The sequence below is a fragment of the Pseudonaja textilis genome, chromosome 2 (genome assembly GCF_049901715.1).
Source record: "Pseudonaja textilis isolate UNSWEBS1 chromosome 2, rPseTex1.2, whole genome shotgun sequence".
Classification (NCBI taxonomy): Eukaryota; Metazoa; Chordata; class Lepidosauria; order Squamata; family Elapidae; genus Pseudonaja; species Pseudonaja textilis.
The window spans coordinates 250,500,006-250,562,351 of NC_141991.1; the positions used below are offsets into that span (position 1 = coordinate 250,500,006).

The window sequence follows — 62,346 nt, forward strand, 5'->3', positions numbered from 1 at the left end:
TGCAGCCTTATTCCCGGGTCTCCCATGCTGCTGCAGCTGCTCTTTCCTTCGAGCAGCACTCCACACACGCACCCTGAGCACAGGCTCCTCGGGGACCTCTTCATCACTGCTGCCAGCCTCCACAATCTCCGAAGCCAGCACTCCACTCCCTGATGGTCCTGGCCCCATCCCTGCATCACATGCAGGCCCCTCATCTGAGTCCTTGCTCTCCGAGACCGCAGCCCTCCGCACCTGCTGCCGGCGAACCACAACAGCCACTTAGCTGTGTTCCTAACTTAACAACTGCAGTGATTCACTTAACAACTATGGCAAGGAAGGTTTTAAAATGGGGCAACATTTCATTTAACAACTGTCTTACTTAGCAACATACATTTGGGGCTCAGTTGTGGTCATAAGTCAAGGAATAGCTGTAGTTACCTACTCAATCCAGATAGGAAGTAATTGGAGCCTGCCCACTACAGTCATTGGTTGAAACAGTTGCAAAATGGGTTGATTGTGTGATGGACACGATTTTATTACCTGTTTTGTGGTGGTCATTAGATGAGAGCACTGTGGTTGTTAAGAGAAGCAACGGATTGCTGCGAGTGCAATGTTGGTGAGAAGCAGAAGTAAATGCTGGTTTAAGGCAAAATGATAAAAAAATGTTCCAAATGGTCATAAATGCAACTATGTTGCTAAGTGCCCGAATTGTGGCCATGTGTCTGTGGAGGGAGCCCCACCGTCGTAACTCAGAATCGAGGATGGACGTCTCCTTTTTCAGTCTAGTCACAACTTTGGTGAGTCGTAACTCAACAAGTACCTCTATGTTTCTGATCTCCTATCTATTTAATTTAATAATATGAAATATAATATATTATAATATAGTATAGTATAACATAATATAATTAGTATAATATAATGTTATGTAATATATTGTAATATATTTTAATATAAAACAATAAACTGCAATATAATACAATTAACATAACATAGCATAGCATGACATAATTAATATGAAACTAAATCAAACTAAACTATTCAATACACTATATTATACTATGCTACAATAATATAATACAATTATTTATTTATTTGATTTGTCAATCATTTACAAGATAATAGGTATAAATATAAACATGAGTAAGAATACAGGAAATGGGTAAGAATAAATGGGGATAGTAGGACAGGGACGGGAGACACGATGGTGCACTTAAGCACAATATAATAATATATATCGTATCATATCATATCATACAATACAATACACTATAATAATCTAATCTAATAATAATATAATACACTATACTACACTACATTACACTACACTATACTATACTATACTAATATGAAATTAAACTAAACTAAACACTGTTCAGGGCTTGGACAAAATCCTGTATCCCTTAACTGAGTATTTTACTCTAGCACATTGTTCCATGTCTGACATTTGCTGAGTCCAGCTGCAAAAGTATCTGTTCACCACTTCACAGTAATAAATCTAACCTACCTTTTACCATTTTGTCATCAAGAATATCATGGGAAATCTGTTCAGGTACTCAGGAGTCCTGATTTAATATGCCTACAGGGTCCATTATTTTGATAATAATTTAAGGAAAGGCAAAATTGGTCAAGCACACTGCTCTTCGGGGTAATCTTTTCTAAATGCTGACATGCCATCTCCTTGCTATCTTATTCAAGAATTTTGACCAGCATTGATCTGTAACTAAGTGATGGGCAATACCTGGGTTCTACCTTTATTTTCCTTTCACAGGGATGAGATTAATATTTATCTCTTTCAAGTATTCTGTCATTCCAGATATTATCCAACATTTCTCAATGATTACAGGCAGCAGTTCTGAAAAATATATTTAGAAGTTTCCTCTTAGCACCCTAAAGGATAATTTGTCCTTGCTGGCATTTTGAAGTTACTTTTAAAAAGCTAGAAAGTCCCACTGTCATTAGAAATGGAATCCTAACACACTGAACAACTAAATAATGAAGGCCTTTATTTTAACATAAATATGTATAATAACATTACAATTACATAAATATGATTAAATATGATTAAAGTAAAAACATTATTAATTCTATCTAATAGTGTAATTCTATCTAATAGTGTTATTCTAATAACACTATTATTACATCTATCCAAACGAATGAGACCCAGATGCCTCACTGTTGATGTATATTCTAAAATAAAATATATAAAACATTTTTTTTAAAAAAAAAGTCTTGCAAGCTAGGAGCTGCTGCTATCCTAGCTTTAAATCTATGAGTCCCTTCTTGGGACTGTGTATATAGTCATTTATGTTGGGCAAACTCAAGACAAAACATTACAATGAAAGCAACAGCAAAAGTGGATTAAGGCGACTTAAAGGCTGTCCAAGCAAAGGGAACAACAGAAAACAGGACCATGGATAGCTCCGAATAGATCCTCAACAGTTTATCTTTTAAGAGAATAATAGGAGGAGCTTTGCTAACACAGGAATGTTTAATCGGAAGCTCAGGTACTTCCCTTATAATACCTCCCAGTAGTGGGAAACCCCATATCACTTTTAACTACAAATCCCTCTTTTTGACTTTCTTTCTTTCTTTCTTTCTTTCTTTCTTTCTTTCTTTCTTTCTTTCTTTCTTTCTTTCTTTCTTTTCCTTCCTTCCTTCCTTCCTTCCTTCCTTCCTTCCTTTCTTTCTTCCTTCCTTCCTTCTTTTCTTCTTTCCTTCCCTCTCTGCCTTCCCTTCTCTTTCCCTCCCCTTCTCATTCTTTTTTCCTGTCTTCCTTTTTCCCTCACTCCCTTCTTTCTTTCCTCTCCACCTTCCCTTGCCTAAACCATGGTTACTGCTGCTTATATTACCAGGCAAATAATGTCTCAGTTTGAAACATGAATCTCAGTAAATTCAAGATTTTATCTCCCCCCAAAACAGGTGCACAGTGGTGGTGCAGTGGTTAGAGTGCAGTATTGCAGGTTAACTCTGCCCACAGTCTGGAGTTTGGTCCTAATAGGATCAAGGTTGACTCAGCCTTCTATCCTCTGAGGTCGGTAAAAGGAGAACCCAGATGCCTACTCTGTAAATCACTTAGAGTTGTAAAGCAGTATATAAATCTAAGTGCTATTGCTATTCCTCCCTCCCTCTCTTCTCCTTCCTTCTTTCCTTCCTTCCTTCCTTCCTTCCTTCCTTCCTTCCTTCCTTCCTTCCTTCCTTCCTTCCTTCCTTCCTTCCTTCCTTCTTTCCTTCCTGTACTTAGACTTATATACTGTCTCACAGTGCTTTTAGCCTTCCTTCCTTCCTTCCTTCCTTCCTTCCTTCCTTCCTTCCTTCCTTCTAGTACCTTCACCTTCCCTTCCTTCCTTCCTTCCTTCCTTCCTTCCTTCCTTCCTTCCTCCTTCCTTCCTTCTAGTACTTAGACTTATATACTGTCTCACAGTGCTTTAGCCTTCCTTCCTTCCTTCCTTCCTTCCTTCCTTCCTTCCTTCCTTCCTTCCTTCCTTCCTTCCCCTCCCCTCCTTCCTTCCTTCCTTCCTTCACAGTGCTTTCAGCCTCCTTCCTTCCTTCCTTCCTTCCTTCCTTCCTTCCTTCCTTCCTTCCTTCCTTCCTTCCTTCTTTTCTTCCTTTTTTGTTGAAAAAGTTGGATAATCATGCAAGGAACTTTTTTCTATAGTTTGCTAGTTTTCCAGTGTAAATCTGTCGGAGTCTCTGAGACTTTGTATGCAATAGATCTTGGCTGAGGCAGTAATTGACTCTCCAGATGTTATCCACAAGAAGTCTAGACCTCGGAGACCTTGCTTTGGACCTCTGGAAACCCATTTAGTAAACTGAATTTATCTCTGCTGAGAAAGAACCAGCTGTTTAATTGGGATAAAAGATTTCAGGAGAAAATAAAACAGCCTCCTGGCAAGAAATTTATTTCCCAGCGAAAACAGTACACAGGATGTCAAGGGCTCAAAATTCTCCCAAGCAACTTGCCTTCATATTCCTACCAAGTGATGTGTCAGGTCTGCCACAAATAAAGCGGAGGAAATATCTTCCCTAAAGAGATTGAGCTAAGAAAATGAGCCCTTTTGATTTTGAGAATCGTTTCAAGTTGACAAAATGGCCATTCAGTTGAAATGGGGAGCAATCACTGTTCAGCTTGTTGGAATTCAAGAGGACCTATAAAATGTGATGGCCAACACGATGGTGCTTCAGGAAATGATAGAGGCCTGGAATGAAGACTTTCAGAAATCTTTCATGATGGTGAAGAGGCTAAATCTTTGGAGAACTTTGAAATTTGTTTCCAAAAGTTATACGTTTTTATTGTGTTGCCTTATATCTGTGGATATATTTCACTTAGATGTGCCCACAGATATTTACAGTACTTGCAGTACAATATTCTTTACGAAAAGCATTTCCAAATCACTTTGCAAAATGGAGTATATACATAGTTATGGATGATATACTGTACATACGGAAAATATGAATTGGTTGTAAGTCACCCAGAGTCACCTCTGGTTCTGATGGACAATACATTAGATAGAGATAGAGAAATAGAGAGAGAGAGATAGAAAGAGAGAGAGAGAGAGAAAGAGACGGAGAGAGAGAGAAAGAGAGAAAGAGAGAGGCAGAGAGAGAGAGAGAGAGAAATAGATTGATACATAGATGATAGATAGATAGATAGATAGATAGATAGATAGATAGATAGATAGATAGATGATAGATAGATAGATAGAAGACAGATATGATAGATGAAAGGACAGATGATACATGATATGAGAGAGAGAAAGAGAGGAGTTGGAGGGAGGGAGGGAGGGAGAAGAACAGGGGATGAGAAGCATAATTATCTTAGATGTCAGTCTAACTTTAGAATAGTTTTAATCAGAACATCAATGTCCATAAGAATTGGGTTACTTTCATCAGAATAACAAAAGTGTTCTTGGTGTCATCTTCCTAGCTTCACCCCCCTTTCAGTGTGAATGTGATGTTGTAAGACACATATCAAAACTATGTGGAGTTGCATCATGACACAGAAATGATGCTTTTGTCAGCCTAATGCCCCTTCTCTTCTCCATCTGCCATGGATAGTGCCGAATCAGAACTGTTTTAGAGACAGGCAGAGAAGCTTGAATTTACACTCCTGGATGCTCTTGTGCACGGCTGTACTTTCAGCCAAGTGCAGGCTATTTTTTTTTTTAAACAAACAACAAAAGCACAAAAAATAAATGTCAGTTGGAAACTGACATTCAGCTCTGTAGAGGCCTCTGAGAGTTACTAACAATAAATAAAGATAAAGGGAGGCAACAGGAGAAGAGAAAGGAGAAAGATGGCAGGTAAAGGAGGAGAAGGAGAAGGGGAAGGAGAAAGATGGGAGGGAGAAGGAGAAGAGGAAGGGAAAGAGGAGGAGGAAGGGAAAAGGAGGGGGAGGGGAGGAGGAAGATAATGAGAATGATGAGAGGAAGAGGAAGAGGAAGGGAAGGGAGTGGAAAGAGTGGAAAGGAGCGGTGACTGTATCATAAGTCAAAGGAGTTTTGCTTCCTCGTCTCACTTTTAATGTCTAATTCCAGCCCCTGATCCATCACAGGTAGTCTTTGATGTATAACTATAACAGAGCTTGCCTGTTATGGAAATATAGCATAAAAAGGGTTAGTCCCGTGGCCAACCCAATTTTACCATTTTTGTGTCAGTCGCTAAGTGGGTCACCACTGTGTCCAATAGGTCACAGTTTTGCTGGAGTGCCGCTTTTCAGCCAAACCGTAATCAAATGTGGGGTGTCTGTGGGATTGCTGCAAACAGCAATAAATATGGTTGTGTCACTGAGCTCAGACTGTTTGTGACTCCAGAGCAAGCCTGACCATCAGAACTTCAAATCTGACTCCAAAGTCCCCTTTTGGGGGGGAGTTGGTCATAATTTCGAAAGGCTGCTAAGCAACAAGTCATAATTTGAGGATAGCAACAGCATGAGCACAAATATATCACTTCACAGTGCTTCCTAGCCCTCTCTAAGCAGTTTTACAAAGTCAGCCCATTTCCCCCAATAATCTGGGTCTGCACTTTATTGACCTTGGAAGGATGGAAGGCTGAGTCAACCCTGAGCCTAAATGCTACACTTAAGAGATGTAATAAATGTATACTATTTTATTCAGTAAGAGTAGGAAGGGGGGACGGAGAGAAGGGAGAGAAATAGGGAGGGAGAAGGAAGGAAGGAAGGAAGGAAGGAAGGAAGGAAGGAAGGAAGGAAGGAAGGAAGGAAGGAAGGAAGGAAGGAAGGAAGGAAGGAAGGAAGGAAGAAAGGAAGGAAGGAATAGCAATAGCACTTAGATTTATATATCACTTCACAATGCTCAACAGCCCTCTCAACAATCTGGATCCTTATTTTACTAATCTCAGAAGGATGGAAGGCTGAGTCAACTATGAGCCAGTCAGAATCAAACTGCTGGCAATGGGCAGAATCACCCTGCAATTCTGCATTCTAACCACTTTACCACCATGACAAGGAAGGAAGGAAGGAAGGAAGGAAGGAAGGAAGGAAGGAAGGAAGGAAGGAAGGAAGGAAGGAAGGAAGGAAGGAAGGAAAGGAAGGAAGGGGGAGGGAGGGAGGGAGGAAGGAAGAAAGGAAGGAAGGAATAGCAATAGCACTTAGATTTATATATCACTTCACAATGCTCAACAGCCCTCTCAACAATCTGGATCCTTATTTTACTAATCTCAGAAGGATGGAAGGCTGAGTCAACTATGAGCCAGTCAGAATCAAACTGCTGGCAATTGGCAGAATCACCCTGCAATTCTGCATTCTAACCACTTTACCACCATGACAAGGAAGGAAGGAAGGAAGGAAGGAAGGAAGGAAGGAAGGAAGGAAGGAAGGAAGGAAGGAAGAGTTCTTCAAACAACAGCTTTAAGACTTGTGGACTTCAACTCCCAGAATTCTTCTTGCAGTCATGTTAGCTCAGGAATTCTGGGAGTTGAAGTCCACAAGTCTTAAACTTGGTTTAAGACCCTTGGTTTACAGAGTCAGCCTATGGCCCCTAACAGTGTGGGATTCATTTTTTTTTTTAAACTACCAGTTCTGTGGGTGTGGCTTGGTGGGCGTGGCAGGGGAAGGATATTGTAAAATCTTCAGTCAGAGGTATTTGCCGGTTCTCTGAACTACTCAGAAATTCTGCTACCGGTTCTGCAAAACTGGTCAGAACCTGCTGAAGACCACCTCTGGCCCTCAACAATCTGAGTTCTCATTTTACTGACCTCAGAAGGTTGGAAGGCTGAGTCAACTTTGAGCTGGTCAGGATCAAACTGCTGGCAATGAGCAGAATAACCCTACAATGCTGCATTCTAACCACTGCTGCACCAGGGCTCTTCGGGTGGGGTGGGGGGTGCCTGTATTTGGAAAGAATGCCAGCATTGCAATCCTCTACATCCTATCCCTATATTAGGGCTTTGCAAATTACGAAAAAGATGCTGTACTTCACTGAAGAGGAATGAAATCTGTTTCCCAAGTTCCTAAACTGATGTATCTGTTACTTCTCAGAGTGAAGCCGGGTATGTGGGTGGCTGTGTGTTTTGATCTCCTTTTGGCTCCCCTGCAGCTTCATCCTGCAGAGCTGAACATCAATCTTTCACTAGCAGCACCTGCTTAGACGTGGTTGGAGGTGATGCAAATTGCTTCATCAAGGCAAGAGAAGAGAATCCAGAGCATGAATCTGATTATTGAAATTAATTTAAATTACATTGCACAGGAGAAAAGAGAGAGAGAAAGGGGGAGAGGGAGGAAGGAGGAAGGGAAAAAAAGAGAGAGAGAGAGAGAGAGAAGAGAGAAGAAGGGATGGAAGGACAGAAGAAGGGAGGGAGGAAAAGAAAGAAAGAAAGAAAGAAAGAAAGAAAGAAAGAAAGAAAGAAAGAAAGAAAGAAAGAAAGGAAAGAAAGAAAGAAAGAAAAAGAAAGAAAGGAGTGGTGGAGGGACAGAGGAAGGGAGGGAGGAAAAGAAAGACAGAAAAAGAGAAAGAAAGAAAAAGAATGAGAAAGAAAGAGAAAGAAAGAAGGAAGGAAAGAAAGAAAGAAGGGATGGAGGGACAGAGGAGGAAGGAAGGGAGGGAGGAAAAGAAAGACAGAAAAAGAGAAAGAAAGAAAAAGAATGAGAAAGAAAGAGAAAGAAAGAAGGAAGGAAAGAAGGAAAGAAGGGACAGAGGGAGGAAGGGAGGGGAGGGAGGAAAAGAAATAAAGAAAAAGGGAAAGAGAGAAATAAAGAGAAAGAAATAAAGAAAGAAAAAGAAAGAAGGGACGGAGGGACAGAGGGAGGTAGGAAAAGAAAGAAAGGAAAAGTGAAAGAGAGAGAGAAAGAAAGAAAGAAAGAAAGAAAGAAAGAAAGAAAGAAAGAAAGAAAGAAAGAAAGAAAGAAAGAAAGAAAGAAAGAAAGAAAGAAAGAAAGATTACATACAAAGGTACATGTAGCACAACAGTATCTGGCTGTTTTTTTCTAAGCTAGAAAGTTGGGCCTATTTAGCCCAACAGGTGTGCAGGTAGGTTGGTGATCTGACAAAAAATACAACCCGTGGAACAAAGCATTGCCAACAAACTCTTTATAGTGACAAGAGAACTATAGACATGAGTCCATGAAATCATGTGGCATGGAACCTGATTCAAGAAGACCATGCTGTATGCTTTTTCAGGTGAGATTTATTTATTTGATTTGTTTTGATTTGACTTTTCAATTGCTTACAAGGTAATAGGTATAAGTATATACATAGTTATGAATACATGAAATGGGTACATATAAGAAAAATAAAAGAAACAATAGGACAGGGACGGTAGGCACGTTGGTGCGCTTATGCACGCCCCCTACAGACCTCTTAGGAAAGGGGTGAGGTCAATAGTAGACAGTCTAAGGTTAAAGTTTTTGGAGTTTGGGGAAGAAACCACAGAGTCAGGTAGAGTATTCCAGACATTGACGGATGGCGGAAACTGCGGGGAAGGCACAGGCAGCAGGAATGCAGGAGAAAGCGAGGGCACAAGGGGAAGAAAGCTAGGGTGCACCCAGGGGTGGGATTCAATTTTTTTAACAACCAGTTCTGTGGGCGTGGCTTAGGTGGTAGATGTGGCTTGGTGGTCATGTGACTGGGTAGACATGGCTTGGTGGTCATTGGTTGGGTGTGGCCAACTCAATATCACTCGCATTGAGGCATGCTTCTCCTCGCCTGGCCTCTTGTGACTGTGGGGATGCTGCAACAGTAGTAAGTGTGACAAATGGTCATAAGTCACTTTTTTCAGTGCCATTGTAACTTTTAATGGTCACTCCACACAAGCAAAGTACCAGTGAAGGAGGGGGAAAAAAAACTCCAGAGAAGTTCCAGAGACAGGAAGTCTAGTCCTGCCAAGAATGTAATGAGGGTTAACGGAGAGGCAGTTTCTGTAAGCAACACTAGAATGTTTCCTTCCTGCCTTCCTTACAGGATTAGGCCAGAAATTTCTTCTAACAACCAGTTCTCCAAACTGCTTAGAATGTTAACAACCGGTTCTAGCGAATAGGTGGGAACTGGTAGAATCCCACCCCTGGGTGCACCAGGGGAGGACTGTGGAGATTGGGGAAGGCTCTACCCCTGCGCATGTGTGGCAGAAATCTGAAGAACAATTGGCCAGCAGGAGGCGCATGTGCATGTATGGTGGAGCTAGGCTGGGGTGATGGCTGGCGTGCCTGCAGAGGGCTTTGTGTACCACCTGTGGCACACATGCCATAGGTTCGCCATTACAGGTATAGGGCCTCCTGCTTGAGCAGGAAGTTGGACTAGAAGATCTCCCTTCCAACTCTGTTATTGTATATTTTACGTTATATATTCTACTTCAGTTCCACATACTTTTCTTTCCCGTAAAATATTGCACCAAAATTCCAAAGCATGGCTTTTCTGCACAACTGCAAATTCAATTACGAATTTGTTTATTTTTATTTTAATGCTCTGTTGCTGACTGTACAATGTCTATTTTTATTAGTATTTTTAATCTGACAGCCTTATTTCTTCCAAATGACAGTCATTTATGAAAGCTGCAGTTGTATGCTTGGGTCGTTGTTGTTTTTCTGCAAAGAAACAGATGGGGTTTTATTGTTGTTGTTGTTTAATACTAGGCATATTGTTTGTTATATTCTGACATTCAAAAATCAGATTTGTACGTCTATTCAGCCAAGTAAGTATTAGAAAGCTGGAAGAATTAAGGAATAAATATGCTTTGTTCTGGTCATACTAATTATACTCAACTTAGCATTTGCCAATCAGGTCCTAAATATTTACCTACAGGATAGAAATGCTGGCCTGAATCAGATTTTGGTTATACTAGTACATTTGAGCCTAAGATAATTGCCAGTTTTAAAATATTTGTTTTCAGAATTTGCATTCTATCTTGTTGATATGTGAAAAGAAGAGAAAAGAAGGACAAGGGGTGACACGATAGCAGTGTTTCAATATTTGAAGGACAGGAAAAGAAACAATGGATGGAAACTAATCAAAGAGAGAAGCAATGTGATGACCTGGGGTGTGGCACAAAAGCAACAGTCACAAAAATAGGTAAAATCCCTTTAATACTTCCAACATGGCTCCCAATGTCCAGTTATCATCGTCTGGAGAAAAATACTCTCCCAAAAACAGTTTTCAAAAGGAAGAAATTCCGTCCAAACTTAAAGTACATATAAATTAAAAATAAACACAAACCATACTGCAGCAATTAACGAGACAGGACAAGGGATTGAAGACATCAAAAGATAACAGACCACACACACTTGGGGAGGATGCCAGAACTCAGATAAGACTTGACAAACGGGAATAATGTCACACTTTGCTTCCAGCAGCTTTGCTGTGCACAGTTTGCCCTTTTGAACAGTCTTCCCAGCTGTAAGACAATGAAGGGGATCAGGGCCCTTTCCTCCCCCATAAACCATGCAACTCACGTTGCTCCCTTATCCGTTCTTCCCTGTGTGCCCTAGGATGAAGAGGAGGTGGGTCTGGGCCTTGCTCTGAAGGCCCAGCTGGACTGTGCCCTTCCCTAGTTTCCTCCACAGCCCCCAGAGCCACACTCCCACTCCCTGTCAGCTGTTCCATCTCTCCCTTGAAATTAGATTCCAACAAGAGCATGACAAGCAACCTGGAATTAAGGAGAAACTTCCTAACACTGAGAAAAATCAACCTGTGGAACGGCTTGCCTTCGGACGTTATAGTGCTCAATCACTTTTTAAAGAGGAGACAAGACAGCCCTTTGTCTGAAATGGTATAGGGCAGGGGTGTCCAACCTTTCACCTTCCCTGGGCTACATTAGAAGATGAAAATTGGGTTTGGGCCGCACATAAAATAAAATAACAGTAACGATACCTGATCATCCAAAAAAACCGTAGAAAACATAGTTAACATATTAAATTTATTTGGAAATGAAGTTATTGAGATGTTTTTATTATTAATTATTTATTAAAAATTATTTATTTTTTATCACAGTTTTTTTATCACGGTTTTTTTATCATGGTTTATTTTCCGGCCAAATTTTGCCGGGGAGAAAGCTCGCCGCCTCACGCCTACCTCTCCTCCTGCAAATGGCCCGGCTGGATGAGGCAGGACTGGAAGGCAGAAGCAGCAGCAGCAGCGGGGGCAGAAGCAGCGGCGGGGGCAGTGGCGGTGGGGGCAGAAGCAGCAGCGGTGGCGGGGGCAGAAGCGGAGGTGGCGGGGGCAGAAGCGGCAGCGACGGCAGAGGCAGAAGTGGCAGCGGGGGCAGAAGCAGCGGCGATGTCGGTGGTGGCAACAGCAGGAGGTGGCACTCTGACGGCGCCTGCTTTTTCTGTTGCTGCTTGGCCTGGCGCTCGCCTCGCCCTGCCTCGCGCCTGCTTCTCCTCCTCCTCCTCGCTGGCTCTGGCACGAAGGTTGGGGTGGGCACTGGGCCGCATTACAAGGTGACCTGGGCCGCATGCGGCCCTTGGGCCGCAGGTTGGACAAGCCTGGTATAGGGTCTTGTACTTGAGCAGGAGGTTGGACTATTAAGCCTCCAAGATCCCTTTTAACTATGTTCTGTGGATTGTGTGCCAGTTACAACCTTTCCTGTACCAACAATCCCTACTCATGCCCTAGTCACTTCCCATCTTAACTACTGCAATGTGCTCTCCATGGGGCTGCCCCTGAAGAGCATCCAGAAGCTCCAGCTGGTAAAAAATGCAGCGGCCCACATGGTTTTGTGCAAACCTTAGTGTGCATACATATCACCTCTCCTGCAGGAGCTGCATTGGTTGCCGATTTGCTTCCACGTGCAATTCAGGATGCTGGTTGTCACCCTTAAAGCCCTTCGTGGTTTGAAGGAACCGTCTCTTGCCGGTCACATCTACCCAACCCATTAGAGTGGGGAGGTAAGGAATGTTGTGGGTCCCGTCCCTGAGGGAGATACACCTGGTGGGACCCAGAAAAAGGGCCTACTCCCTGGTGGGTCTCTCTCTGTCTGGAATATCATTCCCCCCCAAAATTAGAATGGCCCCCACTCTAGTACTCTTCTGGAAGGCACCGAAGACCTGGTTCTGCTAGCGGGTCTGGGGAACTCAGAGCAGGATGGAGCCCATTAAATGTAGGTAGTGGGTGGGAGGGCTATTATTTTATTATTTTCTTAGTTTTATTTTTATATATGATGTTTTTATATTTGTATTTATATTTTATATTTATTTATATTTGTGTAAGCCGCCTTGAGTCACCATGTGCGAATAGGTGGCAATATAAATGTTCTTAAATGAATGAATGAATTAGTTAATTAATTAATTAGGAGGAATTTCCTGGCAGTGAGAACAATTAATCGGTGGAACTCTAACTTGAATCTGTTACACCTTCCTTGTTATACTTTCCCCACAAAGTGAGATGTGTTGGGCTGAGGGAGAGAATGGATGGTTCCAAGGTCAACCAATTAGCTCTCATGCCTAAAGTAGGACTAGAACTCTTAGTCTCCTCGTAATTGGCCCAAAGTCACCCAGTTGGCTTTCATGCTTAAGGTGGGACTAGTCTCCTGGTGATTGGCCCAAAGTCACCCAGTCAGCTTTTACCCTTGAGATAGGACTAGAACTCCCAGTCTCCTGGTGATTGGCCCAAAGTCACCCAGTCAGCTTTTACCCTTGAGATAGGACTAGAACTCCCAGTCTCCTGGTGATTGGTTCAATGTCACATAGCTAGCTTTCATGCCTAAGAAGGGACTAGTCTCCTAGTCTCCTGGTGATTAACCCAAAGTCACCCAGCTGGCATTCTTGCCTAAGGCAGGACTAGAACTCCCAGTCTCCTGCTTTCTGGCCTGCTGCCTTAACCTCTAGACCACACTGGCTCTCTATAATATAATCCAAAGCTATCTGTCCAAACAATACACTTCTTAATAGGACAGTAATTCAGCCGGTATCATACGGAGGCCATTCCACCTGGCGTAGCAATTGTATTATTTTATACAGCACGTTTCCTTTCTAAGAAAATCTAATTTTCCAGGAACCCAGAATTGATGGTTTGATCAAATTCAGCCAGCCTTAACATTTGTGTCCTGATTCCTGGCTGCATGCCAAAACTCACAAACAACAGATGGTGAGAAACCCTATCCAAGAAGGAGCTTTGAATAAATAGTCTAGGTGGCCTTGAAAATAAAAATGTATTTTTAAATATTGGCTATTAAATCTGCCCTCCTGCATTATCGAAATCGGAAAAAAGAATTCTGGCAACATAATACCGGGTCACAGCTACAAATGTTAAAACATTAATATCCAATAAACCTTTGGGAAATAGGTTTATCTTTGCTTCCAACAAACTGCAGTCACACGTTTGCTTTCTTTTATTTTTTATTTTTATATTTTAAATGTAACTTTTACTTAATAAATACAGGGAAATGGCACTGGTAGGAAAATTCCAAACAGCAAGATATTTCTCTGATGAATAATAAATAAGCAAAATGGTAAATCCTGCTAGGCTGTGATGTTATAGTTCCATTATCAGAGAAACAATATGGATAATTTAGAAAGAGAGGAGAAACTGTCCTTCTGTGATAGATAGATGATAGATAAATAGATAGATATCTCAGAGAGAGAGAGAGAGAGATGATAGATAGATATGACCTAGAAAGATAGAAATATGATAGATAGAGAGATGATGGTTAACACATAACAGATAATCAGAGTTGGAAGGGACCTTGTAGGTCATCTAGTCCAACCCTCCGCCCAAGCAGGAGACCCTACACCATTTCTGACAAATGGCAGTCCAATCTCTTCTTGAAAGCCTCCAGTGATGAGTCCAGCAAATACATATTCATTCATACAATAAACGCCATTGCAAAAACCTTCTACACACCAATTCCACCCAAGCTTTCTACAATTTTGTAAACAACAAACTAAAAGACTCAAGGTCCATCCCACCCCTGAAAGGACCTAATGGTAAAGACTGCAACAACAACACTATTAAAGCCAACCTCTTTAACACATTCTTTGGCTCAGTATTTGTAAACAGCAATGGATCATGTCCAGTATTTCCTAGTCGAGCCGCAGACAATTATAATGATCTAATACATATCGATTTTACAGAAGGCAATGTTGAGAAAGCACTATGCAATCTAAAACCATCTCTATCTATTGGACCGGATGGAATATGTGCCTACTTCTTAAAAAATCTACCCACTGCCATGGCCGAACCTCTAAGTATAATCTTTGAAAAATCTTTCAGGACCAGCTCCTTGCCTAACCTATGGTCACAAGCCATGGTCAACCCAATCTTCAAAAAGGGAGACCCCGCCTAGTTGAAAATTACAGCCCAATCTCTTTATGCTGCATCACCTGTAAAGTCATGGAATCAATTATTAACCAATCCATCATCCTCCACTTAGAGACAAACAACCTACTCTCTAATAAACAACTTGGTTTTAGGAAAAAACTATCATGTAATCTTCAACTCTTACACTGCAAAAACATATGGACTACACAACTCAATCAGGGCCAAGCAATAGATGCAATCTACATAGACATCTGTAAAGCCTTTGATTCAGTGGTACACGACAAACTACTCCTAAAACTAAAATCTTACGGTATCTCTGGACACCTGCATAACTGGATAGAAGCATTCCTGTCAAACAGACAACAAATGGTCAAAATTGGGAACGTCCTGTCAAATTCTGTACCTGTCAACCTGTCTCCCAAGGCAGTGTTCTAGGACCAACTCTCTTCATACTCTACATAAATGACCTCTGTGATGATATCAAGAGCAACTGTGTTCTCTTCGCTGATGATGTAAAGCTATTCAACACCACAGACAATACTGCTACCATTCAAAAAGACCTTGACTTTGTATCCGAATGGTCAAACAAATGGCAAGTTCAAATCTCAACAAATAAATGCTCTGTCCTAAATATTGGCAAAAAAAATCAGAAAATAAAGGACAGGCTGAATAGTCAAGACCTTGTTGATGATCCAGGCTCTGTAAAGGACCTTGAAATACTCATCTCGAATGATCTAGGTGCTAGAGCCCACTGTAACTATATAGCCAAAAAAGGCATTAAGAGTTGTTAACCTTATCCTATGTAGCTTTTTCTCTGGTAATATTACACTAATAACTAGAGCATACAAAACATTTGCTAGACCAATACTCGAATACAGCTCATCAGTCTGAAACCCACATTGCGTATCTGATATTAACACAGTTGAGAAAGTCCAGAAATATTTCACAAGAAGAGTTCTCCACTCCTCTACTTGTTGCAGAATACCTTATGCTACCAGACTTGAAATTCTAGACCTAGAAAACAATGCCTTGTGGAGTGGGGTGGGGCACTCTCCTCCTGAGTAGTTGGGCCAGCCTGTGCTGTTCCCACCTTCTCTCCACTCTCCATGCTCATGTATCAAGAGGGGAAGGTCCTTGCTCATTACCTGAGCTCCATTTCTTATGTTCACTGTTTAATCTCTCTTGGTTATCCTTTTTCTCCCTGCCTACAAGCCATCCCAATCCTGAAAGGCCCTGGCATGGTTGGGCCTGTTCCTTCCCATTTTCCTCCCAAGCCAACAAAGCCACCCCTTCAATCTCTGTTGGCTCCAGTTCCAGCTCATCTTCCCCTGCAGATTCAGGCTCCGACAGGGACATAACAAGAAGGTTTTTTTCCTCTACCGCAAGTATGTATGTTTGTGAGCCTCATTTATTAAGCATAAAAAAAAATATCTTCACATATCTGCCATCTGTGCTTGACCTGGGACAGGATACCCAATCATGGCCACCATCTTGATATTTTGAGTTCTTTTGCAATCCTCATCTGAAAGCAGCTTCATTTACACTTCTCCACCAAAATATGGAATTATCAGGGGGCAAAAAAACCCCTCTCTTTGTGGACTAAAATCCTATTTTGTAGAATAATAGACATTGCAGAAGTTGCTATCTCTCATGAGATGACATCTGGGCTGCCTCTGGGTCTTGCAAGATCTCGTGTAAGCCTGCTGACATTTTGTGATATTTGCAAGAGTACTGTTTTCTTCAAGTTACTGGACATGAAGCATCAATGTCATTTTCTTGGCAGCAGGACAAAATTGTTTGCTGTCATTTTCCAGAATGTCTTTTTTTTTTTTCAACTTCTTCTTCTAGCCTACAGCTTTGAGGTTTCTTGATAGTTCTATGAACTGTTTATTAACCAGACACAACTTTTGTTTAGTTTCTAGCTCTAGACAAGTCATCTGGGTGTTTTCTTTTTATGTGTGAGCTTTCAAGTGTCATCTGCACCTCTATAACTGTCTGGTTTGGCTCTGCAACCAAACAAGACAGACACAGACTTAAATGAATAATTAGAACTGCAGAAAAAGCAACTGCTACCAACCTGCCTTCCATTGAGGACCTGTATACTGCACGAGTCAAAAAGAGGACTGTGAAAATATCTACAGATCCCTCTGGACATAAATTGTTTCAACTTCTACCCTCAAAATGATGCTATGGGACACTGCATACCAGAACAACTAGACACAAGGACAGTTTTTCTCTGAATGCCATCACTCTGATAAACAACTAATTCCCGCAACACTGTCAAACTATTTACTAAGACTATATTGCTATTATTCTTTTCATCCTTCCTATTCCCTATCTCCTTTTCTACTTAGGACTATAACCTTGTTGCTTGTATCTTTACAATTTATATTGTTTTATTTAGTTTCCTAGTATGATTTATGTTGATTGCTTAGTTAGTATCCTAAGACTATCACTAAATGTTGTATCTTATGATTCATGATGAATGCATTTTTATGATGACAGAGATCATGATTTATCACTTATAATTTTTATGTACACTGAGAGCTTATGTACCAAAGACAAATTCCTTGTGTGTCCAATCATACTTGGCCAGTAAATAGTTCTATTTCTATTCTATTCTATTCTATTCTATTCTATTCTATTCTATTCTATTCTATTCTATTCTATTCTATTCCATCCCTACTCTACTCTACTCTACTCTACTCTACTCTACTCTACTCTACTCTATTCTTTTAAAAGTCATTCTTAACTCCTAGAGACTCTCTGGATAAGTCCCTGCAACAATGTTTTAAAATTGGTTGCCTTTACTTTCTTTTTCCTGAGGATTAATGAGAACAAAGTCACCCATTTGGCTTTGTGTCTTGGGCAGAACTGGAACTCATAGACTCCCAGTTTCTAACTTGGCATCTTAAACCACTACACTAATTTGACTCTCATCTAGGTATCTAGCTGCTATTAAATTTCTCCAGGAGATATCAAGGGAAAGTCCATGGACCTCACGCTATTAATCCGAGGAGTAAAGAGTTTCCCTATTAAAATGAAAAAGAGCATAATCTTATTTTATCTTAATGCCTTCATTATATTATTCTCATGGCTCGAGGTGCAATCAGCCAGATGTTTAGAATGGATTTGGCTTTTTTTTTGTCCATGCTCCGAGTCCTTTCCAAAAACCTGGGATAGGCAGTTGTTGATGTTTGATGGTGTTAGAGGTATTGTTGCAGGATGTAAGCTTTCCTTTTGCAATTAACTGAGTGTGAATTTGTCAATGCCGATGGGGTTCAACTGGTGTTCCAGTTGTATTCGGATTGCACCCACCCTATCTTTGCTTTTGTGGTTCTATTTCTATTTGTTTATTAATATGATGGTTGGTCGCACCGTCAACCAGATTTACAGTAGAATAGAGCTGGAAGGGACCTTGGAGATCTTCTAGTCCATCCCCCTGCTCCAGCAGGAGAACCCATAATTTCTGAAGGCAACTTCTGTTCCTCTGTTTAATTGTCCTCACTGTTAGGATGTTTCCCCTTAGTTCCAGGTTGCTTCACTCCTTGATTAGTTTTTATCCATTGCTTCCTGTCCTGTTTTGTGGTGCTTTGGAGAATAATTTAACCTCTCTTTCTTTTTGGCAGCCCTTCAAATACTGGAATACTGCATTCATATTGGATTTGGCATTTCTATCCACCTATTAAGGCTTTCCCAAAGATCAGATGTTGTTGTTTGATGGTGTCAAAGCCATTGTCACAGAACATAACCTTTATTATTCTTATTATAAATTATTATTATTGGCATTATTCCAATCCACAATTTTATTTGACCCACCAAAATGTCCATGCTCAGCTTTTTTTTTTTCCAGCTTCCTTAGATATTGACCTTTTGTGAGTCACTTTTTCTAAGCAGGGTAATATCTGTCTTAAAAGTGGAGCTCTTCCCATACAGTATATACTATTTAAAAAAAAAAAAAGATTTATGTCTGAACTGTTTTATAGAATGTGCGCTATTACTTGTTCTATGCAACTTCCATAATCATGTTCTTTTTCCATGGTTGTTTGTTGATTTGTTTCTTCTTGAATAATTAAAATGCTATTTTCTATGAATTTTTGACCAGGAAATTATGAATGCGAAGAGAATGCATTCATTGCCATGCTTTGAGCCATGACGAGATCTGTTTTGACAAATATTTCAGTTCATTCCAGAAGAAATATGTTGCAATTGTTGCCTCCCCTCCTCTCCCTCCTTCTCCTTCACCTCCTCCTCTTCCTTCTCCCACTCCGCTTCCTTCTCCTCCTCTTCCTTCTCCTCCACCATCTCCTTCTCTTCTTCCTTCTCCATTTCCTTCTCTTCTCATTCTCCTTCTCCTCCACCACCTCCTCCTCCTCCCCTTTCCCCTTTCCTTCCTCCTTTTCCTCCTTCTCCTCCTTTGCCTCCTTCTTTTCAATTTCCTTCATCTTCCCCTTCTCCTTCTCCTCCTCCACCTCCTCCTTCCCCTTCCCCTCCCCTTTTCTTCTCTTCCTTCTTCTTCATTTCCTTCTACTTCCCTTTCTCCTTCTCTTCCGCTTCCAGGGATATTTTCAGGGGTATCTCACAGCTTCAAATAACGCAAGATGTATTAAAACAAATCTATGTATCATGCCTTCCTGTGAGAAATGCTGGTCACAAAAAGGAATGCAGAGCTATCCAGCCCACCAAGACAAGGACCATTACTCAAACAACTTGTTAGCACAATGTCTATGAAGATTCTCAGTCATCCAAGTCTTGGTTGTTCCAAAGGTGCTTTTTCAAGAGGCAACTGGACTTTCTTTTTCTCTTGAAGATGTTTCACTTCTCATCCAAGAAGCTTCTTCAGCTCTGACTGGATGGTGGGGAATGGGAATTCTTCAATCAGAGCTGAAGAAGCTTCTCCGATTGGAAGCAAAACATCTTCAGAGAAAAACCAGAAAGTCCAGTTGCCTCTTGAAAAAGCACCTTTGGGACGATTTGTTAGCACCTAACTGGACACTCATCGATAACCAGGAGGGTAGGTGGGAACAAGGGAAGTTAACCACATGCTTTGAGTATGAAACCCTCAGATCCAACTTTGCTTCTTCTGTAACCACTTGACTTGAATAAATTATCTTTTTTGGCTAACTGTGGGCCCTGGTGTCTTTCTTTTCTACCTGTCCAAGTTGAAATGGCTGACACCTCCCTCCCTCCCTTCCTCCCTTCCTTTCTTCCTTATTACTTTCTTTCTCTTTCTTTCATCATCCAGTTCTACCTACAGATTCTTTCTCTGCTTACACTCTGCAGGAGTCCAGATTATACATTTTTTGGAGAGAATCCAGGGAGAAAGGGAGAAAATGTATGCATTTTCACCCCAGGAACAAAATTGTGGATTTCAAAAGTAAAATAGTTTTCTAATTATGCCCTCTTTTTAAAACTACCTCTGGGAGCACATAAGAGAAATATAATTTCCCTTTTAATTACAGGAATGAGAAGGGGGATCTCTCCGTTCTCTGTACATGGCTGCAAATAAATTCTTTTGCTCATCCTTTCTTGTGTGGTTAGTAGAGGTTACTACTAACATACTCCTTTGACCCTGAAGAAAGCTAGGTTTTAAACAGCTCTAAACGACCTACTGAAGAATATACATTAGAAGTCCTGCCCCTGCTTGTTATAATAACAGGGACAGATGTAAAATGCTTTAAAGGAAAGGAACTTCAAACGCACAGGGGGAAAAAAAAGTAATGATTATAGAGAATTAGAAAGAGAGGAGAAAAGAATAATCTGTATTAGCATTTGGTTTTCTTACGGAAGATTATGTCCATGAAGAGTCTCAGTCATCCAGGTCATAGATGTCCCAAAGGTGCTTTTCCAAGAGGCAACAGGACTTTCTGGTTTTTCTTTGAAGACGTTTTGCTTCTCATTCAAGAAGCTTCTTCTGACCACCCAGTCAGAGCTGAAGAAGCTTCTTGGATGAGAAGCGAAACATCTTCCAAGGGAAAATCAGAAAGTCCAGTTGCCTCTTGAAAAAGCACCTTTGGGATATGGAAGTTTATGGGTCAGTCCGAGCTCCATTCAAAATCCAAGAAAGAAATACTTCAACTCCATAAATTAGAGTAAAGAAACTTTTACTGAATTTTAAAGTGGTGGCTACAGGTAGAATTCTGAATCTAAGAAATTAGGCGCGCAGATCACATATACAAAGGGGTGAAATTGATCCCACCCACCCCCAAAGTCCAAGATCTTCCTCCAATTAAAAGTTCTGAATGTGATCATGTGGGCATCTGCAGGTGGTGATGAGGCTTCTGTCCGTTGAGCTTGACATATTTTGATAAAAATTAGCAGTTGTGCAGTAGAAAGACAGTTGAGCAAGGAAGCAGAAACTTAAGAAGAAGAATTCTATACTCCCCCTCCTCCTTCTCATTTACAGCACAGGAATGTAACACCTCCACCTCTCTTCCCTTCCAATCCCCCCTCCCCCCGTTGCTAATGACATCCGAAAGATGCAGAGCAGTGAGAAAGATGCATACCAGCAGAAGACATCTTGAAGGCTGACATTATGTATGGTTTTAGGGTGGCGGAGATGGGAATAGGTTATATGAGTTGTTGGGGATGAGATGTCCAACTCTCAGAAATGTGATACAGCAATCTTTCAGCCCATATCCAACTCCTTCCCTAGCTCCATTCCATCTCCACATCCATCACCACCTCCATGCCATCTTTTTTAAACCCCATCTCCATTTCTGTCTCCATCTCTGTCTGCTTCTCCTTTTCCACCTCCATATTCACCTCCATATTCATCTCCATCTCTCTCTCCCTATCTACCAAAATGTCATCTCCATGTCATCTCCATGTTCATCACCATGTCCATGTCTGTTAGGAATGATAGTCACCTAACAGTTGGGTTGGCAATATATAAACCAGGATAGTCGTTTAATACTGTTGTATCTTTAAGAGAATGTTGTAACTGTGATTGGCTGAGGTTCCTCCAATGGCCATAAGATGGAGCCAGAAAGCTGGTTTGTTCTTTTTTGCATTTCCTTTTGCCTTTTGCCTGATCATCATTCTGCTTGAATTGCTGTGAGTCTTGCAACTATTCACAAACTCTGTTTACTGAACTTTGTTTATGATACTGGTAAAGAAAAGAACTTCATTTTTGGATTATCCCTAGACTGATTATTTTGAATACTAACTGCTTTGACCGCGCATGATTTGGACTGTTTGTTGGACTTTGTTTACCTGTTTGCAGGAAGTAAAACTTGCATTTTACTATTCAGTGTATCTGTGTGCTGGTTGTGTGCTTATTCATCACCACTCTCACTATGTTTCCCTGAGTGCCTCATTCTCCTAATGGGGAATACCTCAACAATGTCCTTCTCCTTCTCCATCTCCTTCCCTTTCACCTCCATGTCCAGGTCCATCTTCCTCTCTCTTTCCATGTCTACCACCATGTCATCTCCATTTCCATTTCTACCTCCACCCCATCTCTACCTCTATCTCCAGTTCCATCTCTACCTCCACCTCCACCATCCCTACTTCCACCTCCATATATCTATTTCTCCATCAACACCTAATATCTGACAATGCTGTCCACAAATAAGGTGATGAGAAGTTATCTTTTATGCAGTGAATCCATAGATCTCATTCAGAACATGGTCATTCCAGAAAATAGTAAAGTCATCTTCCATAAGGTAGAAAATAGTTCAACATAAAACTCCCAGTCACATGGATATTAGGCAATGTTCAACATTTCTTCTTGCAAAAATAATTTCTCCCTCACAAGATTAAGTATTCTGTATATTCTGCGCTCACCCACAAAGTAATCTCACACCATAAATTTCAAGGGGAACATTATAAATCTGTAGAAAGGTAAATCTGTTCGTAAGCAAAGCTGGTTTATTTCTTTTTTAAAAAGTTTCTGTTTGGATAACTAGGAAGGAAGTGTGGAAAAACACCAGAGTAAATGCACAACAAATGGCCTGTGGAATCTTTTAATCAGCTTCAAACTGTATTTGAGGTAGGCGAGCAAGCATCCATTTAAGATTACTCTTTTCAAAGGGAAATGAAAAAGAGGACTTCAATGATGGAGCAGTTTTCTCTCTGTGTGTGTGTCTTTTAACAGAATAACAGAATTGGAAGGGACCTTGGAGGTCTTCCACTCCCCTCTTTTTTGTAGGAGCCCCTTAGATATTGGAAGACTGCTATCATGTCATCTTTCTTGCCCCACACCCCTGAATGCTTTAAGGAGCTCAGGACAAGCAGTCCAACACTACAAAGGCTTCCACAGAATGTTAAATTATTGGATTTTATTAGGTATCCTCAAAGTATAACTCAAAGTTATGTTGAGATTCATCTAATGTCCAATCTTTGCCTCAATAGTCGCCTCAATAGTGTGAAAAGATGGTGCTCTTCATCCCATATCATTATAGCAAAGGAAAACTCCAGAAATGGGTACATATAAGAAAAATAAAAGAAACAATAGGACAGGGACGGTAAGCACATTGGCGCACTTATGCACACCCCCTACAGACCTCTTAGGAAAGGGGTGAGGTCAATAGTAGACAGTCTAAGGTTAAAGTTTTTGGGGTTTGGGGAAGAAACCACAGAGTCAGGTAGAGTATTCCAGACATTGACCACTCTGTTGCTGAAGTCGTATTTCTTGCAATCAAGTTTGGTGCGATTAACCTTGAATTTGTATCTATTGTTTGCTCTTGTGTTGTTATGGTTGAAGCTGAAGTATTCATCGACAGGTAGGACACCAATGTATGATTTTGTGTACTATATTTAGATTGGACCAGAGGCAGCATAGTTCCAGGTTTTCTAGGTCTAGAATTTCGAGTCTGGTGGCATAAGGTATTCTTCAACAAGTAGAGGAGTGGAGAACTCTTCTTGTGAAATATTTCTGGACTTTCTCAACTGTGTTAATATCAGATATGTAATGTGGGTTCCAGACTGATGAGCTGTATTCAAGTATTGGTCTAGCAAATGTTTTGTATGCTCTAGTTATTAGTGTAATATTACCAGAGAAAAAGCTATGTAAAATTAGGTTAACAACTCTCAATGCCTTTTTGGCTATGTAGTTACAGTGAGCTCTAGCACTTAGGTCATAACAGATGAGTACTCCAAGATCCTTGACAGAGTTTGGATCATCAACAAGGTCTTGACTATTCTGTCTGTATTTTATTTTCTGATTTATTTATTTATTTTTGCTAATATGTAGGACAGAGCATTTATTTGATGAGATTTGAAGTTGCCACTTGTTTGACCATTCTGATACAAAGTCAAGGTCTTTTTACAGGGTAGCAGTATTGTCTGTGGTGTTGAATAGCTTTACATCATCAGTGAAGAGAATGCAGTTGCTCTTGATATGATCACAGAGGTCATTTATGTAGAGTATGAAAAGAGTTGGTCCTAGAACACTGCCTTGGGGGACACCACAGCTGACTGGTACAGAATTTGATAGGACGCTCCCAATTTTGACCATTTGTTGTCTGTTTGACAGGAATGCTTCTATCCAGTTATGCAGTTGTCCAGAGATACTGTAAGATTTTAGTTTTAGGAGTAGTTTGTCCTGTACCACTGAATCAAAGGCTTTACAGAAGTCTATGTAGATTGCGCCTATTGCTTTGCCCTGATTGAGTTGTGTAGTCCATATGTTTTTGCAGTGTAAGAGTTGCACACATAAGGTATTCTGCAATGAGTAGAGGAGTGGAGAACTCTTCTTGTGAAATATTTCTGAACTCTCAATTGTGCAAATATCAGATACGTAATGTGTGTTCCACATTACATATCTGATATTAGTTTATGATATTAGAAGTTTAGTTTTAGCCTCCCTTCCCTAATCATCTTTGTTTCTCTTCTCTGTACTGTGTACTATGTACTCTCTGTGTGTACATCTGTGTATGTGCGCGTGTGTGTGTGTGTTTGTATGTATGTATGTTTCTTTGTGTGTTCAAACTTGGAGGTCAATTTTTGAACTGATGTAGCCTTCCACATCATTCTCTGGGCCTTTTTAAATCTGTTTGAAGATTCAGTGGATTTTGACAAATGTTTTCACGCCCTTTCTTCACAATTCTTTGACTTAACTGGATTCATCCATTCTAATCACCAATTCAAACCCAATTAGTCTTGCTCTTCAAATAAAGTCTATTAGGCTGATTTTCATCCCTGATTGTATATTTGTGTATATACAGGAGTATGTGCATCTCTTTAAAAAAAAAAAATCATTGTCCTCTTATCATTTGGTCTACTTTGGATTTGTGATGGTCATTGGGAAATCATAACCTTAACCCAAGAAAATAGAGGTGTGAGAAAGAAACTCAATATTTCCTTACCTTGAGTCTCTTTGGTATTAGAAGAATGGAAGGGAAAATGATGCAAGACTTTCAATATTTTGTTACTACAGTCTAGATCAAAGTCCTAGTATTTCTCATAGTATCTATTTCCTACCATCAAGAGCTGACACCAGGCCAAGATAGTGAGAGAAAATTTCTTCCTGTGATGTAACCATGAACTTCAAGATAGATTTTGCCTTTTTAGCAACCACATCATACTCATATTTCACTTGTGACCCACAAGGATACCCAGTTCTTTCACACATGCTACTTATGAAAATTATCTAGGTGCCCTTGCTGAGCTTCTAATGGAAAGGCACATGGGGGAAGAGTCATTTAGGAAATTGTGGGTCATTTCTACAGAAAGCCAATCCAAACCTAGGCTGTATTAATAGATGAATAGAAGCAAGATCACATGAAGTATTAATACCACTTTAGTGCCTTAGTAAAACCCCACTTGTAATATTACGTCCAGTTTTGTCACCACAATATAAAAAAGATGTTGAGACTCTAGAAAGAGTGTAGTTAGGGGGTTGGAGGCTAAAATATATGAAGAACGGTTGCTGGAATTGGATGTGTCTAGTTTAATGAAAAGAAGGACTAGGGGTGACATGACAGCAGTTTTCCAATATTTGAGGGGCTGCCACAAAGAAGAGGGAGTCAAGCTATTCTCCAAAGCACTTGAAGGCTGGACAAGAAGCATTGGGTAAAAACCAAACAAGTGGAGAAGCAAGCTAGAACTCAGGAGAAATTTCCTGACAGTGAGAACAATTAATCAGTAAAACAATTTTCCTCCAGAGGTTGTGGCTGCTCCAACATTGGATGTTTTAAATAAGAGATTGGACAACCATTTGTCTGAAATAGAACAGGGTTTCCTGACTGAGCAGGTGGATGGACTAGAGGACCTTCAAGGTCCCTTCCAAAGTTATTCTGTTATTCAATGCACTTGAACTATTCCACGGGCTTAGTAGAAGAACCTATCAGAAAATACTTGCAATACTCTTTCATTAGAATATACTTTTCTGATAAGAGAAATTGGAAAATTCTCATTCCTTTTCTGGAACAAACTTCATGGGTGAAGATTGCTGTGATTTAATATGAAAGCTTCCTTCTCTGATGCAAACAAATAAGGGAAATTGGAAGGTTTTTCCTTTTTTTTTTTTTAAACCCGCCAAAGAAATTTTTTCGAGAAAGCCATGAATATTTCATACACCTGTCAGTTTTAGGGAAGGGACACCATTAAGCCCAGAGCTAAATATTACATGGCATATGCAATTTCCCCGAACAAGTGGTTGCAATTTTGGGAATGGCTGGTCAGAGAACCCAAATACCGTGCACTGAGCAGAAAACTCTCTCCATGCACAGCTATGTCTAGCTGACTCAACTATAAATGAATGGACAATGTCATCTCTCTTTGTGTGACTCTCTCTCTCTCTCTCTCTTTGTGTGTGTGTGTGTGTGTGTGTGTGTGTGTTTAAGAAGCAAAAGTGGACATCTGTTATGAGCAGAGGAATTGCTCCCTGAACAAAATGGAAAAGGAATAAAAACCATTTTAATGCTTCAGCCGAGTCAAATTATAAGTAGTGAGGCAACTAGCCAAAAAGAATTGCTCTAGAATTTTATGGGCCTCTTATTTCCAAGGAACAGAATGGAAGAGGGTGACCTCCAGCATGGACTGGACATGGTTTCATCACTTGAGCTATAAAAACTGGAAGGATTTGTTCAGACCGAGCACATGGACAGTAACTGGGATGTCATAAAAATTTTCTCCAGTTCCATTTCTCTGTACTTTCTCACAGGATGGAGGGAACATTTATTCCCTTCCTGGCATCGCTCCCATCCTAAACTTTCTGAACTCATCAATAGCCTACTCTTAAGGTTCTGGACTTCCAGCCTCTTAAGACTGTCTTATGGAGGATGTACCCACAAGTACATCCTCCATAAGGCAGCAGTGGCTCGGTGGCTAAGATGCTGAGCTTGTCGATCAGAAAGGTCGATAGGTCGGCAGTATGAATCCCTAGTGCCTCGTAACAGAGTGAGCGTGTTGAGGTAATTCCCCGTTAGGAGAATGAGCGCATACAGGGAGACGTATAGAGAGTAGTGTTGGAATAATACACACAGAGCACACAGATACACTGTACAGTAAATGTAGGTTTTTACTTCCAGAAACGTTAAGCAAAGTCTAAAATAAGCAATCCAAAGTCATTCACAAGTTAAATCAGTCAGTTTTCAATCCAGGGATAATCCAAATATCAAAGTCCAGTGTCAAAAAACAGATCAGTAACAGACGTACATTAAATCCAGAAAATATCAGTCAATTAGGAAAAATGGGGCAACGGCAATACTTTCCAACAGAAGGAAACAGAGATACACTCACTTCTGAGACTCAGACTAAGACGAAACAACCCAGGTTTCTGGCTCCATCTTATGGCCATTTGTGAAACCACACCCAATTGCATGCTCTTGCATTCCCTTAAAGAGACAGTATTAAAATGTCTACCCTGGTTTATATATTTTTAACCTGAATAGCTGTTAGGTGACTCATATTCCTAACAGAGCTCCCATTCCTTGTCCCAGCTTCTGCCAACCTAGCAATTCGAACGCATGTAAAAAATGCAAGTAGAAGAATAGGGACCACTTTGGTGGGAAGGGAACAGCATTCCATGCGCCTTTGGCATTTAGTCATGCCAGCCACATGACCATGGAGACGACTTCGGACAGGACTGGCTCTTCGGCTTTGTAACAGAGATGAGCACTGCCCCCTAGAGCCAGAAATGACTAGCATGTATGTGCGAGGGGAACTTTTACCTTACCCACAAATGCCATGTTTTTCGGAGTATAAGACGCTCCAAAGTATAAGATGCTTTTGGGGAGGGAAACAAGAAAAAAAAAATCTTCCTCTGTCTCCCAGCAATTTGCCTCCTTGCAGCAAACAGCAAACAGCCTGTTTCAATTTCAGTCTCAGCCCAGCTTGATTAGCACAAGCAGCAGATAGTCGGTTGGATCAGCTTCCCAACAATCAATTGTTTCAGGCTGCAGGGATTGCCAGTGCTTATTGCCAGCTCTGCGTGCCCCATTTTCAGCCTCCGCACACCCCGTTTTTGGCCTCCGTGTGCCTGATTTTCTGCCTGTTCTGGGTGGTGGAGATCCGAATGGCAGAAAATGGGGCATGCGGAGGTCAAAAATAGGATGTGGAGGCCCAAAATGGGCTGCATGGAGGCGGCAATAGGCAACGACAGTCCCTGCAGCCTGAAACAGTTGGTTGGCTGATCCAGCCAACTATCAGCTGTTCATGCTAAATCAGGCTGTGCTGAAGCTGACCAGGCTGTTTGCTGTTTGTTGCAAAGGAGGCAAATTGCTGGGAAGCAGAGGCCAAAGGGTGGGGGCCGGAAAGTGGGCAGGGCTTCATCAACATTCACTGTACAAGACTTTTGGGGTGAAAAAGTTCATCTTATACTCCAAAAAATATGGTAATCAGAGAAGACTTTATGTAATAAAGAACTGAATGTGTTTTTTTATCTCTTCAGCCTGATCTTTACTGAGGAATGAATATTCCATGGACTAGAAGATCCATGGTGGTGCAGTCGTTAAAATGCAGTATTGTAAGCTAATTCTGCTCACTGTCAGGAGTTCAATCACGACTGGCTCAAGGTTGACTCAGCCTTCAATCCTTCTGAGATCAGTTAAATGAGGACCCCCCAGATTGTTGGGGGCAAAATGCTGACTCTGTAAACTGCTTGGAGAAGGCTGGAAAGCACTATGAAGTGGTATATAAGTCTAAGTGCTGTTGCTATTCAATGAAATTAAGTGCAGGAACTAGGAGGACGTAGGTGATTAAGCCAATAAACATTGCTCAGCAAATTCAGGTAAGAAGCATTCATGCAAAGTTTTAAAGAAGAGATTGGACAACCATTTGTCTGGAATGGTAAAGGGTCTCCTGCTTGAGCAGGGGGCTGGACTAGAAGATCTCCAAGATCCCTTTCAACTCTGTTATTCAGTATTCTGTTAAAAATGGTCATAACTCTCTTTTCAGCATTGATTAGAGCAAACGATAGACATGGGCAGGGGTGGGATTCTACCAGTTCGCACCTATTCGCTAGAACCAGTTGTTAACATTCTAAGCTGTTTGGAAAACCAGTTGTTAGAAGAAATTACTGGCCTAATCCTGTAAGGAAGGCAGGAAGGAAACATTCTGGTGTTGCTTACAGAAACTGCCTCTCCGTTAACCCTTATTACATTCTTGGCAGGACTAGACTTCCTATCTCAGGAACTTCTCTGGGTTTTTTCCCCCTCCTTTGCTGGTACTTTGCTTGTGTGGAGTGACCATTCAAAGTTACAATGGCACTGAAAAAAGTGACTTATGACTGTTTTTCACACTTATGACTGTTGCAGCATCTCCACATTCATGAGAGGCCAGGCGAGGAGATGCATGCCTCGATGTGAGTGATGTTGAGTTTGCCATGCCCAGTCAGTCACATGACCACCAAGCCATGCCCACCAACTAAGCCACGCCCACAGAACTGGTTGTTAAAAAATTTGAATCCCACCTCTAGACATGGGTAACTTACAGTCTTGCTTTCACCAAACCAGATAAGATCAAAGGAAAGAAAAAAAAATGATACTATCTAAGGTATAATATTAATCCAAAGCAAAGAGATGCCATGTCATTATTATACCATCAACTAATTAATGTAGGCTCATACCCACACTAAATCAAATCAACTTTGGCTTATCCTTCACCAATATTCTCTGGTTCATCTCAAGAAGGTTGTCAGGCCCAACCCAGGAATGACATAAAACTATCCAGATAAAGTTTGATTCTATATTTGCTTTATACCACAAAGACAGAATCTTGTGAGTTTAAACCCACACTACTCTCAGCTGGGTTATGTGCTCGGACTCACCATCTCCTGGTGATTGGCCCAAAAGTTACTATCATGCCCCCCCGCCCCGTCAGACCCAGAATATTCAGAGGAAGATGAGCTGAACTGGAGCCAAAAGAGATCCAGGAGGTGATGTTTGTTGGCTTTGACGGAAAATGGGGAAGAGTGAGGCTGAGTCAGGCCAGGGCCTTTCCGGATTGGGATGGCTTGTAGGCAGGGAGGAATGGGGGTAGGATGCTCAAGAGAGGTAAGCAGTGAATATGAGTGCCCCACCCATCTCCACAAGGCACACCTAGGGACTGATACTTAACAAGATGCTGTGAGGAGGGGCGTGAGTCAGGAACAAATGCTAAATTCCTGGAGTGTTGGGTGCCACTGCCAATGTTTGAAGATTCTTGGGTTTCCTGCTTTCTTCCTGGCTTCCTGGATTAATTGACTTGCTCCTTTGCTTCCTGGACTCATTGACTTGCCCTGCTGGATTTTTTTGGTTTGCAGCCATTGTGCTCACAGCATTGGGCTGGACTATTTGCTGACAGAGGCTGCTGGCTTTCTAGGAACATGGGAGTGTTTGGAGAAATTTGGAGCAATAAAGAGTCGGTTTGAACTGCCAGCTGCCTGTGTGGCCTCCGTGCCATGCTCTGAGTCCACAGGTGGGTATTCAGCAGGTTCTGACCAGTTCTGGAGAACTGGTACTGGAAATTTTGAGTAGTTCAGAGAACTGGCCAATACCACCCCTGACTGGCCCCACTCCCATCTCTTCTCTGCCTCCCGAGTCCCAGCTGATCAGCTGGGTCTTCTTTGGTTGCCCTGCACAGGAGAATGGAGCTGGAAAGCAGGTTAGTGGGGTGGGGAGGGAATGGGGATTTTGCAGTAACCTTCCCCTGCCGCATCCACCAAGCCACGGCCACAGGACCAATAGTAAAAAAAAATTGAATCCCACCACAGCCCGAGTCATCGCTGTTACCTAACTGCCTTTCATGCTTAAGGCAGGACTAGAACTCATTATCTCCTGTTTTCTAGCCTGGTTTCTTAATAATTAGACCAAAGCGGTTCTTTTCCTACATTTTGGAAGTAATAGTGTTGCTGAATACTTGATGGAGGCAATTTGAGTCACAGGACTTATAAGCCTCCAGCATCAAAAGAACATTACTTCTTAGAAATATCAAACACATTTCCCTTTGGACCAATGTCATAAATGATAGAAATCCATTTATCACTATTCTTTAAAAAAAAAGAAGATACAAATAAATAAATAACCCTAGGGCTGCTGTTAATGTAATTGAGATTGTTAAAATCAAGCTTCCATCCTCTGCAAAGAAAAACTGAAATTGGAAGCGCATGCTTTAAAAAATTACAGGCATAGCTTTATTACATTTCTTGCCATGATTGGGTTTATGGTAATTTGAAATATGGCTTTTTGTGTGCAACAAGCCATAATGCTCACTGATGAATGGATTAGGGAGGCATCTGTTTGAGGGTCTTCTCACCAGAAGAGGAAGTCATAACAAATATATTCATCCTCAAGGTAATGTTTATCTCCCGACAGGACATCCCTATGCTCCTTCAGAGCAACATCAGAATGTAGACCTGTCACATTTGTTCTCATATGTATCATAAATAAGCTACAATGCATTTGGAGGTCCACTGATAGCAGCCTGAAAGTGCCACCTTGGGATGTGAGGTGTTGTTCTGAGGTACCAATAGAGGACAATATTTGCAGCTCAGGGTTGAACTGTGGCACCTTGGATGCTCTCTAAGCTTGGTGGGGGTTTTTTTGCAGATGTTTCATTACCTGATTAGATAGCATCATCAGTGTTGGAAGGGAATGGGTTTGTGGAGAGGAGGAGGGGGGGAGGAGGAGAAGAAGAAGAAGAAGAGAGGAAGAGGAGAAGGAGGAGGAGGAGAGAGGAGGAGGGGAGAAGGAGAAGAAGAAGAGAGGGAGAGGAGAAAGAGGAGAGGAGGAGAAGGGGAGGAGGAGGAGGAAGAAGAAGAGAGGAAGAGGAGAAGGAGGAGAAGGAGGGGGAGGAGGAGGAGAAGAAGAGAGGAAGAGGAGGAGGAGGGAGGAGGAGGAGGAAGAAGAAGAAGAGAGGAAGAGGAGAAGAAGGAGAAGAAGAAGAGAGGAAGAGGAGGGGAGGGGAGGAGAGGAGGAGGAAGGAGGAGGAGGAAGAAGGAGAAGAGAGGAAGAGAAGGAGGAGAGGAGGAGGAGGAGGAGGAGGGGAGGAGGAGGAGGAAGAAGAAGAAGAGAGGAAGAGGAGAAGAAGGTGAAGAAGAAGAGAGGAAGAGGAGGAGGAGGAGAGGAGGGGAGGGAGGAGGAGGAGGAGGAAGAAGGAGAAGAGAGGAAGAGAAGGAGGAGGAGGAGGGAGGAGGAGGAGGAAGAAGAAGAGAGGAAGAGGAGGAGGAGAAGGAGGAGGAGGAGAGGAGGAGGAGGAGGAAGAAGAAAAGAAGAGAGGAAGAGGACAAGAAGGAGACGGAGGGGGAGGGGGAGAAGAAGAAGAGAGGAAGAGGAGGGGAGAAGAAGGAGGGGGAGGAGAGGAGGGAGGGAGGAGGAGGAGGAGGAGGAGGAGGGAGGAGGAGGAGGAAGAAGGAGAAGAGAGGAAGAGAAGGAGGAGGAGGAGAGGAAGGGGAGGGAGGGAGGAGGAGGAGGAAGAAGAAGAGAGGAAGAGGAGAAGGAGAAGAAGGAGGGGAGGGAGGGAGGAGGAGGAAGAAGGAGAAGAGAGGAAGAGAAGGAGGAGGAGGAGAGGAGGGGAGGGAGAAGGAGGAGGAGGAAGAAAAGAGAGGAAGAGGAGAAGGAGAAGAAGGAGGGGGAGGAGAGGAGGAGGGAGGAGGAGGAGGAGGAAGAAGGAGAAGAGAGGAAGAGAAGGAGGAGGAGGAGAGGAAGGGGAGGGAGGAGGAGGAAGAAGAAGAGAGGAAGAGGAGAAGGAGAAGGAGGAGGGGAGGAGAGGAGGAGGAGGAAGAAGGAGAAGAGAGGAAGAGAAGGAGGAGGAGGAGAGAAGGGGAGGGAGAAGGAGGAGGAGGAGGAAGAAGAAGAGAGGAAGAGGAGAAGGAGAAGAAGGAGGGGGAGGAGAGGAGGAGGAGGAAGAAGAAGAGAGGAAGAGAAGGAGGAGGAGGAGGAAGAAGAGAGGAAGAGGAGGAGGAGAAGGAGGAGGAGAGGAGGAGGAAGAAGAAAAAGAAGACGAAGAATTATTAACTCTATAGAAACATATGAGGAGGCACACGAGCAGGAGGAGCAGGTGGGATACCAATAGAAAAGAACATTTGTAGATCAGGGTTGAACCGTGGGGTCTTTGATGCTCATTGAGCTTGGTGGTTTTCTTGCAGACATTTCATTACCAAACTAGTTAATATCATCAGGGGTATAATGGAGTGGGATTTGCTTTCATTATATACAATTATGGCTTGCCCTGTCAGCGTTGGTGGGAATATTCTTAGCAGTTCCTTGACTCGGCTGATATATACTGTTAGCTTGTAACAGTGGTGGTGCAGTGGTTAGAGGGCTGTACTGAGGACATTTTTTGCTGACTATCAACTGCCTGCAATTTGGCAGATCAAATCTCACCAGACTCAAGGTTGACTCAGCCTTCCATCTTTCTGAGGTGGGTCAAATGAGGACCCAGATTGTTGGGGGTAAGATGCTGACTCTGTAAAACTGCTTAGAAGGGCCGTATGTTAGGTTTTGCAGCAGAAATTCAAATCCAGAAAGCACACATAGATGAATGATTCGGCAGAATTCATTATCTTCTTTATATACTTAACAACACATGAAGGAAAGTTTCCAATACCAACAGTACCTGTGGTGGCCCGAGCGCTCTGCCTCAGGGGTGCGCTTCAAAAAAATTTTAACAACGGGTTCTCTGATGGAATAAATAGTTTAGTCCTGGATGATTATTAACTGATGAATATATAAGCATATGTTAGTTTGACAATGCGATAATTTATACAAGCTGTGAGTAATGACTACGCAAGTATAGCACAAAGGATTTTTAACCAACTGACACACTGTATGCATATAAAATGGAAGATGGTTTTGTGTTTTTATGTTTTCTTTGTTTGTTTGTCTTAAAAATAAAAGTTTTATATAATATATATATATATATATATATATATATATATATATATATATATATATATATATATATATATATTTGTTTGTATTTGGATCTTGTTGGTTCTTCGAAGATTCAAAGATCTAGGCAGTTCGGGTATTGTATGCTTCAGAGTGAGTTGCAGCGCTTCTTCCTTGGTTAAAAGGAAGAAGCAGCTGTCTGAGAAGCACAGAGCCAAGACAGAAGCCTGAAGATGATGATGAGACTCATAAAGCCCTGATTCAATCTACGCGGGAGAAACCAAAAACAAAGATCCATATATATATATATATATATAATTGTTTTGAGGTTCGTATTGAAGATTCAAAGTATCTAGGCAAAGTTTCGATGAAGTCTCATTCATCATCTTCAGGCTTCTGTCTCCGGCTCTGTGCTTTTCAGAGTAATCTGAGCTGTGCTCTGAGAAGCACAGAGCCGGAGACAGAAGCCTGAAGATGATCCCGAACAACCAAAGATCCATATATATATATTTTAAAGATACATATATATATATTTTAGCAATGGGTTCTCTGTCCGGTTGCTCAGTGGGCATGGCCATGGTGGGCGTGGCCTAGTCAGCCTCCTGCACCATGGTGGTGGTGGGGCGTTTTTGCTCTCCCCGGGCTCTGGAGGCTTTCCTTGAGCCTCCAGAAGGGCACTGGAGCTTCTCTGGAAGCTGGAAACAGGCCCATCAAATGTACAGATATTTTTTTTTAAAAAGAAAGTGAATACAGTTAGCCTAGCTTAACTGGCTACCTATTAGTAAAGCTTTTGGATTTGGATACATTTCATTGCAGAGAGGAGGGTTGGAATTGTATCATCTGGGCCTCCTGCTTAGCTTTGTATAGGAAAGTTTTTGTTCCTCCTTCCTTCTTTCCTGAGTATTTATCCCTAAACTGTATAGCTTATGAGGGAACAAGGGGAAGCTAAGTTCCCTAGGAAGACTGGCTATTCCTTTGCTCGGTCAAGGACAGTCTTCCATATAAATATCTTGATTCTAGACAAAAAACATAAATTATTTGAAACCTTTCTAATGATTCTTGGTGGAATGATAAAGGCATAGGCTGTTTTCCACCAGTTTTACCATTGTATGATGGATTACACAGGAGAAGTTCTCTCAATAAACAAAAACTGTTATTCCCCTCCCCACCCCCCAAGATTAAGCCTTCCCAAACTTCCGGGAGGCCCGTTTTTGAACCTCCCCGAACCTCTGTGCGCTCCCTGCACTTTCCTGCACCGAAAACAGGCCCCCTGGGGACTCCTGCGGGAGGGGTGGGGTGGGTGGGGCCAACCAGGAGTAGGATATGAGGGTCCTCTGAATGGCACAGAATCTTAGCAAGGGGCTCTCCTGAACCCCCCAGCATTGCAACCCTGGCTCTGCCAGGGAAAACAGATCGCCGAGACCCATTTTCAGCTGGGACAGCTACCTGCAACCTTCTGCCAGCAAAAATGGAGCTCAAGAGGACCACACACAGCCCTCCCGAGCTCCACTTTTGTTGACAGGGACACTATGGGCCGGTCTTTTGCTTTTTCCAGGTGGCCCAGATCTAAGCACCCCATGGACCAGATTCAGCCCCTAGGCCTTCAGTTTGACAGTCCTAATATAGATATAATAGATATCCTGTAGATATATAGAGAGACTTATAGACAGAGATAGAAATAGAGAAACAGAAAGAGATAGAAAGAGATGATACAGTTACTGATAAATTGATATAGATGTTTTTTAGGCTTTTCAAAGACTTACCCATTCATCTCAAGAAAATATGAATAAATTGTGTTTTAAAATTGAGAAGGTGGTAAAATACCCGTGTATTACTATGACAAGCATGAATTGCATGTTATTTCAACATAACTGTGTTGAGACATGGAATGAAGTTTGAAAAAGATAGGTTGCGACGGAAAAAATTACAACTGTCATTGCTGGTGAGAATTTCTGTGATTAAAAATGAATGCGTTGCTTAAAATGATGCTTTTATTTCAGACAATACCTGATTTGACAACCGATGCACCATTTAAACAGCGGGAAAAGGATATATTTATATTCCTGTGGCAGGCAGAGGAAAACATGAGTTAAATATAAGGTGTTAGAAGACACAACGGAAGGAGGTTTTACCTGTTCTATCGATTTGGTGACAATTATGCTTTTGAGTCTGGGACTGATTTCCTCCTCATGGGTGTATTGTTCATGGGACAGAGTTTTGTATGTACTTTAAATTATTTTTTTTTAATTTTTTAAAATGCTTTTTACTGCTTTTATTGTTTTAAAATGTTTTTTATTTTATTTTAATTGTAATAGATGTTTTGAATTGTGAGCCACCAAGAATCATTTGGTGAGATGGGCAGCTATAGAAATCAAATGAACGAATGAATGAATGAATGAATGGCTACATAAAACACATAAACAAAAATAAATACATAAAACAGTTAAAAACAAAATGCACAGGTACACTGTATGTGGTACCTTGCTCAATAGTAGTAACTGTGAGAGGGATCTTGGAGTTCTAGTGGACAATCAATTAAATTTGAGCCAGCCGTGTGCTGCAGCTGCCGAAAAAGCTGCATCAACAGAGGGATAGAATCAAGATCAAGTGAAGTGTTAATGCAATCCTAAATTGTATTAACAGAGGGATACAATCAAGATCAAGGGAGGTACTAATACCACTCTATAAAGCCTTAGTAAGACCACACGTAGAGTACTGCATCCAGTTTTGGTCACCACATTATAAAAAAGATGTTGAGACTCTAGAAAAAGTACAGAGAAGAGCAACCAGGATGTTTAGGGGACTGGAGACTAAAACATACAATGAATGGTTACAGGAACTGGGCTTGGCTTGTCTAGTAAAGAGAAGAACCAGGGGAGACATGATAGTAGTCTTCCAATATTTGAGGGGCTGTCACAAAGAGGAAGGGGTCCAGCTATTTTCCAAAGCACCCGAAGGCCAGACAAGAAATAATGAATGGAAACTGAACAAGGAGAGATTTAACCTTCCAAGGTCTCTTCCAACTCTTATTCTGTTATTCTGTATGTAAACACATAAAGATATCACTCAATGTTTTGATCAACACATCAATTAATCAATTAATCAATCAATCCAGCAGAATAGGAGGGGGAAAAAAAACTGTTACCAATAAAGAAAGAATATTTGTAGCTCAGGGTTGAAATGAGGAGTCCTGATGCACTGATGATGCTATCTAGTTTCGATCATGAAACATCTGCAAGAAAACAACCAAGCTCAGAGAGGACCCCTGAAAATAAAAAATAAAAACCTTTGCACGGACATTACTTTGAAAACTGTGGGTTTCCCAACTCAGGAGATTTTTAAGTCAAGGCCTAACATTTACCTCTCATGGAAATTTTAATTGCAAAGGGTTTGACTTGATGATCTATGTCAGGGGTGGGCAATTAATTTCCCCAGTGGGGCCACATGAAGGGGCCAGATGTCTCAGTGAGGACATGGTAACTGAGTAGAAGGCCTTTCTCCCACTTATTTACCTTTGATTTGTATTTTTTAACTGGAGAGGAACAGCCAAAGGGAGGGGCTACCTAAGTCCTCGAGGCCATAAAATGCCCAAGTCTGAAGCGCAAATACTTTTACCACCTAGTAGCAATAGCGCTTAGACGTAAAGCACTCTTTACAGTGCTTTACAGCCCTCTCTAAGTGGTTTACAGAGTCAGCATATTTTCCCCAACAATCTGGGTCCTTGTTTTACCCACCTCAGAAGGATGGAAGGCTGAGTCAACCTTGAGCCTGGTGGGATTCGAACTGCCAAGTTGCGGGCAGCCAGCAGGCAGCTGAAGTAGCCTCTAACCACTGCGCCACCATGGCTCTTACGAGAAGAGAAGACTCACTGGAAAAGACCCTATGGTTGGGAAAGATAGAAGGCAGAATAACAGAATAATAGAGTTGGAATGGACCTTGGAGGTCTTGTACTCCAACTCTCTGCTCACCCAGAAAACACTATACCATTTCAGACAAATCGTTGTCTAATCTCTTCTTAAAAACCTCCCGTGTTGGAACACCCACAATTTCTGGAAGCGGGTTGTTCCACTGGTTAATTGTTCTCACTGGCAGGAAATTTCTATTTAGTTCTATGTTGGATCTCTCCTTGATTAGTTTCCACCCATTGCTTCTTGTCTTCCCTTCAGGTGCTTTGGAGAATAGCTTGACTCCCTCTTCTTTAGGGCAGCCCCTGAGATATTGGAACACTGCTATCATGTCGCCCCTGGCCCTTCTTTTCATTAAGCTAGACCTACTCAATTCCTTCAACTGTTCTTCGTATGCTTTAGTGTCCAGTCCCCTAATCATCTCTGTCGCTCTTCTCTGCACTCTTTCTAGACTCTCAAGGTTAGATAGGACAGGGGACCCATTGTCCATGGGGTCCATGGGGTCACAAATAATCGGGCATTGACTTAATGAACAACACCAACCATCTATGTGAACCTTCTGAGATCTATAATTCCACAATTCTATGCTTTAATGCAAGGGTCTTGAAACTTGGCAAGTTTAAGACATGTGGGCTTCAATCCCCAGAATTCCTAAGTTAACATGACCGGAGGAGGAATTCTGGGAGTTGAAGTCCACATGTCTTAAAGCTGTCAAGTTTGAAGGCCCCTGCTTTAATGCAAGTAAAAGAAGATTTTAGTATGTCTCAGCTGTGGAGTTCCTTTTTTTTTCAGAGGACATTTTTTCTCCAGTGCTCAGACATGCCTTTAGTCACCAGTTTTGAAAAAAAAAAAAAGAGAGAGAGAGAGAGAGAGAGAGAGAATGCTTTCTGATGCAGTGCTGGAATAAATTCTTGCCTTTTTCATCTCTCTTAAATTCAGCCAACTTTGAATTTGAATTCCTGCCAGTTGCATGCTTTATCCATCCAGATTACTCTGGGCTTCTCCAGCAACTGCAATATTTTGCAAAAATTTTTGTTGATGCAGGTGCCTATTTAAAAAAATCCCACCATAATCCTGTCAAATATCTACTGCTTCAAATCCACCACTCCTGTTCAAAAAAGATTGAGGTATACAGTGGAAAAAGAACTAGCAATAAATAAAGGGGTCTAATTCAAAATCAACGTGGAGTCTTAAGTCCATAGAGAGGTCAATGGTACGTTTCTGCTTTCTTGAGTCCATTTTGTCCAAAGGTTCCAAAATTTAATCATGTGAATCATTTTTTGGGGGAAGGGAGGGGAAATCTTCCAAGTATCTTGTGGTCCCTTAAAAACTAGAACATGAAACAGAGTTGGAAGGGATCTTGAAGAGGTCATCTAGTCCATTTTAGACAATTGGCTGTCCAGTTTGTTCTTGAAAACTTCCAGTGATGGGGCACACACAACTTCTGAAGGCAAGCTGTTCCACTGGTTAATTGTTCTCACCACTAGGAAATTTCTTCTTAGTTCTAGGTTGGATTGCTCCTTGATTAATTTCCATCCATCGTTTCTCCGAGTCCTAGTGGACAACCATTTAAATATGAGCCAGCAGTGTGCAGCAGCTGCCAAAAAAGCCAACACAATTCTAGGTTTCATTAACAGAGGGATAGAATCAAGATCACGTGAAGTGTTAATACCACTTTATAAGGCCTTGGTAAGGCCAAACCTGGAATACTGCATCCAGTTTTGGTCGCCACGATGTAAAAAAGACGTTGAGACTCTAGAAAGAGTGCAGAGAAGAGCAACAAAGATGATTAGGAGACTAGAAGATAAAACATATAAAGAACGGTTGCAGGGTATGTCTAATCTAATGAAAAGAAGGACCAGGGGAGACATGATAACAGGGTTTCAATATCTCAGGGGCTGCCACAAAGAAGAGGGAGTCAAGCTATTCTCCAAAGCACTTAAGGGCAGGACAAGAAGCAATGGGTGGAAATTAATCAAGGAGAGAAGCAACCTGGAATTGAGGAGAAATTTCCTGACAGTGAGAACAATTAATCAGTGGAACAAGTCCCCCACCCCCCCACCCCATTAACCTGCTTTCCAGCTCTGTTATCCTGTGCAGGACAATAAAAGAAGACCCAGCCAATCAGCTGGGACTCAATGGGAGGCAAAGAATAGATGGGGCGGGGCCAGTCAGAGATGGGATTTGACAGTTCTCCAGACTATTCAAAATTTCTGCTACTGGTTCTCCAGAACTGGTCCGAATCTGCTGAATACCACCTCTGGACCAACTACTCGGTTCAGCTTGTATCAAAAGAAATGGGAAAATGTGGCTTCTTAATTTGAGTATGGAAAGACAGCAGAGGAGGAGGAGGAGGAGGAGGAGGAGGAGGAGGAGGAGGAGGAGGAGGAGGAGGAGGAGGAGGAGGAGGAGGAGGAGGAGGAGGAGGAGGAGGAGGAGAAATAATCAGTGGAACAAATTGCCTTTAGAGATTGTGGGTGCTCCATCTCCAAAAGATATTGGGCAAGCACTCGTCTGAAATAGTAGGGTCTCCTGCTTGAGTAGAGGGTTGGACTAGAGGACCTCTAAGGTATCTTCCAACTCTTTTATTCTGGGAGGAGAGGGGAGGAGGAGGAGGAGAGTGAGAAGGAACTAGAGTTGGGTTGAGGACAATTTTGTTTATTCATGTCTTCATCCTGCAGTTGGCAGGCAACTTTGCACCTGCAAAGCTGGATGTGTGCACAAACTATAAAGTAGAAAGGCTGGAACAGTTTTCATAAGGGAAGGAAACCTTTGAGAAACAGCACGGTAGGTATTGGCAAGCATACAAAGAGATGCTGGCGGTTACACTTGAAGCTTTGGAGAGATCAAGAGACATGTTTGTTTCTGATAAGCTCAGGACCGGCATTTGGGCTTCCAAAACTGAAGCAATGTTACGATAAAAAGCACACGTTTAGAAGCGATGCTGCCGTATTTCTTTTTGCTAAAAGTGACTTTTGAAGTACTGCTGAAAGACACTTTTTTTTTTTCTGAGTGACAAGTGACTTTTGCTCCAATGTCGGGAAGCTCCCATCTCAGAAGATAAGACGAGTGTAATATGTTAATTCAGATGAATGGCACTCTTAACCTGGATAATTCAAATACAGGGTCAAACAATGTTTGGACACAAAGGGATGATAAAGAATGCTGTAGAAAATGATATAAGGTGGCTGTCAGTCTGCTATTATAACATCACATTCTTAAAGTAATCAGAAAAACAGAATTGGAAGGGGCCTTGGACGCCTTCTAGTCCAACCCTCCTCCTCAAGCATACAAAGTTCATACAAATGGTTTGAAATAAGTTGTCCAATCTCTTATTAAAAATCTCCGTGTTGGAGCATCCACAACATTTGAAGGCAAGCCGTTCCCTTGGTTAATTGTTCTTGTTTGTTTATTTGTTTGTCAAACATGTACAAGAAAACAAATATAGATATGAACATAAACATGAACAAAGCAAATAAATACAGATAAATGGGGACAGTAAGACAGGGATGGTAGGCACGCTGGTGCGCTTATGCACACCCCCTTTAAGGACCTCTTAGGAATGGGGTGAGGTCCATGGTAGATAGTTTGAGGTTGAAGCTGTGAGGGTTTGAGGGTGTAACAATGGAGTCAGGTAGAGCATTCCAGGCATTGACCACTCAGTTGCTGAAATGATATTTTCTGCAATCGAGTTTGAAGCAGTTTACCTTGAGTTTGTATCAATTGTTTGCCCGGGTATTATTGTGGTTGAAGCTGAAGAAGACATTGACATATTGTAGTTCTTACTGTTAGGAAATTTCTCCCTAGTTCTACGCTGGTTCTCTCTGTTGACTAGTTTCCATCCATTGCTTCTTCAACTGCCTTCAGGTGTTTTGGAGAACAGGTAGAACCCCCTCTTCTTTGTAGCAGCCCCTTAGGTCATCTAGGTTTATTAGCGCCACAAAACCAATGTAAGTATAATGAGAATAGACATCATTAAAGAATTATGGATCCTTTATCAAATGTGTTTGCATCTTGTAAAAAGCTAGAGGACCCATATGGACAGATGTCTACAGAGATTCTCAGTCATCTTGGCCATGGTTGTCCCAAAATTGCTTTTTTAAGGGGCAACTGGACTTTCTGGTTTTTCTCTGAAGATGTTTCGCTTCTCATCCAGAAAGAGCTGAAGAAGCTTCTTGAATGAGAAGTGAAACATCTTCAAAGGAAAACTGAAAAGTTCAGTTGCCTCTTGAAAAAGCACCTTTGGGGCACACCTTGACAGGGCCATACTCACAAAGTAAGTGCACTTCACTTTTTATGGCTCCATCTCTTCCACCTGATCAGCAGGGCAAAAGGTCATTTTATATATGGTGGAAACATGGAGATCTTAGATGCATTCTAGATGTACTTTAGTCCAATATTATTGGCACTGATTAAGAACATCTTTTGAAGTTTTCAGGTAGGGGAAATCTAATTGGAGATGCCAGCAATTAAATTTGAGCTCATTGCATCTAAAGCAGGTGTTTGAGTGTTGGAAAGCCAGAAGTCAGATAAATAAGGCATAATCTGATGGTTGCAGACTTTAAGTGATACTTGGACAACTTTCTCCTAGCAGATGTCCATGGTTCCGGACAAGGTAATCCTTTCTCATGCCATTTCCCCATTTTTGATTCCAATCCCTCCTGCCAATTTGGAGAAAACCTAAGCAGAAATTATTGCATTATCCTTTTTTTGTCTCTTAAGGAAGAAAAAAGAGAAGAATGATAGAAAATAAGACAGGGAGTTGACTCATAGGCTATATATTTTGGTGGTCTTCTGTGTTCTGGAGAAGAATCATCATCACATTTTGGGATCTTCAAGGTCTTCAAGAAAAGTTTGAACAGCCATTTGTCCAGGATGGAATAATATCTCCTGCATTGGGCAAGGGGTTGGGCTGGAAGACCTCCAAAATCTCTTCCAGTCCTATGAGTTTATAATTTTGAGATCTGGAAGAATGGATGTCAAGAAATGCTTAATGAAACAAGCCTGAACATATGGTAGGAGACAACTGTGAAAAATATAAGAAAATATAAGAATATTTTTCTGGGTTATGTTTTACAGTAGTAAGTGGAGAATTAAAAACAGTCAAAGTTCCAGTTCCTCTAGAGATCCTTTTCACAATGTCAGTAGAATGATTTTCCTCAAGGAAGAGACTGTTTGCTGCAGAGTGATGGGTTATATGTTTCTATAAAATTTCATTAGCCCATTAATCAAATGAGCAAGTCTGAAAGATGCTTTTTCAAGAGGCGACTGGACCTTCTGTTTTTTCTTTGAAGGCATTTCACTTCTCATCCAAGAAGCTTCTCCAGCTCTGACTGGATGGTGGGGAAGGGGAATTCTTCAATCAGAGCCGAAGAAGCTTCTCGGATGAGAAGCGAAATGTCTTCAAAGAAAAACCAGAAAGTCCAGTTGCTTCTTGAAAGAGCACCTTTGGGACAACCATGACTTGGAGGACTGAGAATCTCCACAAACAAACCAGCAAGGTTGAAACAATACTCTAAATAAACCACAGAAAACTGAAAAAAAAAAAGTCAAAATTCACGTTTAAAATGAGAAGATAGGAGACCATATGTAATTATGATTTGAGGCCTGGAGGTTAAAACATTTGAAGAATGGTTGCAGGGATTGGATATGGCTAGTCTAGTGAAAAGAAGGACCAGAGGTGTCATGATAGCAGTGTCCCAATACTTGAGGGGTTGCCACAAAGAAGAGGAGTTCAAGCTATTTTCCAAAGCACCAGAAAGTAAGACAAGAAACATTGGATGCAACCTAATCAAGTAGAGAAGCAACCTAGAACTAAGGAGAAATTTCCTGACAATTAGAAAAAAAATTAATTAGTGGAATAATTTACTTCCAGAAATTGTGGGGTGCTCCAACACTGGCAGTTTTAAGAATAGTTTGAACAACTATTTGTCTTCAATGGTATAGGGCAGTGGTGGCTAACCTTATTGGGCTCCTGTGCCAAAAATTGTGTGCACGTTAGTGCGTGCACACTCGCATGCCAGCATCCAGAATGCAACGTGCACCCCCCCCATACACACCCTGCTCATGCATGTGTAATCCCACCCACCACCCAGGGGTGGGATCTGACCGGTATAACTACCAGTTCAGTGATTTACATTTTGCTGTGCGCACGTGTGAAACATTGTCAGCTTGCTGCCTGGACAGCAAGGTGCACAGCGTTTGAAAAAGCACCCTTTTCTTGCTTTTTCAACCACAGCTGTGCCATGCAAAGCAGCTGAGGTTGAAAAGCAAGAAATAAAGGTCAGGTAAGAGCCCAGGCGGGCGGGTGGGCCAAAACAGCAGCAGACATAGAACTGGTTCTATGTCTGCCGCTCTTCAGAGCTACCGGTTCTACAGAGCCAGACAGAACCGGTAGAATCCCCTGCCGCCACCCCATTACCTGCACTATACCTCACAGCTGCTTTTTCAGCTGGTTTGAGGCCTTTTTCAGCCTCCCAGGGACTTGGAAAAAGTCTCTGCAAGGCTTTTCAGACAGAATAATATGCCGGTTTCATCACTTCTGGTATTACAGGAAGTGATGAAATGGTCCTATTTGGCCTGAAAAGCCTCACAGAGGCTTTTTCCAAACCTCTGGGAGGCCGAAAAAGGCCTCAAACTAGCCAAAAAATCAGCTATGAAGTGCACACATGCGCAGTGAGGTAAGTTTGCTCGTGGCTCACATGCCGGCACAAATGGCTCTGCGTGCCACTTGTGGCACGCGTGCCATAGGTTTGCCATCATGGGCATAGGGTTTCCTGCCTGAGCAAAGGGTTGGACTAGAAGACCTACAATGTCCCTTACAACTTTCCTCTCCTCTTCTCTTCTCTTCTCTTCTCTTCTCTTCTCTTCTCTTCTCTTCTCTTCATAGATTTAAAAATTAAAGCAATCTTATATTTTCCTCACTCAGCTTGTTTCTAGGTAAGAAGAACTTGGATTTTGTTTTTCTTCCTTTCCTAAATCTTTTGTAAAACAAAAATTATTCAAATTAATTCTCAGATGCTCCATGTTGGTGGCAGATCACTGTAGAAATAGAGAATTCCACAATTTAACCATGTGGCCAGCTTAAAAAATCACAACAAAAACAGCTGGAAATTTGGAGAAAAATGTTTGATGAATATATTTCTGCTTTCAGAGAAGAATATTTTTAAGTGATGAAGAACTTATAATTCCTTAGGGAAGTTTCTCCACATCTCTAATTAAGCACCATTTGCAATCAGATTGCAGGCTGTTGATTAAACCACGAGGATGTTGCTTCTATCGTATCTTGGATAACGCATATATGGCATTATACCATTCTAAATTGCTTAAACTTCTCTCTGTCTTAAAACTCAAGCAGAATATAAATTATTAACCCCCACACTCAATGACACTCCATTATTAGGACTGCACAAAGACTCAACCTTCCGTTTAGTTCAATGGCAATTTCATCAAATCTCCAAAATAAATAATTTTTGGGGGAAGGGAATCGATGCAGATTAAATCAGGACTCCATATCATTTTGATTTATTTATTTTTTCTATTGAATTGAGATGATTGGAGTTATTTGAATTGATCGTTTTCATTGAATTGGTTGCATGAAACAGACAGGGACAGATCCTCACGTACCCATTTGCTACTTAATGATAGCTAAGGCAGAACGATGGGATGGAGAGTTTGCCTGGATTCACAAACAGACAATGCTATGTTTTTTTTTAGTTTAGCCAGGGACCGGCAACCTTAAACACTCAAAGAGCCACAAAGGTCCTAAACAGAAGCCCCCCCATTCAATTCTGGAGCCGACCGGAAGTCCGGTTCCCTCACCCTAGAGTCTCTGTCAACTCATAAAACATGTCTATGGTCTTTTTAGAGTTGCCAACAGAAAGGGAGAGGAGAGCAGTGGGCAACTTGCATTCCATAAATGTTTTCAAAGATAGTTTCTAGGTGACTGAAGTTTCTGCTGCACAAAATTCTACCTAGAGAACATGATTGATGACTCTTGGCTATGGATGTGTCCCATTGGAGAATGTGAATTATCATACACCCAGGGGCTGGGGAAAAACCAGGGTCAGGGGTGACAATGAATGATGTATGTCAGAGTCGGCTACACCCAGGCAGCACTGGCATGTCTACTCCTAATAAATCTTCTTTAAGTTTTGAAAATCCGACTAGAGACTCATGATTTAAATGGGGGTAACTGCTGGAGCCCTGACAGTCTCCTCCTAGCGCAGTGTCCTTTTTCCTCTATCTGTCCTAAATTAAAGCCCTATCAATTGCGTAGGAATCCACAGCAAAGGGATGAAAGAGCCACATGTGGCTCCAGAGCCGAGGATTGCTGACTCCTGGTTTAGCCATTATAATTGTGTAAGTAATTAGCAACAGGCTAATTGAATTGGAAACAACTTTTAACCTATTTTGGTCACCACATTACCAAAAAGACGTTGAGACTTTGGAAAAAGTGCAGAGAAGAGCAACTAAGATGATTGAAGGCCTGGAGACAAAAACATACTAAGAACGGTTGCAGGATTGGGGTATGCCCTGTCTAGAGAAAAGAAGGATTGGAGTAACATGATAGCAGGATTCCAGTATTTGAGGGGCTGCCACAAAGAGGAGGGGGTCAACTTATTTTCCAAAGCACCAAAAGGCAAGACAAGAAGCGATGGGTGGAAAATACTCAAGTACAGAAGCAACCTGGAATTAACTTCCTAACCGTGTAGACAATTAACTGGTAGAACAGCTTGCCTTCAGAAGTTGTGGGTGCTTCATCACTGAAATTGTATTTCTCCTGCTTGAGGAAAGGGTTGGACTAGAAGACCTCCAAAATCCCTTCCAGCTCTGTTATTCTAGGTTCTATGTTTGGTCTCGATTTGCTGCCCATAATTAATACCCCCCGACATTTCTACAGCTCACTTGTATTAGCCAACACAGTTAGCCTTTCCCACGTTTAAGCTTACTTGACGCTTCAGGAGCAAAGGTGTTTTAATTCTATTCAGTGTTCAAATTCATTTAGCACATACAAGTGGAAACTACACATCAGGGTCTCCTCCAATCACTCACGGCAACTCAAAAGATTTTCTCCCTCGATCGGTCTTACGCCATCCATCTTCACAGCAGATTTCAAGCGTCCTTCCCACTCCGCACACCCCCAAAGAAAACCTATCTAGGGTTGATGGCTTTAACAGATGTTTCTCCATGCATTTTAGAATAACCCCACCTAAATCTTCTTTGTGGGCAAACAGAACGTGGAGGTAGATTTATCTGCATGGTGACAATATCCATTAAGGGCTTTAGCGAAGGGAACAGGACACAGGCGGTCTCTGCTTGCTCAGGCAGATGTTATCCCTGGCCGACACCTTTGATAAAAGCAACAGCTGTATCACTATAACAGAAATATTTTTAAAGTTTGTCTCTGCCTTAGCCAAGGAACACCGGGAACATCTGTCTTGCTGGACTTGGCTGTCACAGGTTTTTTTTTTTTTTTAACAAATTCCCTCAGTGGGTTTTTAATTGAAGTTGCCAAACCATTGGACATTTGACACTAGACAGTGAGAATTCGCATTGCAGGGAATTCATTCATTCTGAATCTTTCCCTCTAGGATTTCTCTCCATTAATTTCTTGCAGATTATCCAAAGACAAGCCGGAAAAGTAAAGCAAAAATGATACAGGTTTAGCTGCTTAGTATGAACTTAGGGATTGTCCATTGATTGCTCGCTCTTCTCTCTCTCTATTTCTCTGTTTCTCTCTGTGTGTGTCTCTCTGTCCCTCTCTCCATTCTCTGTCTGCCTGTCTCTCATTCTCTCTCTCTCATTTGCTCAGTCTCTCTCTGTCTCTCTCTCTCTTGTTTTTCTCTTCAATTCTGTCTCTCTCTTTGTGTGCCTCTCTCATTCTCTCTCTCTTTCATTCTCTCTCATTCTCTCTCTCTCATTCTGTGTCTCCCTCATTCTCTCTCTCCTTCTCTCTCTCCTTCTCCCTCTGTCTTTCTCTTTCTGTGTGCCTCTCTCATTTTCTCTCTCTTTCATTTTCTCTTCCTCTCATTCTCTGTTTCTCTCTCATTTGTCTCTCTTTCTTTCATTCTCTCTCTCATTCTCTCTCTCTCATTCTCTCTGTCTCTTTCATTCTCTTTTTTCCTGTCATTCTCCCTATCTCTGTGTCTCTCTCTGTCTTTGTCTGTATGTGCACGCACATGTGTGTGTGTGTGTGTGTGTGTGTGAGAGAGAGAGAGAGAGAGACAGACAGACAGACACACACACACACACACACACACACTATTTAATGGTATTTATTTTATCTGTTCCTTTTCAGTCCAAACTTTTCTAAATAAAAAGAAGGACTAGGGACGGCATGACAGCCATGTTTGAATACCTAAGGCAGGGGTATCAAACTCAAAGCCTTAGTGGCCTCAAGGACTCTATAAAAAGAATACAAATGACCAGCTGTCTGCAAGGAGTATAAATATTTTCATTCCCCACCATCCAGCCAGAACTGAAGAGGCTTCTTGGATGAGAAGCGAAACATCTTAAAAGAAAAAACAGAAAGTCCTGTCGCCTCTTCAAAAAAACAAAACAAAACACCTTTGGGACTTTTTAACTGCTATGTTTGCAAAGATCTACAAAGCTCTCCGATAATCAGCCTTCTTTGCCATTATAATCATCACTTCTTCTGATGCCTGAGCAGACAATCAACAGTTCCTAAGGACCAAATGAATTCAGCCATTGAAAACATGGCATCTCCCCCAAGAACAAAGTCAATTCCTGTTTCTCTTTTGAAGAGGACTGGATAAAAGGAGGGGCTGATGTTATGGACCCTCAGGAGAGAAATCACAAAAGAACATGACGAAGGAAACAAATGGCCAGGGGAAATCTGCTTTCAGAACTGCTTACGATCCTCCCCAAAAATAGCTTTTTAAGAGCCTTGTCAAGACTCCCATGTGCTCAGAAGTTTTGGAGGAATATTAGAAATTGGATTTTAAATATAACAAAACAAAATTTAAAACTTGAACCCGAAACTTTTCTGCTAAGTATGATAGATTTAAACATGGAGCAAAAAAATATCAATATTTAGTTTTGCACATTATAACTGCGGCCAGAATAACCTACGCACAAAACTGGAAACTGTCTTTCATTCCTTCAGAGGATATGGTAATTAAAAAAATACATGAATGTGCTGAGATGGAAAGCCTAACCAAATTGTTAAAAAATAAACAAGATAGTTGACTATTATGAAATATGGAACATTTGGTATGATTGGTTAAAGAAAAGGTAATATTTGATATTTGGATAAGTTATGGAAATGATAGAAGACATGCATTTAATTATAAACTATCTAGAGAAATTAAAACATTAAAAGAATGAAGGAGTTACTGTAACAAGGCAGATAACATCAAGGATAAAGATTAAGAAAAAAAAAATAACCATTGCTCAATATATGCTGTAAAATGTATATATGTATATGTATATGTGTATGTGTATGTGTATGTGTATGTATGTATGTATGTATGTATGTATGTATGTATGTGTATATATATATATATATATATATATATATATATATATATATATATATAATTAAGTTTTCACGGGTACTTACATGTATGGCATTCAGCTTTGTTCGGGTATTTTCCCACGTCATTGTAGTTGTGCTTTAAAAGTTGTAGCAACGTTTCAGCAGAATCTCATCTGCCATCATCAGGCTTCTGTATTGTGTTTGTCCAGAGTCTATATCATTTCAGACAAGTGACTATTCAGTCTCTTCTTAAAAACCTCCAGTGATGGAGCACCCACATGTCTGAAGGCAAGCTTTTCCACTGGCCGATTGTCCTCACTGTTAGGAAGTTTCTTCTCAATCCATCATCAATCAGCTTCTTGCCTTCAGGTAACATGAAATAAACTTGTAGTACTTTTGAACTTTGCTCTGGTTCCTGATTTCTTTCACTTGACACATTGCTTGTTCTACATGTTGTCTTTTATTCGGTCTTCTTTCATTGTAGACTCATTTTTTCCATTGTGCTCCTTGGCTTTTAGTACTATCTGGAACTAAATGATTTGAAAATTATTGAGCTTCCAATTATGAAAATGATACCATAATTATGTAGGAGATAAAACCATAATTAAGTATGTGAGCTCATTGTTGCTAGTAGAGAATCCAATGGTAAGAAACATTAGTTACTCCAATTGCAAAATAGACTTTAAAAAGACATAGAAAAATGTGGAATATATACCGAACTACAACAATTGGATAAAATTCTAGCAGGCTTGGATCAGAAAAATATTACAAAAAATTATAAATACTTATTAGAAGTAGATTTCAAAGAAGAAATTGTTAAAGGATGTATGATAGCATGGGCCAAAAACATAGGACATAATACTGTATAAATCTAACAGAATGAGAAAGTATTTGGAATCAAAACAATAAATTAACAAGATCTTCAGCATACAAAGAAAATATATACAAGATGTTCTATCAATGACATTTACCTCCAGCGAGACTGGCTAAAATATATCCCAACATGAATCCGGCATGCTGGAAATGTGGAAAGAAACAAGCTCTACCACATGTGGTGGTCCTGCCCAGAAGCTCAAAATTTTTCAGATTAAAATAAAGCAATGGTTACAAGAAATTGTTAAAGAACAAATAGAGTTTGAACCAGAGTTATTTATGTTAGGAATATTTAAAAAAATACATGAAAAATAGATATATTGTATTACATACGTTAAATTTCTATTATTTGTTTTCTCTTTACAGACAATATGTGCTTAATAAATAGCGTACTGTCTAGGTCAGTTTGTTTACATGGTAATACTTCTTAACTTCCTAATTTCTACCCCTTTTATCCAACCATTGATAAAAATGAGTCCCACATTCGAAAATATTCCGTGTCTTCTTTCAGAGGTGGTCTTCAGCAGGTTCTGACCAGTTCTGGAGAACTGGTAATGGAAATTTTGAGTAGTTCAGAGAACCGGCAAATACCACCTCTGACTGGCCCCGCCCCCGTCTCTTCTCTACCTGCCAAGTCCCAGCTGATCAGTTGGGTCTCCTTTTTATTCAGAACCTGCTGAATACCACCTCTGGTTTTACCCTCCAGTCCCCTAATCATCTTTATTGCTCTTCTCTGCACTCTTTCCAGAGGCTCAACATGTTTTTTATATTGTGGTGACCAAAATTGGATGCAATATTCCAAGTGCAGTCTTGCTAAAGCTTTGTAAAGTGGTATTAGCACTTCACATGATCTTGATTCTATCCCTCTATTAATACAGTTTAGGATTGCACTGGGATTTTTTCTGGCTGCCACCGCAGAGCTAACTCATATTTAACTGATGGTCCATTAGGATTCCAACATACCTCTCACAGTGACTGGCATTAATCCAAATTTCACTTAGCTTATAAAGAAAACTGTACGTATAGCATTTTCTTTTGAAAATCCTGCACTGCTTGAACACGGATCTGACTGTAGAGAAGTTTTCTATGTTAATTGTGAGCAAATTCACTAATATTGATTAAAATGAAATTTCACGATTATCCCACGGGATTTCCATCTCCAGTTATGGGAAGTACGAGAAACAAAACTACCGTACAGGAAACAGTAGGTGGTGTGTTGGTGAAATGGGGAGAAGCATTTCATATAAACCCAGAATATTAAGCTAAGATAATGTTATATTGGGAGGACGTTCAAGATCAAGACTGATAGTAACCTTTTGTGATTCAGATCTGAGCATAACCCAGCCGCAGCAGCTATATGGTGGCGCGCTAGCAGCCAAAGAAGGCGGCTCTCTTGGCAGGCTGCCCATTCTGGATTGATCAGTCTAGGCGGCCAATCACGATCGGCTAAACACTGGGTTGGGGTTTGCGGAAAGTTTCCCTTGAGTTAAAGTATATATTTTTAAATGAGCTTGCCAGAAATCAGTTTCTCATTTTTAGAGTTCATTTCTGGCAAGCCATTTATAACTCCATCAATGGAAGTAATGGGACAAATTGTTTCCAAATTGCTTGTAAACCCCTCTTATGTTTCCTCTCCCACAAAATTAGTAAATAAACTATTCAAAAAAGTAGTTTTTTTTTTTTGTTAAATAAAAGAATATGGGTTGCTAATTGACTGTTCCTCCTTCCCACTTCTTGAAAGCATTAGCTAATACCATGAAACAGATACAGGAACTGGGATCAAAGCCATTTTACCTGAACACTTTGGCATCTGTTCAACTTTAAATTGCTAAGACTAGCTTAATTTCTCTACGGATTTTTGTTTTCTTTGCTTTTGAGCAGATATGGTGCATAAATTATTCTTTCCCCCCCCCAATTCCTCCCAATTTCAGATATGGCTACTTCTCAAATATGCACGATATGTGTGTATGGATAGATAGATGCACATGTGTGTCTATCTATCATCTGTCTCTCTGTCTGTTCACCTGTCCCTCTGTCCAGCCATCTGTCTATCTGTCCATCCATCCATCATCTTATCTATCTACCTATCTACCTCTCTCTCTCCCTACCTACCTCTATCTATCTATCTATCTATCTATCTATCTATCTATCTATCTATCTATCTATCTATCTATCTATCATCTATCTATCTATCTATCTATGGTATCTATCTAGCATATATCTATATACACATATAAATACAGCTACATATATGTATTTTATATAAATAGGCATACATATATGTACATGTGTGTATAATATAAATGGGATATGGGATGGGATATGAAAGGGGAGGGAGGGAGGAAGGAAGGAAGGAAGGAAGGAAGGAAGGAAGGAAGGAAGGAAGGAAGAAAGAAGAAAGAAAGAAAGAAAGAAAGAAAGAAAGAAAGAAAGAAAGAAAGAAAGAAAGAAAGAAAGAAAGAAAGAAAGAAAGAAAGAATCACTAATACTACATTGGAGTAGCCAAGTTAAGGTTCAGACCGTGCTATATTTTGGTTTCTCTGATTCCCATTCCTTCTGACTAAATTTCTCTTCTACCACTCAAAGCTTTGATTCTCAGGTCTTCTGTTTTTTTCTCAGAACAACGCAACCATCACTGGATACCCCGCGGGCTTTTTTTTATTAGCTTCTTTTGAACTCTTGAATGATTACCTTGGGATTTTTGGCTGCTTATAGACTGACATGTTCCTGGCAAGTTTTTTGACGTACATTTTTATGCCAGGGTTGCTATGACAATAAAGCAATGCCATGGTGGTTTAATTGGATTTTTCTTTCATTATGACTATCATTGTTTTCTTGTTACTTAGAAGGCTTAATATGTTTTAATAACTGGTTCAGAAGTTTTTTGTTCCATTGTTTGCAGCTTTTGTGTGTGTCTCTCTCTCTCTGTGTATATGTGAAGTGTTACTACTACTACTGCTACAAGATGGAAGAATCTGTTTTTGCATTTGTTTCTTCAGTCCCTGTGTCTCCCTTTGGCTTTGTCTATTTGTTACAAAGAGTGGATAAATACTTTGCAATTTTTCATTTATTTACTTTTTAGATCTAAAGGATTTTGCAGAATTCCGCAACAGATGAAAACAAGGGGCAAGGAGAATTAGTGCATAAATAAATTGCAATGCAGAAGATAAAGGTAAGGGTATTGTGATTGTTGTGTTGTACACATCTGCACATGCGAAACAAGTTTGAAATCGCCATCAGTGAAGCAGTATGCTTAGTGGCAGCAGGTTCTTGATAAAGCATATCTTCTTGGCATTGCCACTGATGATGTGGCATAGTGGTGGCATTCAACCGATGTAACAACTGGTTCGGTGAGTGCGCATTGCGTGCACACATTCCATTTGAAAACAGCTATAAAACTTACCGTTTACTGCAGCTCCGGTGAGTAAAAACAGCTGAAGCACAGCAATCTTCGCTGCCACGCCAATCAGCTGGACTTCAAACAAAGGAGAGATAGGACAGGGGTGGGTAGGTGGGGCCAAACAATACCCAGAACTACTGGTTTGTTTGAACCGGTCTGTACCGGCTGAATCGCACCCCTGAATGACATTAATAAAACACCTGAAGAAAATCACCAAGCTAAGAGAGCATCAAGGATCCCACAGTTCTCCTACCCCTTCTCCTTCTTCTCCTTCCCCTTCCTTCCCCTTTCTCCTTCTCCTTCCTCTTCCTCTTCCTCTTCTGCTTCCCTTCCCTTTCTCCTTCCCCTTCTTCTCCTTCTACTACCCTTTCTCCTTCCCCTTCTCCTTCCTCTCCTCCTTCCCCTTCCTTTCTCCTTCTCCTTCCTTTCTCCTTCCCCTTCTCTTCTTCTCTCCTTCCTTTTTCCTTCTCTTCCCCTTCTCCTTCTCCTTCCCTTTCTCCTTCCCCTTCTCCTTCTTCTCCTTCCCTTTTTCCTTCTCTTCCCCTTCTCCTTCCTTTCCCTTTCTCCTTCTTCTCCTTCCTCTTCCCTTTCTGCTTCTGCTTCCCCTTCCCTTTCTCCTTCCCGTTCTCCTTCTCCCTTCCCCTTCCTTTCTCCTTCTCCTTCCTCTTCCCTTTCTCCTTCCCTTTCTCCTTCCTCTTCTCCTTCTTCTCCTTCCCTTCTCTTTCTCCTTCCCCTTCTCCTTCTTCTCCTTCCCCTTCCTTTTCCTTCCCCCTCCCCTTCTCCTTCCTTTCCCTTTCTCCTTCTTCTCCTTCCTCTTCCCTTTCTGCTTCTGCTTCTGCTTCCCCTTCCCTTTCTCCTTCCCGTTCTCCTTCTCCTTCCCCTTCCTTTCTCCTTCTCCTTCCTCTTCCCTTTCTCCTTCCCTTTCTCCTTCCTCTTCCTTCTTCTCCTTCCCCTTCTCTTTCTCCTTCCCCTTCTCCTTCTTCTCCTTCCCTTCCCTTTTTCCTTCCCCTCCCCTTCTCCTTCCTTTCCCTTTCTCCTTCTTCTCCTTCCTCTTCCCTTTCTGCTTCTGCTTCTGCTTCCCCTTCCCTTTCTCCTTCCCCGTTCTCCTTCTCCTTCCCCTTCCTTTCTCCTTCTCCTTCCTCTTCCCTTTCTCCTTCCCTTTCTCCTTCCTCTTCTCCTTCTTCTCCTTCCCCTTCTCTTTCTCCTTCCCCTTCTCCTTCTTCTCCTTCCCCTTCCCTTTTTCCTTCCCCCTCCCCTTCTCCTTCCTTTCCCTTTCTCCTTCTTCTCCTTCCTCTTCCCTTTCTGCTTCTGCTTCTGCTTCCCCTTCCTTTCTCCTTCCCGTTCTCCTTCTCCTTCCCCTTCCTTTCTCCTTCTCCTTCCTCTTCCTTTCTCCTTCCCTTTCTCCTTCCTCTTCTCCTTCTTCTCCTTCCCCTTCTCTTTCTCCTTCCCCTTCTCCTTCTTCTCCTTCCCCTTCCCTTTTTCCTTCCCCCCTCCCCTTCTCCTTCCTTTCCCTTTCTCCTTCTTCTCCTTCCTCTTCCCTTTCTGCTTCTGCTTCTGCTTCCCCTTCCCTTTCTCCTTCCCGTTCTCCTTCTCCTTCCCCTTCCTTTCTCCTTCTCCTTCCTCTTCCCTTTCTCCTTCCCTTTCTCCTTCCTCTTCTCCTTCTTCTCCTTCCCCTTCTCTTTCTCCTTCCCCTTCTCCTTCTTCTCCTTCCCCTTCCCTTTTCCTTCCCCCTCCCCTTCTCCTTCCTTTCCCTTTCTCCTTCTTCTCCTTCCTCTTCCCTTTCTGCTTCTGCTTCTGCTTCCCCTTCCCTTTCTCCTTCCCGTTCTCCTTCTCCTTCCCCTTCCTTTCTCCTTCTCCTTCCTCTTCCCTTTCTCCTTCCCTTTCTCCTTCCTCTTCTCCTTCTTCTCCTTCCCCTTCTCTTTCTCCTTCCCCTTCTCCTTCTTCTCCTTCCCCTTCCCTTTTTCCTTCCCCCTCCCCTTCTCCTTCCTTTGCCTTTCTCCTTCTTCTCCTTCCTCTTCCCTTTCTGCTTCTGCTTCCCCTTCCCTTTCTCCTTCCCCTTCCCCTTCTTCTAATTCTCCTTCCCCTTCCCTTTCTCCTTCCGTTCTCCTTCTCCTTCCCCTTCCTTTCTCCTTCTCCTTCTCCTTCCTCTTCCCTTTCTCCATCCCCTTCTCCTTCTTCCCCTTCCCTTCCTTTTCTCCTTCCCCTTCTCCTCTTTCCTTTCCTTTCTCCTTCTCCTTCCTCTTCCCCTTTTGTTTCCCCTTTCCTTTCTCCTTCCTCTTCTCCTTCTTCTCCTCCCCCTTCCCTTTCTTCTTCCCCTTCTCCTCTCCCACTGATGATGTTACTTAATCTGGTAATGAAGTGTCTGTAAGAAAACCACCCAGTTCACAGAACACCAAGGACCTCATCCCCATTTTTTCTCCAGATTAATACCCCATTAATAAGCATTTCCCGTTTTGTTAAATACAACGCTTCTACATCGCTGGGATAATCTATTACCCCTATACTTAGCACGTCATGCAATCCTGGCTCCTCCTAAAAGGAGAGATTAACGTGGAACAGTTTTAACAGCCGAAGACACATTTTTATCAACAAAGCTATGCGTTAATGTTTGAACCAAAAGGAGTCCAGGATTATGCAAACTAGGAAAATAAAATTGCCGGTTGAGTCTAACAGTAGGTGACCATTGTTTATTCTTTCAAATGGATATGTGATTTTTTCTTTTTTGGCAGATGGATCCCGATATGCATTTCCTCCTGACCCCTTTCTCAACTGTTCCATTATGCTGATGGCATTGATTGACCAACAAATCCATTAAAAAGCAAATGATTATGAACTGATTAAACCCAGAATCAAAGGTAGCCTTTTCTGTATTACAGGACAGTCTTCCATTCTGTAATCCCTTCACTTCTATTAGCATAACATCTTCTTTCTCTTCACAGTAAAAAAAAAAAATGACTTTTTTTTTCTCCTGTCTGTCTGGTAAAATACATTAATAGCTCTCGCTGATGGAACCCAGACATGAAAGCAAACAGCAGCCGACCCTCCCACAATTGCAAATTGCAATGTAAACCCTTAATGTAAACCCTTAAATGGGACAACTGTGTGCATAGCGAATGCATTAAACTTTGATAAATCACAGAGCCCAAAGGGATCAGTCACCTTGTGCAGGCAAAAATTCCTTGTGGGCCTCTATAAAGACATTTACTGGGATCTGAGCCAAAAGAAAAAGAAAAAAAAAGAGAATATTTAGACTCTAGAAAGAGTGCAGAGAAGAGCAACAAAGAGGATTAGGGGACTGGAGGCTAAAACATATAAAGGATAGTTGCTGAGAACGGTTATGTCTAGTCTAATGAAAAGAAGGACTAGGGAAGACATGATAGCAGTCTTCCAATATTGGAGGGGCTGCCATAAAGAAAAGGGAGTCAAGCTATTCTCCAAAGCACCTGAAGGCAGGACAAGAAAAAAAATGGATGGAAGCTAATCCAAGAGAGAAGCAACCTGGAACTAAGGAGAAATTTCCTAACAGTGGGAACAATTAACCAGTGGAACAACTTGCCTCCAGAAGTTGTAAATTCTCCAACACTGGAAGTTTTTAAGAAAAGGTTGAACAGCCATTTGTATATGTACATGTACTGTATATATAAGAGCTGTGGTGGTGCAGTGGTTAGAATGCAATACAGGTGCAAAAAGGGCAGATGAATAGAATAGAATAGAATAGAATAGAATAGAATAGAATAGAATAGAATAGAATAGAATAGAATTCTTTATTGTCCAGGTGTGATTGGACACACAAGGAATTTATCTTGGTGCAAATACTCTCAGTATACATAAAAGGAAAGATACATTCATCAAGAGTCAAGAATCCTAAGATACAACACTTAATGGTAGTCATAAGGTACAATAAGCAATCAAATCATACTAGGAAACAGTCAATATAGATCGTAAGGATAAAAGCGACAAAATTACAGTCATACAGCCACAAATGGGAGGGGATGGGTGATAAGGAGTGATGAGAAGATTAATAGTAATAGTAATGCAGGACAGTAGTAATTGTTTTTTTCTGTACTCCTACTTACTCTCTGAAGTCTGTGTCTGTCTTGTTGGGTTGCAGAACCAAGCCAGATCGCTAGAATTTAACATATGAATTTAAATAAAACTAACTTTTTGATATAAGTCTACACACAAGAATCATTATCTGCTTAGAGTTAGATAAGGGTCAGTGGCTCTCAAGGGAATCTGGACTTAGTTTATTTGTGTCTGTGAAGGGATTCTAGACTAATCCCTCTTTTCACCCCACCCCCAGGTTTTGCCAATCCTCCCACACCAATGTAGTTGGGTAGATGCTGTCATAGAAGGAACCACCAAAACACCAAGTCTATGGAATAATGCGTTGGCAAGATGTACAAGTCTGGGAATCTTTAATTCCAAGATTAGCAACCTGTCTCAGTCTCAACCAAGCGTCAAAGACCATTCCAAACTGTATATCCCAGTGCTAATAACACGTGAAACATATTTCAACCAGGAATAATGGGTAGCCAGGAAGTCATAAAAATACATGCTTGACTTCCCCAATTGAAAGGGAATGGGAAATATTAATAAAAGAAGAGTGTGCAGCATTTTGAAAATGCATAATTTATAAAGAAATGGCCGAGATGGAGTCATTAAAAAAGAAAAAGGCTGGGCATGATGTCTGTTTCTCTACATTAGCAAGAGTAGAAAGGACAAGTAGATGCAACCTGCTGATAGCTGGAAAAGAGACATCTCATTCTGAAAGCCCACTCCTTCTTTAAAAATATGAGATGAAGGATGACATTTTTGCAAACGTTGACCCTTTGATTTATTGTCTCCTTTAAGCAAGAACATTTAAATTAGCTCTGATTTCAAAACTTGCTGCCTGTACTTGGTTCCACATGGAGTCATTAGGTCTCAACTCAACTAAGAGTAAGTAGATTAACTGAGTAGAACTCTCTTTGGCCCATAAATCAGAAAGTATATTCAAATTCCTTCCTAAGGTCATATATTATCAAAACAGGGCATACTATAAGCTTGGTCCCAGTTCTCACATAAGAAACCCAACCCAACCCAACTGAACTTAACCTAACCCAAACAAAATCAAGCTAAGCCAAGCCAAGTTAACCAAAGCTAAGCCAAACCAAACCACTTCACCATCACAGGTAAGACATATCAGAAAGGGATTCCTTGCTTCTTTTTCAGAAGATTGGATAGAGAAGCATTAGGACTTAGGTATGACAATGAATGAGAGGAGAATGGTGATACAGTTAATTATATTTACTACATACTCATAAGAAGAATACTCTCAAACAAGCCAGCCTCTCCTAACCTCAAAAAAAAAAAGGCTAAATGGGATCAGGTCTGGTTGGTACTGAGATGGAAGAACACCTAGAAAATCCAGGGACTATAGGATAGAAAGAGAAGTAAAAAAAAAAAGTTAATGGGAGCCAGTTGGGTGAAGGAATTAAGGGGCTGGCCTAGAAACCAGGTAACTGTGAGTTCTAGTCCCACCTGAGCCATGAAAGCCAGATGGGTATCCTTGGACTAACTACCAGGAGATTCTGAATTCTAGTTCTGCCTCAGGCATGAAAGACAGCTGGGTGACTTTGGACCCAATCACCAGGAGAGTGTAAGTTCTAGTCCCAACTTAGGCATGAAAGCCGGTTGGGGGATTTGGAGCCAATCATTCTCTCAGCCCAACTCTCCTCACAGGATTGTTGTTGTGGGGAAAAAAGAAAGGGGAAGGATTATTATGTTCACCCTCACAGGATTGTTGTTGTGGGGAAAAAAGAAAGGGGAAGGATTATTAAATATGTTCACCACCTTCAGTTACTTATAAAGCAACAAAAGCATAAAAAATATAAAGCACCCCAAAAAGCCAATGCAATCTTAAATTGCATTAACAGAGAGATACAATCAAGATCAAGTGAGGTACTAATTTATTTATTTTATTTATTTATTTAGTTTAGTTTGTCAAGCATGGATGAGAAAACAAGTATAAGTATGAACATAACATATAAACATATCAGTATAAACAGGTACAAGAACATACATAATAAATGAATATGAATAAATTGGAACAGTAAGACAGGGACAGTAGGCACACTGGTGCACTTATGCACACTTCCTTACAGACTTTCTGGAGTGAGGTCCACGGTAGAACAGTTTAAGGTTAAAGTTTTGGGGGTTTGAGGATGTAATAAGAGAGTCGGGTAGGGAATTCCAGGCATTGACTACTCTGTTGCTGAAGTCGTGTTTTCTGCAGTTGAGTTTGGAGCTGTTTACTTTGAGTTTGTATCTATTGTTTGCCGGTGTGTTATTGCAGTTGAAGCTGAAGATTGACAGGTAGGACGTTGTAGCAGACAATTTTGTGTACTAAGGTTAGGTCAGACCGTAAGCAGCATAGTTCTAAGTTGTCTAGGTCCAAAATTTCAAGCCTGGCATCATAAGGTATTCTATTGCAAGCTGAGGAGTAGAGTATTTGTCTTGTGAAATAATAATAATAAAATAATAATAAATAAAAATAATAATAACAATAAATAAGAAATAGAGTAATACCACTCGACAAAATAAAACCACAGTTAGAATACTGCATCCAGTTTTGGTCACCACACTATAACAAAGATGTTGAGACTCTAGAAAGAGTGCAGAGAAGAGCAACCAGGATGAATAGGGGACTGGAGACTAAGGCATATGAAGAACAGTTGCAGGAACTGGGCATGGCTAGTCTAGTGAAGACAAGGACCAGGGGAGACAGGATAGCAGTTTTCCAATATTTGAGGGGCTGCCACAGAGAGGAAGGGGTCAAGCTATTCTCTTAGATACTTGAAGGCCAGACAAGGAATAATGGATGGAAACTGATCGAGGAGAGATTCAATCTGGAAATAAGGAGAAACTTTCTGACAGTGAGAACAATCAACCCATGGAACAGAAGTTGCCCTCGGAAGTTGTGGGAGTGCCATCACTTGAGACTTTCAAGAAGAGATTGGACTGCCCTCTGTCAGAAATGGTGTAGGGTCTCCCGCTTGGGCGGGCAGTTGGACTAGATGATCTACAAGGTCCCTTTCAACTCTGTTAATCTATCCAACAAAGATGGGATAAACGTCTAATAAATAGACTTTAAAAAATGGTAACGGATATATTCGTTTGATTTTATATTCTGCTCACATAAGGCTCTTATTTGGCCACCAAGAGAACTGTGTAGAATCCTTGATACATGAAAATGTGAAAGGCAGGGAAAAACTCTGCAAATATGTATGAATCCTTTTAAAATTCCAATCACTTTTTTTCCCCTTTCTAGAAAGTTATATATTTCTCTCTCACCCGCGCTTCTAATTCAAGTCATTTAAACAGCCCTCATAAAACGAAGGCTGTTCCATTATTCTTTTTATAACTAGAAAGGCAAACGATGTGCCAGAGAAAGCTGGTATTAAATAGAAAAACTCCTAGATCCTTAACTCTACTGCAATCTTTTGATTTTTCATATGGAAGGATTGTGAATTTCTTGTCGTACAAGAATTTAATCCTTTTTATTTTTCTCCTTCTAAGAAAGGACCAGGTTTAGCATCTGAACGGAGCCTCTGAGGATGCACAGGAAAATTACATAGCCAGGACAAAAGCACGATTAGATTTAACTTAATTTAAATGTGTGTGTAAATTAAATGAAATATGGTGAACGTAATTGCTTTCCGTGTATTTAATCATTCTTCCTTCCCTGATTTGCACAGCAGGTGAATGCTTTTGAACTAACCTTTGTTGAGCCTGAAAAAAAGCTAAACAGGCTCAGAGCTGGTTAAAATGTGAATGGGAACCTCTACAAAATTTCAAGACTCTAAACTAGAATCTGGGAATTTAAAACCAAAAAAATCCTAGAAGAAAACAAAGGATTTTTTTTAAAAAAAGTTATTTATTTAGCAGTATATATCGCTGCTTATCTCACCAACATATAACTCTATGATACAATAACCATTAAAAACTCCATAACAATCTAAAAAGAATTGAAAATAAATAGATAAAACAAACAGATAAAACCCACAACAGCGGGAGAACGAACACTGCTTAATTTTATGAGTTGCCATCACACTGATAAGACACTTGCTATCTTGATTTTGTGGCATAGAGAGTCCGTTGGGGCTTGTGGTGAAGATACCAAGCTAGAAACTTGGAAATTGTGAGTTCTAGTCCTACTTTAAACATGAAAGCTGGGTGCATGACTTTGGGCCAATGGCTAGGTTACTGTTAAGATCTAGTCCTGACTTAGTCATGAAAGGCAGCTGGATGCCTTTGGGCAAATATCACAACATTGTGAGTTTTGATCCCACCTTAGGTGCAAAAAACAGCTGGATGACTTCGGTTCCATCATAAGGAGATGGTGAGTTCTAGTCCTGCCTGAGGCATGAAAGCCACAGTAGTGCAGTGGTTAGAAAGCAGTACTGCAGGCTACTTCTGCTGACTGCCAGCTGCCAGCAGTTTGGCAGTTTGGGTCTCACTGGCTCAACATTGACTCAGCCTTCCATCCTTCCAAGATCAGTAAAATAAAGACCCAAATTGTTGGGGAAAATAGGATGACTCTGTAAACCACTTAGAAAGGGCTGTAAAGCATTATGAAGTAGTATATACTGCAAGTCTAAGTGCTATTGCCCTTCCTTCCTTCCTTCCTTCCTTCCTGCCTGCCTGCCTGCCTGCCTGCCTGCCTGCCTGCCTGCCTGCCTGCCTGCCT

General features: G+C 41.2%; 1 long non-coding RNA gene across 1 annotated transcript; it reads left to right on the forward strand.

The window, feature by feature from the left end:
* Positions 1-30,393: 30,393 nt before the first annotated feature.
* On the forward strand, positions 30,394-58,359 carry LOC148127454 (uncharacterized). The gene is made up of 4 exons (XR_015741521.1): positions 30,394-30,524; positions 53,298-53,387; positions 56,345-56,470; positions 57,919-58,359. It is a non-coding gene; the product is annotated as an uncharacterized LOC148127454 (long non-coding RNA).
* The last annotated feature ends 3,987 nt before the right edge of the window (positions 58,360-62,346 follow it).